Source organism: Zonotrichia leucophrys, chromosome 4, assembly GCF_028769735.1.
Source record: "Zonotrichia leucophrys gambelii isolate GWCS_2022_RI chromosome 4, RI_Zleu_2.0, whole genome shotgun sequence".
Lineage (NCBI taxonomy): Eukaryota > Metazoa > Chordata > Aves > Passeriformes > Passerellidae > Zonotrichia > Zonotrichia leucophrys.
The window spans coordinates 18,903,931-18,965,361 of NC_088173.1; the positions used below are offsets into that span (position 1 = coordinate 18,903,931).

Genomic DNA, 61,431 nt, shown 5'->3' on the forward strand with positions numbered 1-61,431 from the left:
TCCTAGGTCGGGGGCAGATTGACCTCGCGGTTTTCTGTTTTTCTTTCTCTGTCTTCTTGCTGTCTCTGGAATGCGGCCTCTCCTTCAGCTTTAGCTCCACAGACCCTTCACCTCTCCTAGACACTTTACCTAGTTCAGGATGGATTACTCTGTCTCATACCCTAATCAGGGTAAATATATTTCCCTTTAAGACAAGAAGGTTTTGTAAAGTAGATAAAACAGTGAATAGGAAAGACATCAGTGGAAATAGTTTCTGTACTGGCAAGTCACTCTTTGCTGCCTGGTGTCAAAAATAAGGAAATCAAATTTTTGCCTTTTATGATTATCATAATATCATAAGCAGCATAGACATATGATGTCAGGAGCTTTTTTTTTTAAGGCCATTGGATCTGCCTTGTTTAGAATCCTGGAAATTCAGGTCTTGAGCTACTTTGTAAAAGTGGCTTTCAGGAAACTAATTTGGAGTTCCTTATCTGTAGTACTAAAGCCAGGAAGGTGGGATGGGTAAAAAGTTCATGCAATCCCCTCACTGCTTCTAAAAATAAAATTGGTTTTCAGAGTAGGTAATGTATTTAGGGAGGTGAAGTCCTACTGATTTTTTTTTTTATATTGGACTCTTGAATGACAAAGTTAGTTTTTAAAACAGAACTAAAGTTCCTAAGACCATTACATTGTTTTGATAAATCCCATATAAAAAGTTTAATGATGCAAAACTGTAAGGTCAAGAGGAAATCTTTGCCACATTCTTGAAAGTTTCCTGAATGAAATGTTGCAATGCTGTGACTACACATACACACACACACACACACATTGCATCTGAGGTCTAAAAGAGTGGAAAATATATTTACAAACTGATTAATAGTGTGCACTGTCCTTTCTTTCACTGTTTAAAATAAAATATTGGTGATGTTCAGGACAACTGAAGTCAGAAGGATGACACTGGAGCTAAGTTCAATAGCAGAGGAGGAAAGGAGAGTAGGACAAAGCATGTAAAAAAAAGTCTAGTGACAATAGACAACTAGAAATCTTCCCCAGAGCCAGACACAAATTGTTGAGACTTCCTCTGTTAGAAATGGTTCTAAAACTCATTCATGGTTCTAACCACACTTTCTGATTGTCAAATGGCCTTCTTAGTCAAGGGACAAAAATATTTTGCTTCTCTAAAATTTGTATCAAATTGTACATTAACGATGATAAAAGCCTGGCTAAAACAGCCATATGTCACTGTGTAACTACTGGCACTTTGAAGAGCCTAATAGAAAATTTGGCTTACTCTGTTCCCCAGGCTGTAACAGAATTCTAATAGCTTTGCTAACATCTTTGCCTCCAAACTAGGCATTCAATAGCTGTCACAGCTTGCTTCCAGTAGCAGCTTCACAGACCACAGAAAATACAATATGCTGTGATAAATGAGCTACACAAATGTTTTGCTCCTGCCAAAAACTGAAACTCACAACAAAGCCTTGCTCTTGCACCTTAACATTACACAGGATTTTGTGCAGGCCAAATACATAAATGGATCTGAAAAAGGGATTAAACACAATGATTTGGAACAGAACCATAAAAGACTTTTGAACACAAAGGTCTGTGGATCTGTGAGGTCCATATCAGGATTTTCTAGACCAATGATTGCCTGAATGGGAAAGGATATCAAGGGATCACTAAATAGTTCCCCATTTTTTATGCTCTTGCTTTGGCCATTGACAGAAACATTACACTGGACTAAAGAAAATTGGTCTTAACTAATACAACAATTCAGATGTTTAAGCTAGCTTGTCTCTGATTTAGCAAGGACTGCTCAGCTAAGACATATTACTGTGTAGGAAGTGAGTGACAGTGAGAATTAAAATCTAGGGCCAAGCCATAGAGCAATCTGCAATTCATGCATAGGCACTGAGTCAGTTTACTGCTAAGTTCAAGCTTTTCTTAAGGTCACATCTTTTTTCCAGCCTTGTGCTCAGCTCAAGGCAGTGGCCACATTATCCTGCAGAGTCTGTATACAATATCTCATTTCCCCTTGTAACTTCAATTGAATACAGATGTACTGATCATCTGCATTGGAACAACATGTTGGTTATGTACCAAAGAGAAAAAAATCCTGATGGTGTCACCACATGGGCAGAGAATCATAAAGGCATTTTACTTGAATTTCCTCCTCCTTACTGAGTAACTCCAAATGAGTCCCTTTAGTCTCTGCATCCCCATGGTAATAATGATAGCTACCTTTGTAAAGGACTTTGATATACAATGATGCTATTGACATTTCCAGGTGCTTATATCATCAAATTACATAGCAAAACATGACAAAGAATGCAAATTCATGTGCCATTATCTTTTTCACAGCTGCAAAGAGAATATTATCCATTTCATCTTTTGTGATTCAAAGAGGTAAAAATTCTTTTCTGAATTTCCTAGTATTTGGTGGGGGAAGAGAGTGAAGATAAGAGTATACATCCTTCCTTTAGGAATCTAAACTAGGAACCCCTGTATCACTTCCATGCTAGAAGGGTTATGTCTCCAGTGACTCTGAGGGCAGTGGAGAAGGAGGTGCATCTGGATCAGGAGGCTGCATTGCTCTGGGTCCCCTAGCTGCACTCAAGGCCCCATCTCTGCCCAGCAAGGAGACAGAGGCCTGGCAGGAGAACCTGCTGAGCCAGGCTCCCATCCTGCCCCAGCCTCCTGTGCTGCACAGTCTGAGCACAGAACTGTGACAGGCATTCAGGTGAGCCTGTGCTAAATAAAGCAGCTGCACACTGCATGCTCAAATTAACCTGCCACAGTGCCTCTCACATGCTTAAGCAGACCGACTGTGAAGTGGCATCTGCCTTAAAAGCCTTACTATGGCAGAGCATCAGAGTTGTCACTGAATCACAATGCCTGTCATTTGTACATCCCTTCATAAGCACTTCCTAAAAACATCTCCCACACCAGAGCTACTGCAAGAACTGGTCCTATGTTTTCATTTCAATTCTATTTGAAGCACAGGGCAGGAAATGGGGAAAACCCATCAATACAGTACCCCTTATAACAGTAATTATGAGAAGTTTTTAATATTTATAAAGCTTTTTAAACAGGCTTATTTACTAGATGTGGCTCTGGGAATTCATCTACAAAAATGTCAATTTATGAAGGCAACAATGTACATATCTTCATCTGAATTATTCACATTGGTTGATACAATTAATCTTTTTCTTAGCTGAGGTTTAAAATTGGATCAGATGAATTGTATTACTAAGGTTCTTTTTTCCTTCTGTTGCCAGTGACTCACTTTAGTACAGAGGACTTTATTTTAGTTATCAAAAGCTTGGTGAATAAAAGCTCATCTTTTAAAGTTCTTTTCATGACCTTACATTGTTTCATGTCATGCTGGATCTCCTGCTAGAGATGTGTGTTAGTGGCAGCCTAGTGGAAGATTTTAGAAATTCATGCATGTTTTTTTCTTCATTAATGACAGCAGATAATAGCAGGTTTGGTATTAATACAACTCACTCATTTATAACTTTATTTTCCCCTTCATGCCTTAAGCACTAATATTTCTGTTAGTGGAAGCTGAGGGCCTGAAAAATCTGCTATTTTTCCTCTTGGATAAACACTGCTCCAGAATAGTGATGAGGAAATAACTCCACAGTGTTCAGACAGCTGTGGTTCCCAGCACTCTGGGAAATATCCTTCTCATGGTGCAACTGTATTCTAGTCACATTGCTAACTTCATACACTCAACCCAAGATCTTTGCTACTAAGGGTACTTTTCTACAGCAGGCCTAAAGAGTTCACTTTTCTACTTAGCTGAGATTTATTAAAAATAAAATTGGGCTTTTAGTTTATCCCAACATTTTGATTATCAGCACAGTTCTATGAATGCAGATCTCAGAGAATATCTTGGCCCTTTCATACAGAAGAGTACCAATGTGCTCTCCCACATATTCCAGCCTCACTTTCCTGCATAAGATTAAACAGCAGCAGGGTTACAGTGCTGTCAAAGGCAGAAAATGTGGAAGCAATATTTTGCTAGCAAAGGAAAATTTTAAAGGAGAAAAGCTTTTTATGTTAAGTCTTATCAACACTAAGAATATGGTCCACATAGCTGTGTTAGAAGAGCATGAATATGTAGAATCTTGGTGTGTTCAGATGAAAAGAAAAAATGGGCTAGAAAGCAATGAGTGGTCTCGAACTGAAGTGTCATTCACCACTCCATTGAAGAAGGGGAAAGATGAAATATTTTAGCAAGTCTCCAGGTGATAATATTTAGGTAGAGCTTAGCCTGTAGAACTGCTGGCCTGCCTCTCAAAATGTAGACAAGATTACTAACTGAGAAAGCAACATTCAAATTATTCAGCAGTCATACTGATGTTTCTTGCTTGGGTACCATTATTCCAACCCTTTCATACATTAAGAGTCTTCCTGAAGCATGTAGGTAGGTGATGCATTTGTATTATACATAAAATTTTAATTTTCGATTGCCAAAACCAGCATAGGCACATAAAAGTTCAAGTAACAATAAACATGTCATAGTGCTACTGAATATGAACTGCCCTGGGTGAACAGATGCATCATCATGTTTTTCAGGAGAAGGTGTTTGGATTTACATTGTATTTACGGGCCTTAGTTCTCCACTCAGTCTTATCAGCAAAATAAGATTTTATTTTCTCCACCAGATAGTATCAAACCAGGTCTGGATTTCTTTGGTTTGAGGTGGTAATAAGTCAATTGCTGAAACAGCTATGACTTCAGGAAGGTGGTTTTACACACGTGTATTTATTGCATTTATCATTCACTGAAGTTATGCTCTGACCTACCTTATCCCAGGAGCTTTTCAAGTGAATTTACAAGCAGCTGCCACCTATTTTTTAATTCTTGTCTTTGTCTGCTTTCTGATGCTGAGCTCTGGTAAGTATCATCTGTTAATATCTAACAGTATGGGGTGTTAACCAGCATGCATTTCAGGACCCAGGTTCAATATTTACAAAATCAGTGGTCCTTTATCAGCACATATCTCTGTTTTCAGCCCAAGGATTACACCACTTTGCTGTCTAGTTTATACAGACAGGTGAAGCAGCCAGGAAAAGTGATTGAGAGAAGAGCAAAGGTAATCATGGAAAGAGAAAACATAATTAAATGCTTTATGGGAAAGGTTCCAAAACATGGAGCTAGCATCCACTGCAGTATACCTAAAGCAGAAGCAGATAGGATGTTTTTTGCCAATTGATTTGTGAGTGATGGATCAGGTTTATTGAAAACAAAGGAGCAGTCATCCTGTTAACAAGAGAGGAATTATCCTATTGAGAAAGAAAAAGAACAGAACAGTGAGAGCACAGAGCATCCAGGCAATGGGAAGCTTTAGGAGTCCCATCAGTGAGAAACAGCCAATGTCATGAAGTCTGAAGTGAGGCCATATGGGATCTATTTCATTAGACTGTTGAAGTGAAAAGATATTCACTCTCTGGGTTGTGAAACTAATAAATACAAATTTAAGTTCCAGTTTTAATTCTCCAGAATATTTTTCAGAAAATTTAGCAAATGCCTTCATAAACTTAAGGACTGGGCTCATAATAAAATAATGTAACTTATTCCAGTTAGAAAGAAACACACAAAATGTCCAGTAAAAGAAACCAGATTTCTGCACCCTATAAGTGTTGCAGAAATTAAAATTATCCTTTTTTGAAGTTCTTATGGAGAGCTTTTGCCTTGCAGTTCTTGATAAAGGAAGATGGAGAGACCAATTCAGCACATGGTGGGTCTATAAGGTATAATCTAGTTTAAATTGTACCACATCATAAGACTAAAATTTAAAATGTCATGAAAATTCATCTTTTTCCTCCTGTAGAAAATTCTAGACACAAACCACAGTGAAGACAACATCTGAACACTGAGAGACAGTAGCTGACACTGCTGAATGCACAACTTTCTCCAGCAAGGTCATGGACACACTGGAAAATTTTGCTTCTATAAATTTTATTGACTTTCAGTTTCTGATAACACTAAGTGAAAGCACACTGAACTCTGGCATTGTGCCACAAGAGACTATTTAATTCTGACAGCCAAACCCCACAGTTTGCTGAGTCACAGAAAACTCACAGTAATAAGTCTGTGTAAATGAAAGGCACCTTTTGTCAAAGACAACTTTGCAATGTAACTTTGACCAGACTTCAGTTTATTTTCTGTCCTTCCTACAGGGGAATATAATCAGAATATAACTTTCAGAGAAAAATGCAGGTTCTGTATGTGAAATTGTTTGAAAACCTTCCAGTTTCCCCTGGCTCATAACCATTCCTTAGTTTCCCTAGTGTCTCTATGGGGAAAGGAATAAAACAGCTCCAGGAGTAATACAATTTAATTCCACTTGTTCTTGTTGCATGGTCACAGGTCACACACTGTCAGTATGCTTTGGTGGAATGAAGAAAATGTAGAATATAGTGACTTTATAAATACATTTTCCTTTTTGCTTGCACGACTTTGATTTCCTTATGACAGAGGGTGACCCAAATTGTATTCCTCAGTAGGAATAGGTAAGTATTTGCTTCTGGTTTTCAGTATTCCTGTCACATGCAATTTTTCTTTCAAAATGAGAAATGTATTTTCATCTGCCCCAGTTAAAACATGCAAACAGTAAAATACATTGAAAGAATCCTTTGCTTTAAATATATTTTGGTACTTAGAGGTGAATGACCCAGGCTGGCATTCACCACTAGTCAAATCTGAGCTTACAAAACCCACTTATACTAAATCAAGAATGAACTGTATTCAATTATATATATCATAGAACCATTTAATATTTTGGGTTGGAAGAGATCTTCAAAATCATCTAGTTCCAACCCCCCCTGCCTTGGCAGGGACACCTTCCACTAGACCAAGTTGTTCAGAGCCCCATCCAACCTGGCTAATTTTATTTCTAAATCTACTCTCTTTCAGTTTGAAGCCTTTCCCGTATGTCCTGTCACTCCATACCCTTGTACAATGTCCCTCTCCAGCTCTCACAGGCCCCCTTCAGGTACTGGAAGGCTGCTTAAAGGTCCTCTTGGAGGCTTCTCTCCTCCAGGCTGAACAACATCAACACTGAGCCTTTCTTCACAGAAGAGATGCTCCAGCCCTCTTAAAACTCAGTTTGTCTGGAGCTCTGTTCCCACAAAAATTAGCTCAGCATAGTGAAGTTCTTCAATGCTTCAAATGACCATCCACAAAGATACAAAGTCAAACATGCTGTCTCCTAACACTATCCCAGAAAAGCCATCCAGGCTATTTTTGTGCCATCTGGGCAATTTTTAAAAGACTATTAAAAGCCTAAGGTGCTCTCTTTTCTCTCCATGAACATTATTGGTAAAGAAGTTGTGTTTAATTTTTTTTCCAAAATCATCTCTGCTGGACAAGCACAACTTAAAACATACTATCAACTTCCAGAATATGCTTAAGATTTCCGTGCTATACAAATGAGCAGAGAGCCTCAAGTCTTCAATAGTCTTGCTGAAAAATTATATAAAAGCTGGAATCTTATGTGCTGTATAAAGCAAGAGTCTAGGTTTAAAGCAAATTTGGGGAAGAATCCCCCAAAGGAGCTCCGGTGGGAAAAGCAGATCCAATCGGCCTCTCCCCACAACTGGTCTGGGAGGAAAAAAAATACCTCCTTGGAGAAAGGTGGAAAAAAACTGTTGATTAAACAATATCAAACAATGAGACCCCTTGCCACTCTAAAAGAGATGACAAACTGAGAAAACCCCAGGTTCAAGCAGCAGCTCACTCAGTCTTTGATCAGTCCCTCAGTGCTGGAATTGTCGCAGGCCAGGCCCGGCCCAGTGGGCCACAGGTGCAGCTGCTCCCCTGGGTGTTCAGTCCAGAGCAGGTTTCAAGAGGTCCAAAGAAAAGGGAAAAAAACAGTCCAGGGAACTTCTTTGCCTCAGCTAGCTAACACTAACTAAAAAGCAAAAGAAGAGCTCTGCCCTGCTGTCTGTCTGCAGACAACACAGTCAGGAGCAGGAATGTGGAGGAGTGAGTGCAGTGTCTGAAAACAAACTGCGCGCTTCTTCTCTCCCCCCCTTCACTCTCTGGAACACTCTTAAAGGTACAAAACTTATTATTCAACATAAACAGAATGAGACGATTGGGGATAAAAGCATCATGTAGTCAACCCAGGACAGCAAGCCTCTAATTACACAGTTGAGACCAGTGGAGAAGCAGTATTTCACTGCACAGCTCTGAGAACATCTGCCTTCTGTCCCTGGCACGGTGCTCCTGAGCAGTGTGCTCTTTGTGGGGCTTCAAAGAACAGTGCCTGATTCCCACAGTGCTTCTCCTTTACAAATCCTTGGGGAATTAAGCATGGCTCTTTCTCAATTTGCCTATGAGCGACCGCAGAATGGCCTCTTACTGGTTGCACTTTGAAAAAGCAAATCTTAGATTTGTGATTTCTTTGGGGCTTGTCCTTGCCAAGCTGGCTTTATATTATTTAGCAAAGGCAAACATTAAACTGTTTTACACTCCATGTGCATGAAAACTCCTTCTTAACTTCTTCCTTAACTTTTACTTGTAATGATTAATGACAAAGCAAATTAGGGCACAGCTACTTCACATTATGTGCAGAGTGCACATGATGAAATAGGAGACAATCATTTAACCCACAAAGATCCACTCATCACAAGTGCAGTGACTTATCAGCGTCCCAAAACTGTGATGAAATCTAGCCAACAGATTCTAACAAGGCAAAATCACAGCCTAATATAAACTGCTGCAGATTATACATATTGGTTTTGACGCTTTTTCTTTATGTCTAAGCACACCATCAGAGCAAAAGTAGGGAAAAGTATCTATCTTCAGGTAAGAAAATGAACAATCCCATGCCACAGCCCACAAGCCCAGATGGATGCAACATGTTAGTGACCCAGAAAAAGCATTTAATTCTAACATCCTCTTCAAAAAATTGTATATTTATGTGAAAGTGTAAATATTTTTTTTCTGTAGTTTGGAACATTGAGACACAAACATAATGAGCTGTCCAAAGCTCCTGCAGAAGCCTTCAACAAAGATAAAAACCTAGACCTTCTGACTTCTTTCACTGATTCAGCCATGAGACCCAAGTCTACCATGACTTACACTTAGTACATGTTATGTACAACAGAATTATACATTGCCATTTATTTGACTTATTTTATTTAGATAACACTGTGAGAAACAGCTACTGCCCAGAGGTGTGCAGCTCCATCACCAGATGCAACCAGGCTGTAAAGTTTCTCCAGTGACCAGGTAATAGTTAGCTACACTTTTTTTACTTCCCTTTAAAGCCAGGCATTCAATTAACTCATCAGCTACCAGTAGTCAGCCACCAACTTTGTTCTTTTTTTAAAGCTTTCATGAAAAAAAAAAAATCAAAGGACTTGTGAAAAACGTAGTCAGAAGAAGCCCCATCTAGGATAGCACTTAAAATTGATTTCCAATGAAATCATGGCTGGGCATGACAAGGAGGGTAGTAAGGGATTATGTCTCTGTGACTGACTCATGTGTTTTGCTGTTCTTTGAAATCAAGAGCATTGATTTTTTTTTTTTTAATAGTTTTACTTGGGTTTGCTTCCAGCATCCTGTGATTCCCCAGGGCCCAGAAAGATACAATGCTTGACACACAGGGAAGCTGCTGAAAGGTCAGTGTGCTCAGTACACACTGGAGCATCTGTGCTGCTGCTATATTTGCCAAGATTCAAGAAAATTCAAGGAAGAAAATTATATTTGAAGAGCATTTTACCTGAAAGTTTTTCATCCTCCTGAAAAATACCCCTAATTTCTAACCTTTATTTATATATTTGTGCACAGACAGTCCACACAAGTTAAAACAAGCTGGCATCTGAGTTTTTCCACACTTAGTTTAGCAAACTCACTCTCAAGTACAAGCCTAGCTTTTCCCTCTAAATTAGTGAGGCCATTGAGATCCACATGTACAAACATCACAGGAACACAAACTGGCACTGACACCCAGCCCAGTCTGGCCAGCTCTGTGCCACCAGCTTGTCAGCAGCATTTACTGGCACTGGCAATGGCAAAGCCCAGCTTGTACCCCAACACTGACTGACCTTTCCCCAGCCTTGCAGTTAAGCCCGAGAGCCAAAGGTGGCTCAGAAAGTAAATGTGGAATAATTTCTAAAGTCAATCTGAAACAAGTCATAGCCTTAGCATTGACTGAACATACACCCCAATCTAACCTTCCCCCTCTCATGATGAGATACCCTTGTCTGCCACTGACCTGACAGAAGAGCATCTCTGTCTCCCTTGCAGACACTCTCCTTTGCCATGGAGCTCTGTGAATTCAAGCCCCAGTTCAAGCTCCAGCCTTTGCTCCCCACTTCATTTGCCCAGAGAGGCTTTTGCCCCATTTTTCTTCCAGGCCAGATAGAAATTAGAAGTAGGTTTGTGGTGAAGTTTGGATTACTTTGAAAGTTTGCATAAATCATGGTTTTACTCGGTGTAGCTTCTCACCTTCATCCCAGCCAAAGCTGTTCATAACCTAAAAACTGCTTTAGGATCAGCTTTTAGCCTGAACTCTGAAAAGCTTCCCCAGTAACCTGCAATAAACTCAAGCTTTGCCTTTTTTCTTTTATGTTTAGAGGTCAAACCCTACTTGATCCACCATGTTACCCAGTGATGCAATGTCCCATTTCAGAGCTTATTTCCCAGTGACACTGGCTCACACCAACTCTCAACTTAGTTTAACAGGCCCTGTTAATTGTTATATGACTTTATAAATTTACACAAACAACCTCTCATTCCTTGCATAACTATTTACTTCCAGAAGGCTGCATAGCCTTTATTTGGAAGCAAATATACAGCCATGAGCCCCAGACTTTCATATCTGCCTACCTTGCTGAAAACAGTCTTTTATTAAGGAAGCAGTGCCAAGAGAACTTCGAACACCTTAAGATACTGAGAGCTTGACAAGAATCAGAGATTTTATTGTAATTTCTATGAAAATTAACCTATTTTTCTTGCAGTAGGGATACAGTGATGTTTTAGACATGAGACAATGTCTGCTGTGCACATGTACTCTCGTATTACTCTGGATGCCACATTTCCACTTACATTAGAGCCTCAGAAGGCATTATTGACTAACTTAAAAGTAATGATCAGAGAGGTTTTATGTGACAAGACCATTATGATCTGATGACAAATGGACCTATTTGTTTTATTTTCTTCCTACATTTAACAAGACTAAATTATATCTAAAAGCAATTGGTAACAACTAAAAATGAAATCTGTTAGCTGCAGCAGTGAGCCACATAATCAAATGAGGGAATGAGGTGAGGCAGCCTCTGCCTGTCTTTGGAAATGAGAGTTTGCATATGAACACTTAGACACACATGGAGCCAAACTGAAAAGGTTTCAATTAGCATGATCATCTCTGGATTTAAACTTATAGGTCACACCCACAGTAACACCTCACCAGGTACCAGAAATCAGCCTGACAGAGAAGCCCCTCTTCACCTGGAGCACAAGGTCACTCCACAGGAATAGAAGGACACTACAGAAGGACTACACACTGATCAATTCCAGGACAATTTTTAAACCTTTCTGAACATGGCAGTTTGGGAGATTACAGCAGGGAGCCCATCCTGAAAGGGACACTCTGCTATGCATCTTCAGTAAACTCCTCACATGAAAATGTGGGCTGGTCAGAGGCAAAGAGCAGAGAGCCTCAGTCACCCAGGTGGTCACAGATTCTAAGTGATACCTGCAGTTTTCCCAGAAGCTCTCAGAGAAGTCTGCAGGCAGGAGCCAGGCATGTAAAATCAGTCTGCAGTGCTCACAAGGCTGGCAACTCATCTGCAGCAGGGACGTCACGGGGATTTGAAGGCAAATCACCCTGGGCTCTGCCAAGGGCTCTCCTGCTGTCTCTTAGCTTTGTGAGGAAATAAAACACTTCAAACAGCAGGAGCCTCACAGAGAGAGCAGCAACTGAAGGGACCAAACCTCAGGGTCACTCAGGTGATGGGAAGTGACTGTGCTCTGCTACCTTCACCTCTCTGCAGGTAAGTCCTGGCTTTCAGATAAAGCATGAGCTAATTAGACCTTTCCTTTCTTTCCAAATCCAGATTATGGCTTTTGGCAGAGAAAAGCATCAGTAACTCAGAACCCTAGCAAGCTCATGCAGTGAAGAAGTTTTGTGCCTGTCCTGTTGCCTCTGGGCCAACATCTGCTTCATTCAGAGTTGTTCTGTGTGATAAGCCGTATCTCAAGTGCACAGCTAGGGCAACAGCCTGCTGCCTTGCAGACTATGAGCATGCATATAAGTAGTAAAGACTAAACTGTATTTATTTTCTTTAGGGAAATATTTTTTCACCTGATAAACTGTAGAGGTGGTGACTAATTGTGGAGTAAAAAGATTATGCAAGGTATTTATTGCTAAAAATGCTGTACTTTTCAAGAACTGCAATAAATATTAAAGCAATTAAGAAAGATTTCTATCTGCATCAAACAACTCCGCAGTTCAGATTTATGTTCGCAGCATAATTTTATTCAGAGGTGATTATACAAGACATGCATATTCCCAGGAAGGTTTCTTGCCATGCTGTCTGTTTTATTTAAACAATAATTACCAGTCAAAATTGACTTGGGAAGCTGGGCTTTCCACTAAACACTTTAGCTTCTCTGACAATAGGCAGAAAGTGGACAAGAATGAGGGAATAGTAAGTATTCAAACAGCTGCATATGCTGATAATGAAAAAATTGATCTGTCAATGAGCCTACAGTCCACCATTTCTGTAAAAGCAGACAATAGCAAATGAAGTTAGCAGGCCCCTGCTGAAAATTGCCAGCTGCAAATAGGCTGTCTGGATGTCTGGAAGGATGGGGGATTCAAGAGGCTTCCACAGTGAAATACAAAGCAAAGTGGTACCATGATTTGCTGCAAATATAATGACTTAGCAGCAGGCACAGATTGTGTCATGCAATGATGGAAAGAGCCAATGTACCAAGCTGGTGGACTCTGAGTATTTGTCCAGAGGGTCTACACACACTGCCCTGCACACACATATTGCAAAGAAAAGGGCCCAATCAGCATGACTAACACCACTTCAAATGAAAGAGCATTGCTGCATTTCTCTGCATTTTCTGCTGGTATACATCTGGTGGTAGTAGAGGACAAATATGCTTTTTCAATTTTTGTTAGATATTTACTTTAAAAGAAACATTGATTGAGTTATACTGAACTGTGTACATCACTGATTTGTAATATCATGGACTGATAAAAGGAAACCTAGCCCAGAGTCCAGAAAAAGAGAATTGCTTGGTCATCTCATAAAACATTAGGGTAAAAAAATTGTGTACTAATATACCCATGGTATTGCAGCTGAGATCTTGCCCATCTTGAAGCTACTTTCAGTATGACAGTGTTGGAGACCTGCAGGATCAATAAAATATGGATTTTATATCTTTTCTTTTGCCAGGTTTGGCAGAGAAAAACTGTCCTTCCATTGGAATGGTTTCAAGGATTACAAATAAGGAAACACTCAAAACACCCCAGCTGATCATGAAAGAAGCCACAGAGACAGGGGTGAGTAAAAACTGTCCACTCAGGGAAAAAAACTATTTTTCATGTAGTTTTACCTATATTGTGAATTTCTAATGTTCTGAATATGCTATGAGTCAAGGGATGTTTTCTTTCAGAAGACAATGAAATTTCAAGGCCTGTGAAGGAGAAATCACATGGTTACTATGATGGTTTGGATCTGATCCATTATTTGCATGTAATTTCCCTTGGGAATATAATATAATAAAATTCCAATAAATGTGATGGACATGGAAGATATCCACAAAGAGAAATGCCTGTCTCCCCAGAACATATAAAATGCCAGGATGGGTGAATCTTTGTATCAATCTCTTTCACCTTCAAGATTAGCAAGACTAGGGTGTGAACTTTTAGCAGTTTTAGAGTTTCTACAATAAAATATGTGAAACTCTAGAAGAAGCATGAATATATATTAACAGGACACCATGAACCAGCAAAATCTGAGTAACAACACACATATCCAAAAATGCTGGCCCCAGCACAGTACTTCCACCAGCTTCTTTCAGTCCCAGTAAAACCTGGCCTGTACCTAAGTATGAGAATTGTATTTACCCAAACCATAGAGAATTTCAAGTAGTGTAATCTTGTTGGGTTTTGTAATCTGTTGTTGACATCTTACTTCAAAAGTTCCATACCTTCTTGGTGATTTTATCACATGCAGCTCCACACAACACTGACTCCCTCTCCAGCACAGCCAACAAACTCCATCTCTCTCCTCACCCAGCTACCCCACTCTTTTGTAGCACTCGTCTCCTTATTGCACACAGCTGCAGCCTGTTAAGGGCAGGGCTGTTCCTAATCTTTGGTGATTGGTACAGCTGCACCTCCTCAGGTGTGAGATTACCTTCTGCACTATCTTTAATTTCTTACATTCTATCCCTCCACAATCCCCAAAACTGATTTACTCATTACCTTTTCTTCATGAATAAATGTGCACAGTATGCAATTTACAACCATAATGGCAAAAAAAACAACCCAAAGGAAACTAAGAAAATCTCTTTAGAGTGGAGGAAAAGTGCAAATGTTCTAAAGGCTTGGAATTATTCTGATGATAGTCTTAGTTTTCTTTCCAGCTTTAATTTTTGTTATTATCATTATTATCAGACAATAAACACCCACAGTGGAAGCAACTTAACTTATTTTTCCAGAACAAAACACATTTCCATTCCTACAGTCACTGTGGACCACTTTTCAATTAACAGAAAGGACTTTAGAGAAATTTTCTAGGTCTGCAGTATATCCTCCTTCACTAGAGTATTGGCAAGAGATATCCATGCAATAACCAAAGCTATCCTACCTTTTTTTCCATTACTGACCAGGAATCATTTTCAAGACTGTTCAGGCAGCTCTTCCAGAACACACAGCCTCCTTTCCACTGTCAAAGAAATACTCTGAAAATACTTACCAGCCTTCAGCCTGTTGTCAGAAAGTCCATGGAATGTTAGGGTGTGAGAACCACAGTGGTCAGTAGTAGCCAAGTCAAGGCACTGGAGATGTCAGCAGTTCCAGCTGTGGTAGCAATGGACCATGGACATTCCCAGGGTCAGTCAGCTCAGGCAGACAAGGGATTTGTCAGCACTGACCAACACCAGCTTGAGTACCAAAAAGCAAGATAACAGCACATGGTTAGATTTCTCTCTACTTAATGGGCCTGTACAAAAAGCCACACATCTTTACCCTGACTAACATACCATTATTTTCATTATCTGTAAGCAGTCAAATTCATTTTTATCCTACTGATAAATGCATAATTGTTAATGCCTGGAGACTTTGACCTATACAGATTATAAAGTCCTCTGAGCTGCTTTAGTGCAAGGCATACAGTGCAGGTGAGAAGAGTGGGACAGAATGAGCACTGGGTGTCTGAAGTGCCAAGCTCCTTTGCTCAGAACACACAGAGCAAAACCATGCATCTGCCCAAGAGAAGGGGGCAAACACAATACAACTAGTCAGTGAAGTTATCCTGATATACTTCAGCATTTCCATACACTTTTCCCCAGATCTGAACAATCTATCTCTCACTCCAACATGATTTGTATATCTCACCAGACATCTTTCAGAGACACTGTTGTTGTGTTTCCTGATTACAGATATGGGAGGCTGTCCCAGGCAAGAAGATGTGCTGCCCATTTTTCCCCAATTTCCATTTGGCTCATTATTATTCAGTGTCAGAGTTATTTCTGACACTGACAAGTTGCTGCATTAAAGTAATAATTCTGAACTTAAGACATCATCCTATGTGCCATCCTAAACCAGTGAGCCAAGTCAGTTGTGACTTGAGAGAATGAAGGCTCAAAGTCAAGGCACAGCATGGAGGGGAGCAAGATGGAATGTTTGCCTGGAGCTTTTAAAATGCATAATGACTCTACTGCCTGAAGTCCTTACCAGCACAGTATTGCAGCTTGAATTCCTTACCAGCACGATATTCCAGTAGTCAGTCCAGTAGCGGGTTTGTTGCTGGTATTTGGGTTAAATTAACTCCAGCTACTCTTTTAGGACACTTGTTTATCTGGGGTTTTTTCCCTTACTTTTGACAGCAGGATTTTAGGACATTATGAGAAACTGTGGGAGAAATTGCATGAAGTGATCAAAACAAAATTCTCTTGAAAACTGGCACTTTTTGGAACCTGCATTTATTGATGCATGGAAATTATGTGTCTAATTTTACACCGAGAAAAGTAACAATCTTACCTTCGGTAACTATCAAGAATTGCACAATAACTCCTAATAATAATACTTTGCACAGTACATACAAACAACAGAACAACCAGCAAAGGTCTCCTGAAATATCCCTGTAACCTGTACGAATATACAAACCCTCCTGTTGCAGGTGTGTAAGCTGTATCTCACAGCAAAGACTTTAGGCAATTTGGTGAGGGATACACCACACCCTCCTGAGAACCCATGAGCTGAGAGCATCCAGCCCCTTGGACATTGAACTTAAGACTATTATTGGTTCTTTGTGTGACTAAAGTGCACAATGATTTTTTTCCCTTTTTAATAAGTTTATTTATGCTCATCAACAAAAGGCCCAAGAAGACACATTGGCTGCCCAGCAGTGTCACTTCCTTGTCAGCCATAAGGTTTGTCACACCAAAGAACATGGCTGCATAAACTCAATGGCTTCATATCCTTTATATATAACTATGAGATCCTGAAACTTTGAAAGTAGACTCAAAATGATGAATTCTATATTCTCCATGTAAAATCTGAAAGCAGCCTGAAGCCATCCAGCAGCACCTCTATATAACTCCACACAGGACCTAAGCAAGTCTGATACATTAGCCTTACATTCCATAAAGAACTATTGTCAAAGTTAAATCTCTTCTGTGCTTTTTGAAGCACAGAAAGTGCTTCAAAAGAAAATGTCTTCATAAACTATTTAGAAATCAAACAAATAATAGGAAACCCATTCAGATAAAGTGAGCTTGCTTTATGAGAAGGAATAGCATTAGAGTGATAACCATTTCATTTCTATATTTTAAAAGTCTCAGTGGACTTTAAAATCAATAGATTTTTACAGCTAATTCATTTTACCACCAATTTATATTTTCCAAATAAAATAAGAACACTGTTGGTTTCTAATACATCTTCATTTCCTCTCTGTATTTTTTAATAATAGGTAATCTATCAAATAATTGTCTCACTTTGTTTTCTTAAATACTGTTTTGTTTTATAAGACATGTTGAACACATGTTAAGTTACTCTATAGACTATGATATTTTCAGCAGTTTCATAAATTAGTCTTCTAAAGTGATTAAGCTGTTCTCTGGGCTCCAGAAATAAATTCCTCAAACAAAATGATGTGTTTTTCATCAGATGATAAACACCCACAGTGGAAACACTTTATTTCTCCAGAGCTGCAAATATTTTGAACAACTACTTGTCATCAGTAGATAAACTATATATACCATGCAAAGAAAAACCAATTACCCACATATCAAGTGCAGTGAAGAGAAAGCCACATGCCTCTGTTGCTGTTTCAATTGTCCTGAATTACCCATGTCCTTGAAATGCACAGTTACATCTCCCACCAAATACCTGATGTGGATATCTTGAATATATTTGCCTGACTGGACCTGTGAGGTAGCTGAACATGCCTCACACCAGCTGGGTTTACCTAAGATGACTCCTGGCTTCTAAGTGCATGGGGAATGGGAGAAGGAGCATCTCAGGGTGAACTGCCCCTGCCATGGCATTTGTCCCCTCCAAGCTGTCTCTCTAGCAAGCAAGAACTGACACCATTCCCCTGGTGAGAGTGGAGGGACAACTCATTGCTACTCAGCACAAGTGCTAAAGGTGATGGGTGTTTGGCACCAATGAATGCAAGAGACAGAATAAAATTCTACAGAACACATAAGAAACACCAAACACACCCTGTTTGTTCTGCCAGCTGCAGTTACTGTGGTCACCCTTTTCTCACCATGCTCAGTGTATTCACAGCAGCCATTCCCACTTCAGAGCAGGAAAGGTCACTGTGGAAGACTTGCCAAACAGTTGCCCTGCTTTGTTCTTCAAAAATGTTTAGTAAGTCTGTTTATTCTGAAAAGACCATAGACAGCTTTCTGCAGACAAGAATAATCCTATTTAACTCTCTGCAAAAATTAATATTTTGGCAGTCTATGAGTCTTAGAATTTCTTGCAAATTTATTTACTCAATCAGATTATACCATTTTCTCCCTTCTAGGCATTCTATCTATTAAGATTTCTCCTGGAGTGTCTCATTAATGCAGGCTTGGGAAAGTAGTCAGTAAAATCAACCTGTGTTATGGACAAAAAGGAAGTTTAATAAGTCATAAATATCTGAGTCCAGTGAAAGGGAAGAAGCAGTTTTAATGAGCTCTTAAAACCTATCAGAAGAAAAAAGGAGGTATGTATGTGAAAAAAAAAATGTGTTCTGAATAGAGTAGACAGGAGCTGCTCTTTCAGGATATGAAATGCAGGGTAGGTGGAAGAGACTTTTTCCTCTTACTGACACGTAGTCTATGATAATGTGACAAGAGAAGCTAAACCAGAATATTTTTGGTTCCCTTTAGGACTCAGCCATGACTGAAATTGTCCTTCTTTTGTTCAAGAAACATTTCAAATTAATTTGCAGAGATATATTGTACCTGGAGGGAAAAAAACAACCCAACCCACACCATTTGGTTAACTGTAAGAGAGACAAGGTGTTTACAGGAGGGTAGAGCAACATCACAGTAACTTGTCCCACTCCATCACACCCATCTCCTAGCCTAAGGACAAGCAGTTCTAGTTCAGTGCTGGAGCAGAAAATTAGAAGTTATTTCATTGGCAGTCACCCAAAATATCCTTCTTTCTTGTCTTCTGATCATGAACAGCTCCAGCATTTCCTGCACCCTCTGCCTCTAAAACTATCCCTGTTTATGCCTAGTGCAAAGATTTTTCTGCTAAGACCAGAGTCTGACCCCACCATCCCATTTGTGGTGCAGTACCTTCAGCAGCTCATCCCATTTCAGCCTAGGTAAGTGTTATCCTGTATCTGGGGCTCTAAAACCTTGGCATCTATTATAGTGTAGGAGACAATCCTCCATAAAACTAAATAACCTAAAATGGTTTTGAGCTTAAATGCAAGTATTACACATAATGACAGTAAGCCTATGAATGTGCCACATCTCCTCCCTTCTAATATATGATGGGAATAAATTATTTTTTCAACAAGGTAAAGCCAAAATATTATTAACATCCAGGCAATGTGCTGTTACCAATTACTTTTTTTCTCTTGATATCTGGAAGTAATATGAACCCTATTCAAGGTCTTTCTGTGGGGAGGTGAGCTGTAAAATGGCAATTATAATGGGGAGTAGATAACAATTTTGGTCTTTTCTACTATCAAAGAGAAAGTTACGTAATTTCCTCCATAATAGAAAGGTCTTCTACCAAGGAATATAATTTCTTTTGAAAACTAGTACATGGAGGAAAGAAAGCATTAATGAGACTTTGATTGCATCTCATTATTGCTATTATGCGATAATCTTCGAAATTACTCACCTGTTGTATCTTGCTTTTTAATCTATTCTTAAAATGAAAACTGAATCAGATACTTAATATACTTCATTTGCAAAGCTGTTTCCACTGAAAGCCATTCTGGAGAAACTTCTGCTTGCTAAGGGGAGCTGTCAGAGTTGCTACACTAGCTGTTACCAGGCACAGCTGCACTGCTGGCACGCCTAACCTCACTCCTTCTGCAGGGAGCCACATCCACTGCCACAACCCCAGAGATCTGGGAATCAGTCTGAGCAAGCACTGTGTCCTGCTCAGCGCAGCTGAAGTGGCTGTTGGATTTATGGGAATGAACCTGTGTTAACTTGTGCTATGCAACACATACAGCTGTACCTGAGCTTGTCTGTACTGTGTTAAGGGGCACAGACCCCTGTATGCACAGCTTTGTCTGTGAATCAATGCAGGGACATAGCTTCCAGTCCTTGAAAACTAATGCAAGATGACCTACTGAATTCCTTCAACTTTTTTATGAAGCAAATTTTGCTATACTGTTTTGCATTGCGTTTTCTTTCCCTGTCTTTCAGAGGAGACTATGTCTTGTTGAACAACTAAAGCAAAACTCTTCCACAAAGAGGGTATAGGAACGGTATAGGAAGAAAGAATACAGAAAGAGCAAGGAGTGATAATTATAGATTGTTAGAGATATCAGCTCTGATGCCTTTGAGGCAAGAGGCTCCCAGAACCATGTGAACTTCTTAGCACCTCTCAGCTACACAAATGCATGAGGCAAGAAAAGCAGGAGTTCTGCAAATCAAGAAGACCCTTTGTCTTTTACTAAACCCAGTATTTCCAGATGCCAGCAGTCTACCAATAACTTACAGAGAAGAAGACAAAATAGGACCAAGCAGCCCCAGAGCCTATTCCACAGCATAACCTGCAAGCAGGTTGGCAACAGTGACACACACATATGTCCTCTAGCACAGCTGGCCTACTACACTTGGTCTCTCCAAATGCTGCTTCTTCCATCCCTCCAGATGAAAACCTGGTGATCTTGAGGGTACAGCTGCCTGCTCAACTAGAAATCAGACTCACACACACGAAATCTCTGAGCCATCAAAGAAACTGTGCACCTCCTGACTGCTCACCCCCAAACTTTCTGATCATGCAGAAAGAACTGTGAGGCCAGCCAACTTCCCTAGTCCTGGGATACCTCCCAAAAAGTAGTGGGAGGGGAAGATGAGAGATCTGAAAACTTTTGATGGCAAAAATGTTGGCTGTCTGAGAGTGAAAAGCAATTGTTTACTACATATTTGATCCCTTTCCATGTAAACCCATGCATTTCAGGTGCAAGTTTCCACTGAACAACAGGGACTCAGCCTGTGTGTTTCAAAGTAGAAGTGGCCTTTTCTTGCACATAAAATTTGTAGACCAAACCACCCCAATTTTAACGACAAAAAACATTACTAAATACTTTCCAGTAGATGGCAGGGTTACATTGTGACAGTGCTGAAAGTCTGAACTTGAAAGTGCTTCTGGATAAAATGTTCAAGTACTGATCAAGCAAATTTAATTTGCAGAATGATCTAATATCTGAAAAGACAGAAATACACATTGTATTAACTGATAGAATGTCATGCTGGAAATGCAGAAGTTATATTTTAAGGCAGCAAAAGCTTTAAGCTCAACATGGTATTAAAAATGAACTTTGTTAAAAATGAGCTTCATTGAGATAATAGCTTATACCACAGGACTAACATGACACAAACCACAGTATTTAAAGTGAGAACCCACACAAATTACCAGCCATAGAATACAGTCAGGAGAAAAGCAAAAAGCCCTTGAAAATGTTACTGAAAATAATCAGCAAAAGGAGTTTTCAGGACAAAAAACCAATTCAGCTGGACAGTATAGTGTTTGCTTTTTCTCAAAAACTGTCCAAAAATGAGCACCCCATTAAGGGAATTCAGTACTGCTTTTGTCAGTTTGAGAAATCATGACCTCAGCAGGGTAGAGAACAGCTTCACAGGTTGGGGTTCCCCTCAGAAACAGCCAGGAGAAAAGCCTCATGCACCCCGAGGGGGGATCTCAGAAATGGTTTTTTACTTGTCAGGAACCAAAAAACTCAGCCCAGGATGACTGGCTGCAAGTAGATGAGGTTTCAGTTTCTTAAAACTGTTATCTCAATGTACTTTTCCAGCCCGGGCTGTAAGATGTGCCCCACTGAATTTCGAACACAACAACTCTAGTGAATGATTTCCTTTGCAAGTGCCCCAAGGTTGTATGGTTTTATGCTCCTTGAAGGAGAGATGATTTACATGAGATAGATAGAAATGTGGTCACTCTGTTTGTGTCAACACTGGTCTGAGAACATTTTTGGCAACTGCTTATGTCAAACCTCTGTACACTGCAGGCAAAATGAAATGGCTGCAGTGAAAAAATACCACCCTACCTTTTATATGCTTCCTTTGGCAGAAAATGTTCAGACATCAGTCACCCAATACTTTTATTTCTTATTTGGTGTATGCCAGTCTTGATTTGATTCACTGAAATTACTCACGTATTTAATTTCACTATGATACTGTGGAATTATAAGATTACTTGGAATACTCTATCTATTCCTAAAAAGAAGTTACTTTTGTGAATATCTAATAAGAAAATGGAGGGGCTGATGACATGTGATTTCTGAAAGTAAAAAGGCCCAGTCTGGCACACCATCTCTGTCAGGAATAGTCTGTATTTATTGCACTAGTGCCTTTGTGCAGTGCTACTCAACTGTAGACCATGCTGAAAAGCAGAATTCTCATTCCTAATGATAACCAGTATCTTCAAAGGCACATTTCCTACTATTTCCTGTAATAACATACTCAACTTCCTCTTGTAAGTGGATAGCATTTATAAAGAGCACAGCTACATCACTGAAAACTGTTTTGAGTTTTGCTTTTATTTTATAAAGTCCTTTATTGTCTTTTTTTCCTTTGTTTGCTTTCACATATTAATGACTGATTATATATTACTCTTTAAAAGCTTCATCTTATATCCACCTTACTGATGATTCACACCTACTGATTCATCTTGTTTCTGAAAGCATGTGCTTCATAAGAAATACAAACAAAAAAGAAATAAAAACAGTATTGACTGATGCTCTAAAATCCTATTGTATTTTTGCAGTTGGATAAAACACACAGAACTTGACACATTCCTGAAAATCTCACTCTGGTGAGAGTGTAACACAAATGGTAATATTAACATAATCATCTTGATCTTTTCCCCCAAGAATAACATAGCTCTAACTGTTCCAAGATCACATGTCCTTTCTCCCCCTTTCAGCCTCATGAATAATTTGGCTCATCTTTCTCACTGACACAAACAGAGAATCTTGCTGAAGGTCATGCAACATGCCCAGTACCTTTTCATTCTGCTGCAATTCAGCACTGTACCCTGTGCCTTGCATTATTTTACACTCATGACATGCAGTTGTAGATTGTTTTCATGGTGGTGCAATGCCTGATAGTCAGTTCATGCAGTGAATGGTAAACACTGATGTTTCAAGAGCTAATTAGTGGTGAAGATTTGTTCTTTATTTTCCTATCTCTGTTTATTCAGCTGGAAAGCCATGGGCCAGGCGAGGTCAGCAAAGGCGATTAGAGAAATGATCTTTGTTTCATACAACACAAAGTTGAATTAAATAAGATTATTTGGTAAGAAAAGAATTAAAGAGTCTGATGCATCTGACATTATTAAGGTAACAATTCTTAGGCCTTTGGCTCATCCAGCATCCCCACTAATCCATTTGTCAACCAATATATCTATCTAAAGACAAAAGCTCTCTCAGGTTTGACAGGGAACTGAAATTTTTCTATGTCTGGCTCAGTGGCTTCATTTCCAGCCTCGAGCTTCATCTCAGCAGTGCTCTCTGAAGCAATACTCTTGTCTACACTTTTCAGTAACTAGAAGGAAATGTACAGGAAATCATGAGGCAGGGAAGTGGATGCAGAAAAAGAAAGGAACCAAAACTCTTTTATCTGTTAACCTCAGCTTATACATGGAAAGTTTTGTGCTGGGGGGAAGGAAGGGCATAGAGTGGTTCTCACCAGACCTTCTTTTATTTCTTCACGTCCTAAAAATTTGGTAGCTTTTTAACAGTGGTGCCAAACTCTCTGAATCGAGTTTTCTGTAACGTCACTGTGGAATTTTCCCTTCTGATCACAAGAGGTGTGGATTTCACCCTTTCCTCAGCTGCCAATAATTTATGCAGACATATCTGCCCTTGCCTTAGCACATCAGCACAGCTAGACTTTCTGCAGCACACATCACTGAAGGCCTGAGCAACAACACTGAACACAGCTACAAGTGCATGCAGAAATGGTTCACACACATCCAGTACAACAGGGAGAGAGACCTTTCCATCAAGTGAATATACTGCAAAGCCTCAGAAGGAGAAACTCAAAAAGGAATTCAATCACAATAAGCTGTTCATTTCAAGAAGAATCATGTATGCATTTACATAAGGTAACATATAGTGGCACATAATCAGTGGGTTTGTTTCATTTACAGACTGTCTATGACACATTTCAGGAAAGAGCTTCCTCCAGAAATGAGTGATAAAGTGGATCACAGCAGAAAATGTAATCTTCAAACAAGCTGAGAATTTTTCCTCCTCTGAGAGGAACAAAGGAGGGAGTCACAGTAAAGGTATAAAACAAGTTACTTTTGTAACCACATGTCCTAAAAAAATAAAGCATAAGGAGGAATAAAATGTAATTGGTCGTTCTGGTCCGCTTGTAGAGGATAAAAAAAGGAACCGCCCCAGGAAAATGACAAATCCAGAAATGCAGAAGAGAAATAGTTAGCACTACATGTTATTATGAGGTACACATAAAAACCACCAGAAGTTCATGAGCTTCATGCCTAATATTTTTTAATTTATTGTGAGTTGTTTCAAAAGGAAGGGAGGAGAAACAAGAAAAAAACACAAGCCACAGTGCCTGGGACACATCAGACTAAGGTATTCCTGAAAGCTAGTTACCAAAAAAGGGTGCCCTTTTTGCAAGAATGTATGCTGGTTAAAATAAATTAATAAATCAAGTGCTTTGAACTGACACCCAAGCTGTCCCATTCAAGGCAGGAATACCTATCCCCTCCTGTGACATCTCCTCCCACACCACTCTGCCATGTTTGGTGCAGGCCAGGAGCTCCCAGGATCCCATGATTTCTCCATCTCCATCCCAAGATCTCTTGTAAGCCTTTCGGTTGTCCACATCTTCCCCAAAAAATGGAATGGTACTCAACAAACAATGCAGTGCTGATCTAGCGTGGAATTTCAGTCTTTCACATGGGAATAATGTGATTACAGTTTATAGTGATAAAGTAACAATCTTGGGTAACAGATATAACCGAAACTAAAACGCTGTTAGTATTTCAGAAAACAATTTAAATGAGGTAAACGAGCATGCTGAAGATATGTATCCTAATAAATAAAGTTATTTTTTTCTCATCAGTATTAATGTAAGATCTAATTATACTTGGGGCTAGAATTTTTTTAAAAGAAGCAAAAGAGTAACATCACCATACTGAAACAAGATATTTCTCATAATCAAAATTTCCTTTTTACTTTATGAGAAATATGGCAAGCTAATTTCTAAATGGAATATCCTCTCATGTGTTTATGTTGACTGGCATATTAATACAGCTGGTTTGCTGAATACTATTTTAAAACTTCCTTTTTCTTTAGTTTCTCTGCTGTTACCTTTCATTGTGTGGCACACAAGCTTGTCTCAGCCATTCCAGTATGCCACTCTGCCTAGGGGATGGAGGGACTATAAATACACAAAATGTAAAATTTAATCTTATCTTAGATTTTTTAAGTGCATGATTACAAGGCTTCCCTGATTAAGCTGTTTAGATAAAACTATTAGCAATACCAAAGTTCTGTTTGCTCTAAGGTAAAAGGCTTCCTTTAATCAAATGATGTTATAGTTTTATAGGAATGGAATCTGGTCGCTGTAGAACTAAGTATGAAGTGTCAGGGTTTACCTACAGCAGGTATTATAAAAAAAAAAAAACAAAAAACATTGCCAATTTTTAAATTAATGCATTTTCATGTATCTAGAATAATATTATATAATGATTATACCTAGGTAAAATAGCGAGCTTTTTATAGCTTAACCAGAGCTAGGGTACATGTCCAGAAGACATTTTATAGTTCCTGCCCAAATCAGTGGGCCAGTCCTCTGCATGCAGCTGGTGCAAGCACTGTTGGAAGGTGGGATGGAAAAATGCCTCACTAAGTCCACACGCTCACCTGGCATGTGATAGTGATCTCCCAGGAAAGGGCATGGAGCAAGTAAGGTGGTGGCTGGCTCCAGCCACTGAACAGGCTTATGTTCACTGAAACCTGAGGAGCCTGAAAGGATAGACCCTTCCAGAAGGAAAGATGTTTGACTTTTCCAAAAATAAAAATTCAGCCTTGTATCACACATAGATCTGACAGGCAGAGTAGATCCAGACAGTGGCAGAGTGTTACCTGACTTAAAGGAATTTGTAAGACTGGGCACACAACTATCTGATTAGCTCCAGCATTAATTGATAAATAAATTCTACTCAATTGTGTTCAAACCCAGTACTTCAAGACAGGAAGAAGGAAAACCAAGTTCATAATTAGTGTGGTCAAGCTAGCACAAATAGCGAGTCAGTGCCCAGCAAGGACCCATGACTTAAACAGCTCCTCCCACCAAGGAATGCTTTGCTGGAAGAATTAGTAAGAAGCACACTCCTTGGCTGATTCCCTCAGCTGCCAAGTTTGACAACACCAAACGCATCTTCCCCCCAATTTTCTCCATTCTGGAGACACTGAACACAAGAAGCCCTGGCTGTCAACAGCCTGATCTCACCAGCACCTGCGCCACTCCCAAGTACTGGACGCACCCATGTTCAACCCCTGCACTTCCTACATGCAAGGTGATGGGACCCAAAGCCCAGGCCCTTGACACAACCAGCCCAGCTCCCTGGAGTGAGTCTGCCTCCCTATTTCTAAATCCTTTGCTGCCATTCCTCTTCAGTTTACTCTGGGCAGACTAGAGACCTGCTTTGATGCATACCACAGTGTACTTCACATAGACCTCCCCCTGCAATGAAATGCAGTCCAATTTCAGCAAATGCTCTCTCAACTGACTACTCCTCCATGAGCAGAGGAGCTTCAGCTACTGCTCCTTGGAAGCAATCAGAAGAGGATAGTAAGATCAAGGTCCAAGCCTGACTGCAAACATCTCGAAACACAGACCTCCATGGTTTAACCCACTGGTCTTGCCACTCAGCTGAAGGTCATTCTGCATCCTCCTCCTCTGATGCCACAAGGTCAGTGAGGAAACGCGGGAGAGTGGCACAGGACAGCGGCTCAGGACAGCATCGGCTCACACCAGATCCCTGCCACATTCCTGCCTGCAGCTGGCCACCTACATCCTAATCCCTGGCTCGGCAGCCGCACAGTTTGCACAGATAGCACCAACCAAATTCAAGCACTTTTGCTCAAGCAAAAAGACAGCTTTACCCTCTGCTGACAGAGCACTTAGACATCTATAGTCAGTGCCAGCTTCCCACAGGCTGGGACCACCTCAGACTGAGTTTAAACTGGAGCTGGGTGCTGCAATCCCGTTAGGAATAAAGCCCTTGGGGGAAAGCACGTGTGCCATTTCTCTGAAGCGCAGCATTTTGGTTCTCCAGATTATCTAGGCGTGCTGGGGTGTTATCTTTTCCTGCAGCACTTGCTCCCGCAAGTGTCTCTGAGAAGGGATGCGGTGACCGGCGGGGGCTGCTCCGGACTGCCGGCTCCGCTCGGGCACAGGGGGCTCGCACCCCCCACATCGGGCCCGCAGCCACCGCTCGCTTCAGGCCTCCCCACCTCGCCCGCGGCCGCCGCACGTCCCTGGCCCCGTGTCAACCCCGCGGCCGGGGGTTCTGTCGCCCCCCACGCCCCCCGCGGGCCCCGGGGCCGCCCCCCGGCCCGGCTCCGAGCATGCTCAGTGCCGCCCTGACCTACTTTCCCCGCCGGAGCCGGCAGCGGCGGGAGCGCACGGCACGGCACGGGTACGGCACGGCACGGCACGGGCACGGCGCGGCACTGCGGCAGCGCCACGCTCCGCCCGCCCCGGCCCCGGCCGCGGCCGCGGGCCCGGCGCCGGCATGGTGCTGTGCGGGGCGCGCTGAGGGGCGCGGCGGCGGCGGGCGCTGCCGCGGGGCGGCGGCAGCAGCGGCGGCAGCGCAGCGACACTGGCAGCGGCACGAGCGAGCGAGCGGGAGCCGCGGGCGGGCAGGTGAGCGGCGCGGGGGGCGCGGGCCGCGGTTCCCCGGCGGGCGGGCGAGCGGGCGGGCGGCGGTCCCGGAGAGGCGCTGCCCGCCGCCGCCTCCATCGCCCCGCTGCCGGCACCTGCCGCGGCTGCCGCTGACCTGCGAGCCGGCCCCGCTGCCGCGGTGGCTGCGGAACTCTGCGGTGAGCCCCGGGCGCCCTGTCCCGCCGGCAGCCCGGGTGAGCCTGGAGGGCCGGAGCAGGGTCCGGTGGCCGTGCCCGGGGAGCGCTGCAGCTCGGCCAGGCGGGCACGGCGCCTCTCCCGGAGCGGCTGTCGCTCGCTCGCGGCCAGCCCGGCGTGGAGCGCGGAATCTCCCCGCGCAACGGGAGCGCACTAATGCTCTGTTCAGCATGAAAGTTCAGGAGATTATTTCAAATCAGCACCGAGTCTTGAAGGAAAGAGGGTTTCGTTAGGCAAAAAAAAAAAAAAAAAAAAAGCTAACGAGCCCGAGGCTTTACTGGAGCCTTCCAGCTCCTGCACGCAGGATGCTCGCTGCTGTCCCGCTCTGAGAAGGGGAATGGGAGGTGACACTTCAGTGCAGAGACCTCTTCGATGAACCTGACTTCAAAAAGAGGTGAAGTTGTGCCGCCTTAAATTTAAAATAAAGACTGTCTCCTGATATTTTACTTCAATTACCCTTTTACTTCACAGGCTAGCCTCATAAGATACTCAATTTCATACGTGAACTGAGAGAACTAGAATCTAACACTTCAGAGTTCTTGTACAGAGTGGTCTTGAAATAATCTTTTGAATCCTGTTTCTTAACAGGACCAATTCCAGCAGTATTGGACAAGGGAGCTTAAGAGAACACAGAGCGCTACTGAGCAGGCACTTTTCTAGTGCATTTGTCTGGAGAGTCTTGTAAGAGACTACACTTCCTAACAGCCCTCTTTCATTTGTTAAATTGAAGCATCTCAAATGGAACTACCCTGATAAACCCGCTTGGGGAAACAAAAATACCAACTGTGGCAAAGTCCTAAATGCAACCTCATTTGGTACGTTTGTCTGAAGGACTGTAAAATTATTTCAAAAGGAGGAACACAAAGGATTTAAGGAGAGGAGAAATGTAGCATTTTCATTCTTTAAGACATTATATTGTAAAAGAGTTCCTCTTTTCACTGCAGTAAGACAGATTACAGCAGATTTTTTTTCAGTGGAGATGATGTTTTGCATGGCAGGAATCCTTTGTCTGGCTTAGTGTGTACAGTAGCGACAGCACCATTGATATACAGCACCCTTGTAGCTGCTGTACCAGAAATCCTTTTTTATTAGAAATCTGTCTCATTCGGATTGCAGCATATCAACATCAGTTGATGCTGAGTGCAGCTCACACAGCTGGAGTGCACATTGTACACTCATTTTTGTTCTGAAGAATTTGGAGTTTTCAGAGGCCTGGACAAACAGCACAACAAACAAACAAAAAAAAAATGTTTTGTGTCCACTGCATATTCCCTGTCCTGAAGGTTCATAACATTTAGAGATAAAATCAGTTACTCTTAAAACATTTAACACATGGTGAGAGTGTGGTAGTGAATTCTGAAGTGACCTATATTGTACAGCTCCAGTTGCCCTCCAGGCCTGTCCTGTCCCCTTTGCCCCTCTGCAGTTGGACAGGTCCTGCATGAATTTGGAGGAGGAGGATGGAGTTGGCACAGAACCTGGCTAAAGCACATTCATTGCTTTAACCAGGGGAACAAAACCCAAACCCAGCCAACAGAGGGTCACATTTGTGACACGATGGCAGGGGCTTCTGGGGAATGATTTAAATGGGGGGAAAAACCAATCTCCATTCCAGTTTTTGTCTACAGAGTGTGGAATGGGGAGCTGGCATTTCTTTTATAGTTTATGCTTCTTTGCCAGTGTAAGGCACCAGTGAGATGTGAATGCAATTTACAACAGGGAGAGTGAGCTTGCCAGCAGCTAAAACAACCTGTACCAAGCTCTGCTAGCAAGGTCTTCTTTCTCTCCCAGCTAATTGCACCTTTACTAGAAGTCTTTGCAGTCACAAATGCCTGTGATCCTACTTTGAGATGTCCTGGATCGTAATAATATGTCACCAGAAGACTTGTGTAAGACCAAGGTCTTAGATACTTCCTTAAATTTTTCATTCCTTCAATTCTGAGCTGCCATCCATTCATGCAAACTTGTGAGCTTTTGCAAATATATCTCTGTATCCTTAATTTTGTTATTTAGTTTTGACAATTGGCATTTGACAGTGTCATTTTCTGCCCATATACAGATCTCCACTGTAGAAACATCATTTCCAAGACAATGGAGAGGTTATCACTTTTCACCAGTTACTGTGATTAAAATCATCCATAGCAGCATTTTAGAGCATTTATCAGAAATAACAACCTCTATACAGATGTGTATAACTAACTTTATTTTGGAAAAGGGCCACTATATGTGGAGGAATTTCTTATTGCATTAAGAATAACCTACCTAGCCAGACCTAATATTTAATTGACATGTGTCTGCCATACTGAGAGTTTTATGCCAAGAAAAGATTCTTGCTGATATTTTTAAGTCAAGCAGGGGCCAGGACACTGCAGCTGCATGTGTGTGTGTGGTTCCCACTCCTAGGTGTGTGACTGTGTGGTACACACACAATACTGGATGCTGAGAAAGTGATGTGCCTTTACTGTTACACTGTTCAATGTGGCACAGACATAACTGGCACACACGTCTGAAGTTACAGAAGTTCTGTAGTCAGCTCTTGAGGGCCTTCAGCTAAATTATTGCATGCACATGACAACATACAGTCATGCTTGGAGAGGGCTGAATTGGTCATGTTTGGATACAAGCAAGACTTAAGCTGCTGCGTGGTGCAGGGCAAACTTGTTTGAATCCATCTTCTGTCCCCTTTGTTACTTGTGGAGGAAAGAGGTGCAGACCCCTGTAACCTGAAATAATCATTTTCAATTGCAATCAGTCATGAGCACTTAGATTCCTTTAAATTGCCCCTCTGACAAAGTTAATCCTGTCCTAATCATGGCATCTATGTGTAACCTCTTTGCCCTGTATCCCAGCAAGCAATAAACATGAAAGCCAGCCATCAAAAATGATATCCATCTTACAGTTCTATAGGGATAGGGAAGAATAGTCATACTCAAATCTGTTTTGTCCTATTCTTTATTCTCTTATGTTCCAAATAATGTGGGAGTCTTTTGTTAAGATAGCATAATATAAGCTATATCAGTGCATTGAAAACATTCAGTTTATATTTTAGTTTAAACAGAATTTTTAGCCTGAAAAATCCTTCATATCTTTGTTTAAGCAAAACTTAGTTTTGTATTTAAATGTCCTACATCTGGAGTCTTCCTTCTTCCTTTGGACAAAGAAAACCACTAGATGTACTTAAGGGATGGTTAGCTCTGACAAGCACAGCTCAGAGGAGAAAGTGGAAGGAAGTGAGCTGGGCCACATTCTGCACTGCTATGTTCTTAGCAGAGTCTCATAAGCCTTGCCAAGAGCATATGAGATCTGTTGCATTTGCTGACTTTGGTTATTTAAACTGTTGGCAGAATAATGCTTACAGAGTGCAGGAATAAATAAAAGATACAAGGTGTGTAAAGAACATGAAAGATATGTAGAACTTGGTGAGGCCAGGCAGAGCTCAGATGTACATGGAAGTGTGGGAGGGATTCTCTGTGCTGCTTCCTTGTTCCTCCTTTCTCAACAGAGGGAACTCTTAAGCATTGATGCATCTGCATTTACTGCAACAACAAACCAGCAGCAATGCTGAAAGTTTGCCAGGAGTTAAGCAAGGGACTCTTAAAGCCATACAGTTTCTGGAATAAGAGCTTTGTATACAAAACTATATTGAAATGTAATTGTACAACCTCCGTATAAATACAAACACAGAGGAAATCTGGATGATCTATATAAACAAAGTTTTTATTTCTAAGAATAAAATTCTTCAAAGCATTTATGTTCTAATAACACATAAGGTGAGCCCTGAAAAATCTCCACTATCAATGGTGTTGAATTTGCTTTATGATCTGGGTAACTTACAACTCAGTAGGACATTTTCATGACAGTACCTGCCTTGATGAAAAACAGCAAGCTTCTCCACTAAATATAGAGCATTGCTTTTGCTGCAGTCATTAAAATACCACACAGAAAGAAAACTCAGATTTCTCAGTGCATATAAGAGCGCACATCTGAATTACAACTTTTTAATGAGAAGTTAACCATCCAAGTTGCCTGAGTGCTTTTGTTGCTTCAGTGTATTTTGTGAAAAGCTGATTTGATACAGCAGAGATGCTAGAATTACAGGAGCTGTGGCATCAAAAGGGGATTTTCCAGAGGTTTGGCGTACTTTTAAATAACCTCTCCAATAATTACCTGACACCAACAGCCTTCATTCTTCTTTGGGTTAATGGATTAGCATCTCTTGAGTGTTCATGGACATCAGGGGAGTGCACATCAGACCATTCAAAGACATGGTTAAATCAATGGATCCATTCCAATATTTAAAGTGAAGCTCTAGGATGCCATGTGCTTGCTAAGTTTGCCCACATTGATCATAGGCTGTCATAATTTATGAATCTGTACTTGTAAATTATATACAGTCTCTCTTGAATCTTCATAGATTCCCAGCCCTTATTTTATCCTATGTCAAGAAATTGAGACAACCACTTTGAGGGAGATGACTCTCCCTCTCTCCTCTATCCTTGTGAGACCCCACCTGGAGTATTGCATCCAGGTCTGGGGTCCTCAGCACAAGAAAGACGTGGACAGGGTGAAGGAAGTCCAGCGGAGGGTAACAAAGATGCTTAGAGTTCCCTTGGCTGGAAATAAGTCTTCTCTGTATGGCAAAGAGGAGAGGTACTGTTCTTATCAGGTAAATAGAATGCAGAAGGCCAAATACCTTTTTTTTTCAGGCTGTAGTCAACACTCTCAGCTTGTCTTATCATTCCAAAGTGCTGCTACTCAAAAAATTATACAGGAGCTCATGAAGACAATTTCCCAGCATCCCATATAGCAATTTTTAAGATCAGACATATTTTTCCCATTGTTTTTCCCAAGGCAATTCTTGTATTTGTGTTTCTGGAGTATTAGAGTTTCTTTAGGTTGGGGGGCTGCCTCTGGGGGCCATCTGATTCAATAGCCTTTTCAAAGTAGGGCCAGTATATACCAGCTCAGTCAAGTTTTGAACTTCTCAAAGGATGGGGATTCCATGACCCATCTGGGCAACCTATTGCAGGGCCTGACTGACCTCCTGCATAAATATATTTTTTCATATTCATAATTTCTGTTGTTGCAGCATGTGTCCTGTGTCTCGTGTCCTTTCACGGCACATCTCTCAGAGGAGCCCATGTCTGTGTTCTCTATACCCTCCCATGAGGTGGCTGAAGGCAGCAAGGATGTCATGAGGTTACTGAGCAGACATGACCAGGGCTCAGCCCTGTTGAAAGGTTTCCTAAAGCTCCCAGGCAGCTGAAGAGACTAAATAAGCATATAGCTGGGGGCTGCTGCCCAGCTGGGAATCTAGATGTGCAGAAGGAACTCTTCATCTTACAAACACCACCAGCAGGTCACCTATTCAACATAGCCAGGGAAACAGAAAGCCATGAAACTACAAAAGACTGAAATCCCCCACTCCAGGAGAATGAAAAGCAGCTCTTCTGGAGCCAAGCATTAATATTTTATCAACTGACAAATGAATAGAAAAATAAGTCAAAATTTTTCTGCTAGTTGTAAATGAGTGACATTTTCCTCTGCATGTCTGGATCCTAATAATTAGACCTTTTTGGTAGGTGGTTCTCACTCATAAGCCTATGAACTGGCAGTGAGCTTCTCACCTGTGTGGCATAAGTTCCTTCATTTGCATTCCTGTTTCACTAACACTTGTTAACTTTTACTTTTGCCCACTCTTTAAAAGACATAGCCTATGGAAACTAGGAAAAGTGGCAAGTAGTTTTTAAATAATAAAAAACTAGCCTTAATTTTGTTTTGCAGCATCAGCCTTTATACTTCTTTTAGGTAAGGGAGAGCTAGAATGAAAATAATTTAATTGTCTTGGTCACTTAAAAGCCAAGGAAGATAGCATTGGGATGTTAAAGCTATAGGAGCACCATTTATGCATTATGCAGTAAGCTGGCTTCTTGTGCTTCACTTGTGAATTGAATGACCTCACAGTTAATAGGATTACACATTATTCCAAGAATAAGAACAGGCCAGTCTTACAGATGTGAGCAAGCCAGGAAAAGGTATGCATCACTGCCCTCCTTTTCTATTCTTTTGTGCTCTGTCATCATGTTGTTCTGCACAAATGCAGCGCTTACAGCCATGACCCCATAGTGATTTTCTTTGGTGGCAATAGTACGGGAAGCAAGCACATCTATGACATGAAAAAATAACTGGCCAGTCAGAACATGTCTCTGATTAATGTTCTTAGATGTGTCTGTCAGTCCTAGATGTGTCTTCCATTTAGACTGATGCCTGATCTTGGACAGAGAAGTTGTAACTGCAGCTTTTGTCCACATTTTCACATTAATTAGGAGTAAAACTGTCATGCTGCAGCTCTGCAGTTTCTGGAGCCCATTCCAGGGGACTTCTCCGGATATACGTGCATAGAGAGCCTGCTAGAGTAGGCTCCATGTAACTTAAAAGGAAAGCTTGTCATGTGTTCCCATTTGGCTCAAGTCTTTCCTCTCACAAGCAGTAAATCTGTTACTTTAGTATTTTCAATTTATACCATTTGAGTTAGGGAATTGAAAAACAGAACTATTTAATATATTGATCACTGACAATCATTGTTGAGTGGTAAATGTTGCTTCAAATACAATACAGCAGGAGAGTTTCCTATATACATGTTATAGGTACTGGAGGAGACTGTGGAGATTCCTTTCATTCCATCCTTGGAGGAAAGCCTGAATAGCTCAAAATAGCCAGGGGTGTTCTTTTTCCATTTCATGCACCACAAATTTAAAAGTAAAAAAAAAAAAAAGAATAAAAGTATTTTATTAATAAAATAAAAGAATAAAAGTCTTTTATTAATAAAAAGTGACCACATTAATTATGTTATGTTATGCTATGTTTTATTTTTTGTAAGTGGTAGCTCATATGCTTTGGTGATTACATTTTTTCCATGAAATTAGCTCTTTGTTTTTAGTGACCTTTTCATGGCAAAAGTGCTCTGAGACTCAATCTGTTCCTACAAAGCAAGTCTCAGGATTGCAGATGTCCTCCTTCTTTAGAGTACTGTGTTACTCAGTCTAAAGTAGTTATTACAGGAATCTTTGTTTTAGTTTAGTCAATCCAGCTTTCTCTGACTTAGGTCAGATCAAAAGGTTACATTTTTGGCTGCCTTCATCAGGTTTATCATGGGTCACAGCTAATTGCTGCCTCTCGTGACCAAGATCCTGGGCGACACTGTACCCACTTCTCCAATAGTCTGGATTCTCTTGCTGCTTTGCCAGATATCACTAGCAGTCCTATTTTGGTCTCAGTCTTCTCCCCATTTAGTTGTGTGATTAAACCGTAACTTGTTACATCATTTACGTTTAGCAAAGCAGCTGGCTCCCAGATCTGTGTTCTCTGATACACTCTGGCTGCTCTTGCGTCTATGGCAAAGCAGGAGGATAGGAACTCTCAGCAAATCTTCCTTTGCATCAGTGTCTGGTGTGAGCACATTTTCTACCCTTTCAGTTCTCTCTCTGCTTCTTCCTGCTTTCCTAATCTGACTCTAGCATTTTTGGTCATGCCCAGCAGGTTTACAGAGGGTCCCAGACATTCAGGTCCCAGCATGGCCACCCTGTAACTTTTTTGTGTCATCTGGGGCTAAGAAAACCTTCTTTGCTTTCTTCCATCTCTTTTTGTTTCCTGATAACATTGGTGAGGATGCACACCAAAGGAAATACTGCCTACTGCTTCCTAGTTGCCCTGGGAACATTTGTCTAAACTTGTATCTTAAAACACCATTCTTCAGCGAGATCTCTCCCTGTCTCCTCAGACATACTCAGGCACTTCCCTGGATGGCATATGAAAGCAGCAGCCTTCATTTCCAAACATTCTGCTTTAAACCTACTGCCTGATTATTTCTCATATTAGCCACCAAACTGTAGTTATTTCAAATAGAAATGTATCTACAAAGGTACTTAGTATTTTTTTTATATTCTACATTCCAGGAACATACATGAGAGAGTACATTCTCAGGAGTAAGAAGAAGGAGTAGGTAAGGCTCTTACACAGTAGATATAAATTATTTATCTCTGTTTCCTAAGATTTACTGCAGCTATTTGTGTTTCAATTCTGGGCCAGAATAAGGGGGTCACTGTTACCTCCAGACAAGGGATCACCCATTTGGCCATACTATGGGCCAGTCACACTTGCCATCACTACACAAAGGTACATTTCTGCTTCCGTATGCTCTGCGTTCAAAACAAGTAAAGGTACGGAATAGGCAACGCCTTACTGCCCTCACACCTTCCAAACCTTTGCCCACATCCCTGTGCTCTGTGGAATCAGTGGGCCATCAGCTGCCTTGATCAGCTTCCTAATACACTTCTGGTCCCTTCCTTACAGATTTTCTGTTCAGCCACTCTGGAGATGCTATTTCATTTCCTTCTGGAATGCAAATTGCTCTCCACAATAAACACCTTGTTTTGATTGCTACTGATTTTTCTGCTGTAAAAATACATGATAGACCCAAATACAGTAATAACAAGGCCCAGACAGCAATTGGAACACACAGCTTAATCACTTTATATTATCTTTTTTCCTTCCCATTGTCCTAATCCAGCCAGTCTCTGTTCCTGCTCCTTTGCCAGGAAGTAAAATTTTTGCTTTTCTGTATGGCGCAATGCAGATCTGTGACACTGTACAGAAACATTTTATAGACTGAATATGTGTAATCATGAAGAATGTCAGTCTCCAAGGTTAATGGAGTAGTAGAAATGAGATGTAAATAGTTACTGAAGTGAACAGGCAGGACTGAAGGTTTTTTCCCAAACTGCTGACTCAGACAGAGTGTACCTTCAAAAGCACAGACTCTACATGCTTTGCATAATTGGAAGTAGATTTCTGAAGTCATTGTTTATATAGCTTTATATGACAAATGAGATTTGCATATTAATTTAAAGTTAAAAATTATGCTGTCACTTCAAGAGAAATACTTCCACATTCAGTAATTATAAAAGCAGAAAAAAAAAAAACAAGGCCAGGCTTGAAGCTGGGACAGACCTCTACATCATGCCAGCAGTTTATTGAAACAAACATAGGTTTTCATTTCTAGTAATGATTCATCCTGTAAAATAGAAGAATTCATTTGCTTTTTCAATAACACTGTATCTATTTGTATGAAAGCAAGTTCATTGCTTTACAAAGAAGAGAGAATGCATAACAAAATGACCTAAATCAAGTACTACCAGTGCAAGATGGTAATGTGGCTTTCTTTCCTTTTTGAATACAAAAGAAAATAAGGATGGGGATTTTTTTATTTGTTTCTTTTTATTTTCGTGTTTTGTTTATATATAGAACTGCTCTAGGGAACTGATATTGTCAGCAGTTACTATGTGTGCTAAGGCAAATGAGTTACTATGAGTCAAATGTATATTTAAGAAAATAGAAACTCTTTTGAAATGGAATTGTTCATTTGGGGAACATTCATTAGAGAGTTTCCTATATTCAGATTCCAGATAGATTCCTCTATCTAATAAATTTCACTAAGTTTCAGTTATTTACCTTAGAGACACATCAGTAAAACCAGTATAGTTGGATACTCTGTGATTTTAGCATGCTTTGTGGCCTTAGACTCTTAAGTGAAATTTTCCAAGGTGCTCATTTTGAGGCTAACACTGTGCCTTCAGTCAGTACTGAATGCCAATTGTGTTCACTGGGAGCATAATGAGGCCAATAGAGAGCACTTTTGTAACCCCCCCCGCCTCTGTCCAGAAACTGAAATCACTGCTTCAGAAAGGCCTCATTGTGGGTGATTAGTTGAAGGAAAATACTGAGGGAGAATGTGCAAAAAGTACACAGGCAAAATGCTTAATATCACATAAGGAACGGAAAAGTCCTAACTTCATTTGAATCTCAAAGGAACATTAACCATAATTATGTTACTAGCATGTACTCCTATTTATGAATCTTCTCTAAAAATAACAACACTGAAATTACTTTATCAAGCATTAAATACCCTCTTTTGAGAATAATCTCCCATGCTATGTTTTAGCTCAGACAGCAGTAGCTTAAGAAAAGTGAATGGTCTGAGATGTTTTACTGTATGTGCTGCTGTGTTTGGGAAAAAATTGTGTATAACAAAGATTCCAGCACTAGATCCAAAAACCCTTCCTGGAATTGTTATTTCTTACACCATGTTTCACAGTTCATCTAAGACCATGCATGTGATAGAGTTGCAGCACCAAACTGGTAGTGACAGCCTTTAATGTTCTGCACCTCAATTTTTCCTGTTGATTTTGCAAATGGTTAAAAAAAAAAAAAAAAGGAAAAAATCTCTTGAACTTTGGCATAAAACTGTAGCTGCTACTGTAGCTAAACTGCTGCTAAGTGTCTAGGTGATAAAAGCTTTCTCCTACGCCTGTCACTCTGAACAACACCATTGTCAGGAAAATGTATGCATCTTTTTCCAGTAAGGATAAGGACTGTGATAACATTAGCATTTAGACAAGACACTGTGCTGATGATTGTGAAATGCATTAATGGATGTGTCACTATTTTAAAAGAGCATATCTAATGGACTGTTTATATATGCCGTCTCACTGTACTTATTTATTTTATAGGATATTTTAAGCATAAAATTGCACAGAGCAAAGTAGAACTCTCCTGTGACCTGCTCACCTCAAGGACTCAAGAGAATCCGTTCCCAGCCAGTCGTGTAACACCACTGAAGGAAAATGGACATACTGAACAGCCGCCACTTTTTGTACTTTCTGCCCACCACACGCCTTGTCATCTTATTAGCAGCTTTGAGCACTGCAGAGGATGTGAGTAACAGCACTTTGAACCGCACCGACACACAGCCCGGGGCCGCGCCGCTGGTCACCTCCCGCATCGACCACATCATCGTCAGGGAGGGCAGCAGCGCCTTGATCGACTGCAATGTCCAGGGCACTCCCAGCCCACGCTACAGATGGTACAATTCCAATGGCCGCCTGCTCCAAGAGGAGGAGAATAAAGGTAGGATCTTAGGAATAGCACTGATGGAGCCTGTCCAGAGACACTTCTGATTTCAGCAAGGACAAATAACCTGGATTTAATGGCCTGGCTGTGGTATTTTCCTGTGTGAAAATAAATGAAAGCTTGGTGGCAGTTATACATTTTTTATGCACACCTTGGAAGAAAACAGTAACTTTTTATGTGTTATTTATAGCAACACATAGCAAGAAGCTGAAGCAATTAACAGAAGTTGCAGACAGGCCTCTTTTCATTGGAAGACTTCATGTTTGTTCTGTTTCTCATTCTGTCCTCCTTTGTTCTTCTCTGGCATCAAAAAAAGATTAAAAAGCTGTTTCCCAACTCAAAGGAGGATTCTCATGACATATTAGAATAGTTTGTTGGCGTGAACTCAACACAGCTAACTCCCTGGTATGCCTGCTGTCTTTTATGTGCAGTGCCATGGTAGTGGGAGAAACAGGAGATGCCCTGAACAACCAACTGCAAAACTTATATAGGGCAGCAGTCAGAAGGACAGACCATATTTGAGCCTTCCTGGCTTTAGTAAAGACTCTTCAGTGGCGTTTGCCAGAGACCATAATTACACATAAGCTTATTTTCCTTAAATGGAAGGTTTGGGTGATAATCCTAGTTATACTTCTAGTTATGCTTCTAGTGTTTGAGGGGAGTGTGGGTATATAAAAGGTGTTTTTCTCATGTAATCCTTCCATAGTGATTGCTTTGTTCACAGCATGGTGAAATAAACTCTTAGTTGTTAAGACAGAGTGCCTAACTAATGGCTGACCTGCCAGCGAACTCTGCTGTGACAGGAGGAAGAATCGACCCAGCTTGATGTGAAAGAGCAGTGTGTATCTGTAAGAGCTTACTGCATAACTGGTTATGTTTTACAGTGCAGCATGTTATCCTTTTCTGAGTTAAGCTAGAGAAAGGAACTACTTGAGCTACTAAGCAGACTTTTGAACATGATTTGTGTGGTTGTGGCAACATACAGTGATTAGTGTGCTGGAGTGTTTTGCTAAGGTTCACTAATAGAAAATTTCCCCTTTAGTAAGGCATCTAAATTTAGGTCTTTGTGTAGTCAGCTGAGAGAGGTAGCTAAACCAAACATTTAGATAGATGAGCAAAAACTTTGAACAAATCAGTAAAAAGTACAGATGTAGTATTAAGACAACTTCACTTTAACTTAGAATTTCAACAGTGCAATACCGCCTTTAAGAGACTGCCTTTCTGTAAGAAATGTTTCCTAGCTTGAGAGCTTTCTTTGTGGTGTTAAGCATGGCATTGAATTGTTATCAAAACCCAGCAATGATGCCTTTTTGAATCATTGTTTTCTTATGTGGGTCAATATGTCTGTCAGGATCCACTGGCATAGACCCAGTCACTGAGTTCAATGCCATTATGTCATTTATAACAGCTGGAGCCAGGATACATCACAAGACATCTTGTTATTTCACAATTAATTGAAATCTACTTTGCAAAAAAGGACCAGCATTCAAATTCAAAGAAATACTGAGCAGCAAATACTCTGCATTTTTTGTTATACTGGAGGTGGAGGAAGAAGTGTCATCTGTTACACATTCTAATATTTCCTCTGTAAAGGAGTTTTTCTCTGAATTTGCCTAAATTTAGCAGATTGGGGTATTTTTGTTTTTTATGTGAAGGTCTGATTTAGACCAAGCTTTTATTTAGTCTTCATTTTTAAATTTCAGGCAAAATGATTCAGCTGTTTTCAAGAAATATGCTAGGGTAAAAAAAAATATTGTTTCATTTAAGTTAAAACTTCTAAGAGGATAAAAAGACGTAATTAAGAGCTGTCTGTACACATGAACGGAGGCAGGGATCTTTTGGGAATACTTTATACGTAGGCTTCTACTGGAGATAATGTGAAACAATTTGGGCAAGCCATGTTTAACTAGAAATCTTTGAGGAACTAAAAATCTTAATTCATTACCAATTAATTAAGTGACAAATACAGTAACTGGGTTAATCTTGAATCACTTTAGCAGTGACAGGAGCGATGAGTTATTTGAAACAGGTTGTTTCAAATGCAGTTTCATACCTAAACTGTTCTGCGGTGCCAGGTTCAAAGAATATCAAGTGTGCATGTAGATGAAATGTATATTTCCATGCAGCAGACAACGTTATCAATTTTATTACATTGATAGAAATTACTTTTAAAGGTAAAAGAAGTTCTGTTGTGGTGTGTACCTGTCACGGCTCTTCTCCTTTCCATCTATTTTACTCCTCCTATCCTACTTCCACCTCTTTAAAATTATACTTCAAAATCAGTTTCTCAACACCTCAGAGGGTAGGCAGTGTAGTGTATGATGTCTAACATGTTAGGGGTTTTAAAGTTTACATTAACAGAATTATATGAGATACTGTAACAAAACACCAAAAAAAACCCAATTGTAAGCAAATGCATTGTCAGGGAACAAAACAAGGAGGGTTTAAGTAGGTTTTTCTGCCTCACAATCCCGTTGATCCTTGTTGAAGGATCCAACTCCTTCAATTCACTTCTTTGAGGAAGTGTGACCTGTGTTTGGGAGGCTCTCTGGAGTAGCCCTATCTTTGTAGCCTAACTGACCACAAGATTGAGATAGATGCATATTAGCATTTTCTGAGACCCTTTTATGGCATGCTCTGATTATCCAAAGTTAATGTCAGGGATTTGACAGTAGTAGTAAGGCAGCTAAGATTGCAGGCCTTTATGAAGGTAAATTATTTGTCTTCCTGTGAACATAATTTCCTTCTTCCAAAACCTGAAGCCAGTTTGATAAAGCTGATATTTAAGACTATGCTGATCATATGACAAAATACTTCTAAGTTACTCTGTTTCCTCTCCAACAGGAAAATGGTGGTTTCTTGACAACGGGCTACTAAACATTACCCACGTGTCATTTGAAGACAGAGGTAAATACACGTGTGTGGCATCTAACACGTATGGCAGCGTTAACAATACTGTGACGCTGAGGGTTGTTTTTACCTCTGGAGATATGGGAATCTATTACATGATTGTCTGCCTTGTCGCTTTTACCATTGTTATGATACTGAACATTACTCGGTTATGTATGATGAGCAGTCATCTGAAGAAAACCGAGAAAGCAATCAATGAATTCTTCCGAACAGAAGGGGCAGAGAAACTTCAGAAGGCCTTTGAGATTGCAAAGCGTATCCCAATTATCACATCAGCCAAAACGCTTGAGCTTGCCAAAGTAACCCAGTTCAAGACCATGGAGTTTGCCCGCTATATTGAAGAGCTTGCTCGGAGCGTACCTTTGCCACCTCTCATCATGAACTGCAGGACTATAATGGAAGAAATTATGGAGGTTGTCGGTCTGGAGGAGCAAGGACAGAATTTTGTACGGCAGGCGGCAGAAGGCCAGGAGACCACTGAAACAGATGAGCTTTACATGATCCCAAATGCTTTGGCGCGCAGTGAATCTCCCACAGGTGACTCGGATGCATCGTCACTGCATGAGCCACCTCAACAGATTGCAATAAAAGTGTCAGTTCACCCATTGTCCAAAAAGGACTGCATGGATGGTCAGTCACAGGAAAGCATGCAGTTGGACACCAAGGAAGAAGACACTCCTCAAACACCAGCACTTCCTGCGGAGCCCCCTCCTGAGCCTTCTGCTGAACTCAGTTCTGATGACACAGCATTGGCAAATGACAAAAATACATGTGTTATATATGAAAGCCATGTATGATAGTTACTCCTGAATCTATGCATAGCAGGAAAATCAGGTGGAGCTCTTTTAAAAATACATATTGTACTTGCCGCTAAGCCTTACCTGGAGACTATCATAGCAAAAGCATGTAAGTGGATTATTTGGCACTTTCTTCTCAGTTTGAGTTTAGTTTACCATGATGTATGGCAGAGTAATTGCTATTACATTAATATTAATTGCTCTTTTTGATTAGGAGTATTTCCAAGAAACATTTACCTCAGCATTTTCTAGGTTGGAGTCACCTGTAGTGGCTCCTGGAAGTCACTGGTAGTCTTTGGAGTAGGACACTTGAACATACTAAACATAAAACTGGTTTTCATTTCCCTCCTTCACTCTTGTTATTTCCATCTATTCCATTTTTGCAAATATTAACTTGTGAATTTGAAATATTGCCCAAGAGGCAGCACTCCAGTAGCCAAATAAAATCCTAATAGATCCCATTTACAAAGCCTGTTTGCTCAGCTGCATTGTGATTTAGAGGGCTATTAAAGAAAGTTAAAATGTTTCCATTTCATTTGAGACCACACTGCTTAGCCACATGGGAAATAGTTTTCCCTTTTTCATGGAATGGAGATGCCAACAATCATTTGTTTTGCATGAAGAAACAACTTTGAGGTGTATATTACAGATTGGAAAGCCATCAGAAAGTTGCAGTTCAACAGCTCTGCAGGGTTTTTTTGCATACATTTGAGCATTTTCTATGTTGCCAGAAGTCTATATGGCAAACAACTGCAAATATGCAAGATGTCTTGTTTTGAAGTAATGTGGAAGCAGTAACTATGTACTACCTTACCAGAAGATATGCAGGTTCCATAACAGTCCTGCAAATGCCAGTAATCAGTTGATAACAAGGCTGAAATGGCAAATTACCCTTTTATTTGGCTTCTTAATTTTGGTATTCTGAAGATCAATCCTAAATTCATATATAAACATCAATTTGAGAGTTTCATCCAAACTGAAAAAAAAAAAAATCAAGTGTCCTATAAAATTGCAAAGACCATCATGCAAACTGTTAAATGTGGTATAATTGCGTTGAGATTTCGGGAACCTCCTACATGTAGGATGTTCACTGCTTGAGTGACTCTACCCCAGTAAAGCTTTAATGATCATAGCAATTGTGGCATTAAAAAGGATCAACATCTCTGCCAGGCAATGCCAGGAGTGGAAGGGAAGTAATCATTTCTCTTGCAGAAAGACAATAAAAAGTACCTTCTCTGAAGTGAGTCTGGAAAGAAATCACTTACAAGGAGTTTGTGTAGGGTTAATAGCATATTACTTAATTACCCGACACATTTAGTTTGACACTAATGAACAAACTATCACCTTATACTGTTTAAGAAGGATTGTAGCAGAAATATACTTAAAATAAATCTGGAATCAGGTATACTGTAGAAAAAGAAGTCTCTTAGGTCTGTGGGGAGATGATGCATGGATGGCTCTCTGATTTTAACAAAGCAGCCTCATCTCCATAAGGTGTCTGTTGGAGGCAATCAGTTATATTAACTGCAGAGGTAATCAAGATCAGACAAAGTCAGTGTTGCAGGTACATAAAAGAACCCTTGATAATGAACTGAGGTCTTGTGACAACTTCCTTATGTTAAAGTGCAGAGCCTCACCAGCAGTGCAATACAGGAATACCCCATTACTTACATAGGTGATGCAGAGATGGCTCCATATTTATCTTTCTGTGGTTATTTAAAAAAATACATGTTTAATAATGGGCTTCAGATTTTTACAACCAATTTTTGAGAAATGGCAGCATTCAAATGTCTCTTTTTTTTTGTGCTTACCACAGTGGCAGGTTTCTACACAAAATGTATTTGCACATGCCCAAAAGGAAACATGCAAGGGCAAGGCCCCATTAGGAATGTGACTTGAAATATTTGAGTTCCAGCAAAGCAATACAAATGTAAGACAGAAGTTAGTTTAAAAGAATACCATAAAGAACCTCACTTCTGACCAGTGTGATTGACAGTAGTATGATGCAAACTCTTAACTTCCTGTCTGAATCCAAAGGACATTCCTGTTTAGTGTTCACATCAGTTTTTCAAGTTACTTGATTTGCTTCTGATATGAAAAAGGACAAGGGCAGAAACAAAAGCAGGAACTTGCACTAAACTCCTTCAATTCACCTTAACATCCTGAGAAGAGGTACTTTGATGTTTCTGCCTGTCCAGCATTTACAGACAATGCCCATGCATTCTACAATTACCTATCTGGTGCCCAACTAAGATTGCACATATGAGCAAGGATATTCTCCTTGAAAGCATAAAAATAAATTTTAAATTACACTTTTTTTAAGTTTTAAAAATATTTATTACAGTATTTTAATTTTAATCTTTTTAGATTATGACATTTTTGCAGTAGAGATCAGACCCCTTTATGTATTTCTATAGTGTTCTGACCCTGACTAGTCCTCTCAGGCTGTCCTCCAGCCTCTTTTATTATTTATTTATTGAGAAACATTCGAGAGCAAACAATCCCCGTGGATTTCTTCAGTATCACTGTGTAAACTTCCTTGAAGATACAAATGATGTTTTTCCCTAGAGGCTGCCCACAAAGGGCACGTTTGAAGTACACACAAACGCACATTGCAAACCACAAAGAAGCACCAGTACTTGGATTAGATCCATGCAATACACAGAGGGCTGGATTCCTGCTGTTGCAAGGTCACAGGGAACCCTAAATTTTCTAGAGCTGGAGTCACTCAGAGATGACAGTTCATAGGTAGGACTGCTCCAACCAATCTGGACATTTAGCTTTGTGTTATTATCAGAATAAGAACTAAAAAGCACTGTAGCTGAAGAAAATACAGATTTTATACAGAACCAATGGTTCTGGTTTATGTGGTTTTCTGGTGGTTTTGTGTCTGCTGCTCAGTGTCTTATGCACCCATTATATGACACATCTAAGCCTAAAGCTTTTTATACACTTTCAGCAACTTCCTTTGTGGAAGACAAATGGGAAGCAAGACCCAAACCTGTCTTTCCTGTTCCAAACTTTCCAGCTGTGCTATTATAAAGTATGCAATTGTGTCTTGCAGTATTTCTTAGCAAATGGCTATTTTATGGTCCAAAAACACAATTAGCAAACATAAAATCAATAATGACTCTAAGAAAAAATTAATGTTTGCATTCTTATATATTTTCATGCACCTTAAGCACTTCAGGGGCATTAATCTGTTCCCATCATTGGACTATGCACACTTTTTGTTACATTTTTCTATTTATTGTACCACCAAACACTAATGGTTCTTAAAACACTCAGAATCTGGAAAATCCAGTCCAACTGAAATTGCATTCTAAAAGCAAAGGAACACCAAGCCAGGCTTAATAAGGAAAAGAGATTTGCACAATTATATTTACACCATTTTCAAACAATTTTGTCAAACTTCATGAAAGATGACTAGATTTCTGCAGCAGAAGAAATCAGTTGGATTTGAATTTCATACTTACTATTCTTTTTTCAGTAAATGTAAGTCTATACTAATCAGTCCACTTAAACATAGTATTCACTATCTATTTTCTCAACATCTTCTTTTTGAGCAGCATTTTTTTTCCTGCTGATTCTTTTTTTGTTCTCTGATTCGAGCATGTTTGTGATGAAACCTATCCTTCAGGGTTTTTTTTGTCTGTCATATAAAAAATTTAAAAGAACTCATAGACCAGCATTTTCTGCAGGTTTGTTGGTACTTGGTAAGGCACAGAAGTACACTCCTGTGCTTAAAAATTACTGCATAAGACTTGCAAAATGGCATATACAGGCAGATGTTGATTTTTTTTTAATCAGTGCCTGTTTTATTCTAATGTAGATACTATGTCAGTTCCTTGATTTGCAGTTACCTTTTGACAAAAGTACTGTAACATATAACCAGGGCTTTCTGACTTTCAGTTTGGTCAGATTAACTAATTCTAGAAAGTGTTAACAGTGTCAGATTTTCAAAGTTCTCATGGGATATCTTGGCAGCATGCTATTTTAAGAGTTGGCCTCTTAAGTATGCCATATTTAGTGGGACAACTGAAAGCTTCTTAGATGCAAAGGAAATGCTTGCACTAAAGTCTCGTAAGTTATATTTCATTTATTATGAAATTCTATTTGATTTTACAAGAAATGTAAGACAAATATGAATGTGTTCTTTTGAGAAGCAGTTGCTGTATTTTGATTTAAATAACTGTTATGATTTTATAGCTCACGGCCGTAAACCACAAAGAGAAAAGTTCATGCTGAAGTGGCAAAATGAAATGTGATGTAGCTTGTACATTGATCGTTGTTTCAATAAAGAATTTGCACAGAGTCTGCTGGGTTTGTACACATTCAACAAGATATTTACAGTGCCACAACACCACTTTCCCACAGAAATGGATACTTAATAGCATACATCCTGCACTAATTTTTGGAATAACCAGCTCAAACCTTTTCTATGTCCATTTTTTTCTCTCCCTGTCTTACTTTCCTATACTTTCTTCAGTCCCCAGCAGCTCTGCTGTGACACTTCTCAAATAGGAACAGAATGAAGTTAGTTGTCAGGACAAGTGTTTCTCCACCCCAGGCACCTCTGTTCCAAACTGACCTTTTATAAGTCCCCAAATGGATTTTTTTCCCCCAGCTGTACCAGGCTCTAATGCTGTGTATTATATTTAGCTCTCTGGCTCCCAGGCCCAAACTGAGTCATTTTACTCTTCCAGTAAAGGCTGACTTGTGAGTCTGTGGTATCGTATGTAAGTCTGTAAATTGGACAAAGACAATAATGTAAACTGAAGCTAAGTTACCAATTTCTTTTTCAAAATCATAGTGTGTGGCAGCAAATTATAAATGTGGCAGACTTAGGACACTCAAGTTATGTTATGAGAAGCTATTTCATACCACAAGACAAAGCAAAAATGAGAAAAGAAAATCCAGCCTTGCATAGCATAAAGAATACATGTAAAACCTTGCTTATGATTGAGTAGAAATTCAGCACCACTATCAACTCATTTTGCCATTCTATAGCCAGTTTCTATTTTGAGAACAGATTCCTGTTTCATCTACTCTTAACCACTACCTTTCCTATGTGGCTAAGGACCATGACAATAGTAGCAAAGTTATCTAAAAAAAGAGCCTTCTCTCCCTTATCTGCCATTTTAAAAATTACTTTAGGACTACTTAGTTATGTGTCAAATGCCACTCACAGACTACCACCCTGTCCTGTTGTGGAGCCACAGAGCTTGAGATCTCATGTTGAAGATGCAGAAGCTGGACCTTCTGAAACATATTTGCCTTCTTTTGTACAAGTTTTGATTTTACCACACAATTTACCATTTGTATTTATTAACAATTTATTAAGGTCCAGTCATTCTCCATTGGTAAATACAGAGAAGTTAAATAAATGCCAGAAAGACTTCCCTCTTTCTGAAGCCTCTTATTGTTTCTGCCTCAAGATTAGCCCTGACTGACACACAGCTCCTGAGTTGTTTGGGTATTGTCTAACTCCTTCCTGCTGGTGAACACTATGTTAGTCAGAAAACAGAATTAAAAAAAAAAATACCACCCAGAAAAAGAAGCTCCCTTCTAAGGAGACACACACAGATCTTGCCTATTTAAAATGCTTTGTTATCCTTCTTTCTAATATGTGCAGATTAAGCAGCCTCAGGAAAAGGCAGTAAAAAATAGAGAGAAATTTAAGAAGATTAAGATGGAAAATTTTTTTGCTCTGAAAACATCCAGAGGTGATTTACTTTACTGATTTACACATCCAGAAGTGATTTATCTTCAAAGTATATTAAATTCTGACTTGTTTTACCATAAACATACTCAAGTGAAGAAAAAGAAGATTTCTAAAAACAATGGTATTTTCACTCCCAATATCAAAATAAATTATCACAGAACTATGAAACATATTTCCCAGTCCTTTTCTTACAATGCCTTTTATCAGGGAAAGTATTTTCAATGCTTTTTTTGGTTCTGCCTAGGTGACTGCAGCTTCTTTATGGCTTTAGTGGAAGTGCATTTTTTTCTGCTGTCTTCGTGGTTAAATATTCTCTACCCTGTGTGATCTCCTTTTGTGAGATCAAAAAAGAAATAAATATTCCATTGAAGATTTATCTTCTTGTTTCATCTTCTTGTTTCATTTTCCCAGTCCAAAACCTTACTTTATGTTTTGTTTTACTCCTTGGATTTTGTTTTGTTTGCCCTAAAATTCTTCACATTTTAAAATAAATCAGAGGATTCTAGTGGTTTTTTTTAGTCGCCTGTTTTGGGGCAGGATCTCTCTCACCTATCTGTATAATTCAATTTGAATTATACAGACATACAATGAATTAATCCCAACTTGGTGCAGGATAAACTAATCAATAGACTGCAGCAGATTTTTTGCCAAATAGCATCAAGAGAAGAGGTAAATCCATAATTCCCAAGCCACAAGTGGAATAAATGTCATCATTCATTTGTGAGTCTATGGGCATGTTTTGTTCTTTTGTGAGCTCATTTGAAAAAAGTCATATATGATACACCTCTGCCTTAACACATTTCTTTTCCCGTCATGGATGGAATAGCACATTTTGACCATCCATACATCAGTTATCCACTGCCTTCATTGGTTTGTCTTACTCATTGGATTGCTGGCCAAGTGCAAGGGCCTCTCTAAATTTGGTATTTCTGAAGAGAGTGCAGACAGCTTCAGGACACTGTGTAAATTATATAAATTTCAAATGAGTTGATAAATGCTTTTCCCCTTTTTTAAAACTGAAATGCTGTATTTCTACATAGGCTAATATTTACACACTAATGAAGTCCGGGTTTAGCTAGAAACTCCAGTTTTCATAAGCATGCAGTAAAATGACAGTAATCTGCTGCTGAATAATACTGCTTTTTGCAACTACCATTTCTACATTTCATAATCCCTGTGTAATCTCTCTTAAGCACGGAATTCATTCTTTAATATATGTGCCCCAAATGAGGTGAAAGGATCCAAATCTCTGTTATTCCTGTAGACTGCATCAGACTACTAATTATTTCATTAGAACATATAATAGACTGAGCCAGCCCAGCCCTGTAACTCCTGTTGCAGTTACCAGAAATAGCCCCCGAGCATTAGCCAAATGTTACGTGATACACTGAGAACTACGTTCCTACTCTACACCAATTCTGGAATAAAAATTTCAGAAAAAATCCATCTCAGCAGGGAAGCATGGAATGAGAGCCTCTGAGGGACTAAATATGTCACATGTTTTCCAGTGGGAATAAAAAACCAACCAAAACTGTAGGGAATTATTGGGGACCTTGTAAAATTGATGCAGGAGCTAAAATAGCACCCAAGAGAGGAGGTCACTGCAGCATGGAAGTTGTCACACAGTAGCTACATACACTTCTTAGGGTAGTTAATCCATGATATTGTAAGGAGGCAAATGTTGTTAAGATCATGTGAATTGGCAGCATACAGGAGACTATGGACAGTGTTGCCAGATGCAATTCCCAGACTGCTCAGGTGGTTGTGCTGCATCTGAGACTCAAGCCCTTTTGTTGACTAGAGATGGGCACTGGGAGCATTACTGAACACTGTGCTGTGATGGTGGAGTCAGACACTTGCACGAGAACCCTATTCTTTCCTTCTGGCTTGATGTTGTGACCAAAGTACCCACATCATCTTTATTTGCTGTAGAACTACATTATAGTTGTTTTTCAAGGGGGATTAAACATGGGCTCTTCAGTGTGGCAACTGCTGAAGACCCTGTGAATGCACGTGGAAAGAACAGGTGTGAGCTTACCTTTGTACTGCACCAGATAAAGACTCTCCCAGAGGCCTGCCAGCATCCAAGTGGAGAAGGGCTGTGGTGCTGTGCATCTGGACAAACCTGGTGCAGACAAGAACATGTGGGTGGGAGTGAGCTGGAGGCAGCCTAGGACAGTTCAATGGACATGGAGTTAAGATGACTGTCCCACACTTATTACTGGAAAACACCTCCAGCAAAATCAACTCCCTGTCCCTATCCTCTGTACTCTAAAGAAGTATGTCACACTTTGGCAGCTCAGCAACAGCTCCTTGTCCTAACTATTCTAGCTCTGACCAACCAGTTTTCACTTCTTATTGAGCAGCTACAAGGTTGTCTAATCCTAATAGATGTTTGCTGTGGTTCGTCTTGCCCTGTTTCTCACTATTATTAATTTACAAGAAGGCATGAGATTCACTTGGCAGCACACATGTAAAAAGCTGGTGCTCAGAGACCTAACAGACTGACTATTCTGTTCCAAAGGAGGATGTGCAAAAGCTAGGCACATAAAGATGGATTAATAGATTTAAAGCCTCTGTCTGGCTAAGACCTGTGTGTTTATTCATCTTCTCATTCTGTAATGGAAGAATGCTGGCCAGATTAACAACGTACAACATGACCTATTGCTGTGTTTTAACAGAGTGTTCTATATTTTTCTTTTAACCTGCAAAAATTGAGTACTGAAAGGTTAAGAGAACACAGATCCCAAACTTAATCACAACATTTTCTCCTCACCATGGCATAAACTCTATTCTGTATCTATTCACTATTTGCAGAACAAAGACAGGATATCCTAGAAAAATCAATATTTTCTCAGTGATGCTGGTTGTCCTCAGCTTGCCTCCAGGTAACGCAATGAAAGGCTGTAAGAAGCTGTCAGTTAGCAGAATTGATAGCAAATGCTTTTGATCAGGTACCTTGCTTGGACAGTGACTACAGTAAGGACTCCCGTTTTGTAAATGCGGTCTGTTGACTTTATATTGAGTTACCATATAATGGATTGCAAAAAGCCAGTTTTACTGGAGCAAAATTACACAATCTTTCACAAGCCTGGCCTGCTGATGCACATTTTTTCTTTTCTTGTAACAGTCTGCTATAAGATATAATATGTACTACAAAACTTTATTGTTCTACCCATGCAATTAGAGAAATTTTATTGAAACACAGAATCACAAAAGAGAAGTCTCCCGTCATATTTTTTTCTTTCAAAAGCTATCATCAATAACCTGTAGTTTGTGTAACACTGTAGGCACAAAAACGTGAGACAGAGGCTGGTAACTTTTCTGTCCACTTCAGCCTAGACCATGCCACTTCATAAGTGTTGACAATTCCCTGGCTTTGGAAAGGCCAAAGCATGCATTCTCAAAGGGCTGAAAGAAATATGTTCCACAAATGCCAAGCTGGAACTTGGCACCGTGGTCATTTGGCAGATGAACAGCACCGTACATAAACAAGTAGAGAGAGGGAGCTTAAATTCTAAATACCCTCTTGAGAAAAGATAAAAACCAGTTCCTAGGAACAGTGAACAGAAGCCGTCAGAAAAACTAAGATCATTGATTTTTGTCGTGAATGACTTATGATTATGGCTGTGTGGTTGGGATGGGAATGGAAGATTATGCAGTACAAAGTACCACGTTCTCCAATCTCATGAGAGATTCCACTGACACTCATCAGATAAGGCACCATGTCACATCTGTTAGATTTTAGGGCTTAAATTCTGTATTTTACTCATTAATCCAATTATCTTTGTGTATCACCACATCTTAAATGACATTAATGTATCATCATCAATTAATACAAACTTTTGCTATTTCTGTGCATATCTGTGCAGAGGGAAATACACAGGCTGTAGAATAGCCACTGATTTTCCACTCAAATGGTCTGCTTCAAAATGAAGCTGACCAAGATGCAGTTTTATTTCCATACCTCTCATACTTTTATATGCAACACACAAAAACTAAAAATAAGAATATATATGGTTCAGAGTTTAGACTGCCAGCTGGCTATCTGACAAAAGAGCAGATTAAGCAAGGTAGCAGGATCTCTGATCCAGCAGATGAACAGGCTGTATTCTGCCTTCTGCATATTAACACTGTTCAGATCTAAAGGGGATCTGCTGTCACCCATGTGCACTTCAGCTCTGCACTGCACAGCACTCAGGATATTCAGAAATCTGTTACCTCACCCCACACCCTTGATATCTTTCACAGTCACCATCCAATACCAATTCAGGGTTTCATAATGCACTCTTACAAAAGTTTTCAAAACCTTACTCTGCACTGAAACAGTAGGCATCCTTCTCAGAGACTAAAGTACAGCCTTGCTCTTTACCTCAGAAGGACTTTAGTCCACACCCAGTCCTCTTCTCTTAAAATACAACCAAAGATTAACAGAAGGTGGGAAACAAACCTTCAAACTCCCCAAATAAGCATATTCAGTTTTAAATACTAACACAAAATTACTACTGTGCAATGTGGCATTCTGCTCTCTTCTTTTTCCCATGTCTTTTGCAGCTTTCCTTTACAGTCCATGACTTTCTCTTTGTGGGCCTGAACTACACCCTCCACCAAAAAAAAAAAAAAAATCTATGCTTGTATTCTACTTTTTCCTGCACTTGCTTATGGTTTGAAAGAAATCCAGTTGTGCAGTTAGGCCCAGATCCAGAAAAACACATGAGACGTGATTTGTACATATGAATAGTACCATTGTGCAGGATGCAGGCATTTTCCCAATATTTGCCATCAGTCTTTTTCCTGCTATTGCCTCTTTGTTCCCCATTACTGCATGTGGCCTTTCTGTTTTTTCCAATATTTTCTTGTAAATTCAAAATCAGGTACAGTCTATGTATATGATCATGCTCAGAATGGAGGGGAGTAGAGTCTCAGATGAACTGAGACATGAAATGCACATGCAACTGTGTTTAAAATGAGGTGTCAGACAGTTCTCAGCACTGCTTTCCATCTCAACCAATTAACATGCACCAAAAAAAACCTGTTGGATATCCTGCTTGTTCAACTTGAACTTTGGGAAGCTCCTTCTGGTAGCTCATTTAGTTAGGGAAATACCATTAGAGAAGAAGTGAAGGTTTATGAGTTACAATAAATAGCTGTGACATTAAGCACTAAATATTCTAAAATAAAACTACTTAAAACTAAATAGTGTGGATTCTGTGATATTGTGAACATTTTCATATTCTTTCACCTATGAGCAGTAGTGTGTATTTTGAGGTGTTTCAAACATATGTTTCAAACAGTTCCATAAGAAACATTTACAGTTAGGTATTAACTGATACTGATCACTAACATGAATTCTCCTGGAAATAATGTCATATGTTCAAGTTATTTCAGTTATCATGCTTTTGGCTTAGGAATACTTCTTGGAGATTGACACATGTTGAACCAGGCATTTCTAAGAGCTGCTGCAATATTTACTCTAGAATGCCAGATGTGAACTCTTTACAGATGTGCCCAACATGGTGGAAGTTCACACTGGGTGATTTCAGTGTGAAGGTGCACCATGGCCTGCTCTACTTCTTATAGTATAAGTATAGCAGAAATGCCAGTGCTGGTCAAACACTTTCATAAACCCTAATGGGAGTTAAGAGCATAACTCAGGGAGGTGTTCACAACCTTGCAGAGTCAAAGCGTTGTATCACATAGCAGATTTCTCACCTTTCTGAAATTAAAATCAGGAAAGAAATTTGAAAGTTGACAGATCAATTTTAAAAAATAATTCTACTGCATTAGTGACTTGTAATGCATGCAACATCATCTGTCTGATTCTCAGAGAAAGGGATAATGGTTTTGGTGAGAGATTTTGGTTCAGCAAGGCATACAATGTCAAGAACAAGAAGTTGATATTACTGTAAAAGTACATTCGATGCTGTTATCTTGATAAAATTAATTTCTAGTTGCTCAAAAAGCCCTTTAATTTGGTATTGCTGGGATATTTTGAAAATACAGATTATAAGCTTTTGTGTTAGACCTCATTCGAGTTGAATCTTAAGTCAGCTAATGCTTTGGCACTAACAGCTTACTAAATGTTTCCAGGCAACAGAAAGAAAGTAGCAAAAGGTAAACAATTCAAATATGCTAAAGAGGAGCAAACTGATACAAAAATAAAATCTTCTTCTGTATAAACTCCTCACTTCCAAGCAATGTTTACTCCTTCTCTGCTTCATGCATTAAGAGGAAGTACAGAGTCCCACAATTTAAGGGTCAGTGTTTTTCACAGTTTTTTCACTGTGCTATTTCCTCAAAAGTTTCACTGATTATTTTCAACACTTCAGCAGAAAATTGCTTCAACCTATGAAAACCACTACAGAGTCTCCAAAGGCTTGATAAAGTCACTGAGGTTGACTGAATGTCTCCCCATGCTTTACATGCCTCTGTTGTGTGTGTTGGGGGTTAAATGTTTCCCTACAGCCACTCTTGTGAGGCCTGGTTGCTGGGGTGTGCAGTCTGTATTTTGTGCCTTGTGATACTTATAATTTTTTACAGCTCTGGCAAACCAGAGGTGCTGAAATTGCAATTTGTGCCAGCTGACAGCAGTTGCTGACTGTAGTGAACTCCCCTTGGGCCAGCAAGGGTCCAAAAGCGCTCTCCAGTATTTTTCTGATTGTCAGTGAGTTTTGCCATCAACTCTAACCCATCACCAGAAAACCTTTCTTCTCTAGACACCGTAATCCATGCTCTCACCCTGCTGCCCTTTGGACACACTGCAAAACACACAGGCACTTGCTCCAACATCTCTAATGCCCTGGCCTGTAGGTGTGATGGCTTTAGAGGCACCACAGTTCTGGGCATGGAATGTCTTCTTATTACACAGCTACTTCAGAATTACTCTTAGCACAAAGCAAGTTAAAGATGCACATAAAATCAGCTTTCTACCTACACCTCTTTTTTCATTGTATAGTTGGATATTTTTGCAGATTTTTCTTGCAAATGGTTCCCTCACTTAGAGACACAGACATCTTGGGTAACAATCATTAAGAAGTGTCTTATCATGCTGGAGAATGATAGCCTCTATAAGCCACCTCCCATACAAAATCCAGCCAGTGGTCATAAGTCATATTTTTTTCCACTTTATCAGTCAACCATTTCCTCTTTGTTAAAATAAGCACTGTTTGACTCCCGTGGAGTGGAAAATACCTGTTTGCTAGACAAGGTATCATGTTCTATGCTTGACAGCATATATTGGATTACATGGCAAGATTTTGATAGCAGGGGGACTACAGGGATGGCTTTCGGCAAGAAACTGCTGGAAACATCTCCTGTGTCCCATAGAGCTGAGGCCAGCCAACTCCAAGATGGCCCACTACTGGCCAGGGGCAGGTCCATTGGTGATGGCAGTAGTGCCTCTGACACAACAAATTTAAGGGAGAAAGTTACTGTGCAATTTTAGCCAGAGAGGGGACAGAGAATATGTGAGAGCAAGAGCCCTGCAGACACTGAGCTTAGTGGAAAAGGAGGGAGAGGAGGTGCTCCAGGTGCCAGCACAGAGATTCTCTTGCAGCCTATGGTGAGGCAGCTCCCTCCATGGAGGACCCCATGCTGGAGCAGGTGGATGCCCAAAAGAGGCTGTGATACCATGGAGAGACTGTTGGCTCCTGGCAGGAGTAGCAGAGACAATGTGTAATGAACTGATCACAATCCCCACTCCATCTGCACTGCTGGTAGGGTGGTGGTATAGAAAACTGGAAGTGAAGCTGAGCCTTGCAAGCAAGGATGAGTGACAGCAAGGTTTTTGAAGATTTGGGTTTATTTCTTATTACTCTATTATGATTTGATTGCCAACAAAGTAAATTAATTTCCCCCATCTGAGTCTGCTTTGACCCAGATGGTAATTGCTCACATGTCTCCCTTTCCTTATCTTTACCTAAGAGACTTTCATTATATTTTCTGCTCCCTGTCCAGCTGAGGAGGGGAGTGACAGAGCCACTTTGATGGGCACCTGGCATCCAGGTAGGGTCAACCCACTATACAGCCCCTTCTATCAGCAAGGGGTAGAATTCTTCCCTTTCCCTGTTGGTGACTCACTACAGGGCTCAGTTTAAAGGATTTCTCAACTGAACTTTATGGTCCATGCTGCATATTTGTAGATTTTTGTCATAAAAAATAACTATGTAGTTCATTACTAGCTCAACAGGGCAACCACGATAATGTCATTACTTTGGGCTCACAGTGGGCTTGGTATGATTTTTTCCCCATCTTCAAGCACCCTGTAAACTCACTACACTAAAACAGGAGGGCACTTTTCAGGAGGCTGGTTTTACATTTCAGTTCCTTCACCAAACAGATATGCTCTTGCTCAACTTAACGCACTTTGAAAAGGAGTTAAGCCAAAAATGAGAGTCATGCTAATTATGGAACAAGGATACCCACATATGGAGTTACTCAGAAATAGCCATTCTTGAACAGCATTGTATAACCAAGAATGGGACAGATTTTTAAGTTTTTCTTGATAATCATGGTAAATAGAGCTTTAGGAATCTAGGGTTTTTTTTACTTTGTATCCTTTTCCATTTTTTTTTTTTAAATTGGGTCAGCATAGCCTAGTTTTTCGTAATGGGGGGTTGAGGAAAGACACAGAGGTTGCTTCTGTGAGAACCTGCTGGAAGCTTCCACCATGTCTGGAAGAGCCAGTCCCTCATGGTTCCAAAGACAGACATGCCTCTGGCCAAAACTGGGTCAACTGGAAATGGTGGTAATGTCCCTGCGATAGCATATTTAAGAATAAATCAAAACAAAGGTTTTGTTGCAGCTGTAATTCTCCAGACAGAGAAGAGCAGAGCGAGAATATGTGAGAACAACTCTGCAAACACCAAGGTTAGTGAAGAAGGAGGGGGAGGAGGTGCTCCAGTGCCTGAGCCAAGATTCCTCTGTAGCCCACAGTGAAGACCATGGTGAAACAAACAAAATCAAAAAGAAAGAAACCTCTCGAACCTGTGGCAAAAAATTTGCTTCAGTTAAATTGTTGAAAAAGCACAGGAGTATTTGTATCTCCAAGTTCTTGTATATCCAAAATTTGTATCTCAAGTATTTGTATATCCAAAATTTTAGGAAAATAGACCCATTACCATGCAACTAGGAACTTGAAGTCTTACCAAAAAATTAGGTCTACAAAAATTTTCCACATTTCTAATAACAGAAAAAGTGATAAAAATTTAATTATATCAGGGCATATTAATTCAGTATGCAATGGGAAAAAGTTTCTGGTCTCTTATGTTAGCTTGGTGACTCAGGCACCATGGCAGGATTTCCTTGCCTATAAAAATTCTTTAATTGGAGTGGATGATGAGGCATCTGTTGCCACTCCTTTGGACCCAGTACAGCTGTCTATGGAAAGACACGACTGTTTTTGTAAACGGACAACGGAAAAAATCTTTTTGACAGAGTACAAAAGGCCAACAAGCAGTGGAGCCAAATCCATTCCTGAGATCCCTGAAGAATATCAGTGCCATCATGGCAGAGTTTATTATAGCCTACAGGCTGGATGCTCTGCAGCAAATGGAAAGCACTAGAATAAGTTCACAAACCTGATCCACAGGAACAGCTTGCTGTTGGGACATCCGGTTGTGGGTTAATGTTCTGCTTCTTCTAGCTAATGTTGCTAACTTTTTTCTTAAGAACACAATTGACTGTTTTGCCTTGTTCCTTTCCCTGTCCCTTCAGAAAAAATCCAGGTGCGTGTCTAAGGAACAGGATTATATTGCTGCAGCGATATTGCAATATAGTTATTGTTTCAGGCAAAAATAGGAAGTATTTTTAAAGAAAGATAAGCTCAATTGCATAACTTTTGTCCCTCTGTATGTGCAGAGAGTAGCATAGGAGAGAGAGCAGGACAGGCATCTTTGAAAGCACTAATGAGCACAGAAACAATCTGACCATATGTTTAATGGCTGCTTATTAGGAATTTTTATTAAAGCCTTTTAGCTTCCACACATTCATAGTCCAGTAATGGCTAACTGAAACTAAGGAGGAAAATCTCCCCATGAAAGTGCATGCACTTTCTGCCTCCATGTACAAGCACAGGAGAGGAATAGTTCTAAGGGAGGAGGAGACACAGTCACTGTAAGAGCTGCCTTCCATTACCTACAACTCACTGCAGTGCTGACCTTGCCAGGAACTGCTGCAACAGCCAATTTACCAGCTCAGGAATCACTGAAGTGTTATTTTGCCAAGGACTCTGAAGCATTTTAAGGAGAGGTTCAAATTCTTCTCTTCTCTTGTGTTCAAAAGAGTCAAGAATTCACACACACAAACATTATGAGGCCACATGACAGCGACTATGAAATCATCTCCCTGAGATGATCAAAGGTATCTGTGTTAAAGACACCTTGTATTTTTGTGTACTAAAATATGGAAGGGTAAGTATTCTTGTGAAATCTTGCATTGAAATTGGCAATAAAAAAGGAAGGTGGGAGTGTTGTAAGACTGACACATTTACAGACTGATTTGCTCTACATTAGCTTTTTTCTGAACATAACAGTGCTGTTTGGAAACTATTAAAATTATTTTGGTAAAAATTTATTCTCAAACATTTATTAGAAAATTTTATAATCACAAAGTGCAGGAGAAATATACATAATATTCAGGATACTGAAGTCATAATCCTAAGGATAAATAATTTTGAAAATTCCTGCAAAGCCTAATTTTAGCCAATGTTTCAATAAAAAGAGATCAACAGAGAGCAAAGTAGAAGACAAAAAACCAGATCCATGCATAGTTCTCCATCACTACTGTTGTAAGTACACTGAGGGATTAGACTGCATGGGATTTCAAGCAGGAGAGGATCTCTACAATATTATTCTCCATAAGCCCTATTAGGAATTAATGATGCTTCAAGTAGGATTAGCTCTTACAAATTTTGTCCTACTGCTGCTGCTACACAACTATGGCAACATCATGGCTTCTGCCCAGGCTGTGCTCTTGGGGGAAGAGATCTACAGCAGAAACAGAGAGGCACCAATTCCTTGGGGAGATCTTACTGCTCTGCACATCACTCAACTCCATTAACCACATAACTGGGATTCCCAGGCTTTAATGTTCCCACAGAGCTCTCCATCATCCCTAAAGCTCTGAGAGGACAGCAAATGTCATCTGAACCTCATGAAAACTCCTGCTTTGTTTCCCTTCCTGTGGGATATTGCTTTTGGGGTACAACGATAAATATGCATTTGCATACATCTTTAACTGAGCCTATATTCATCCTGTCAGCAAAATATTGGGCTTATCAGAATAAATGAGTGGGAAAACACTGCAGAATTAATGGAAGCACTCAACCTTTTCTAATTATACCCTGCATTAAACTTTTATGAGAGAAAACATATAAAGATGCTTTGCTATGAGTGTATTCTCAGACTAGCTGATTTAGTTTGGTCAGTTGAACTGTTCAGGCAAACAAAAGTTTAACCCAAAAAAGTAAAAATATTCATGCAAGGGTGGAATCCCTCATTAATCTCTGAGCAGTACAGAAATCAAGCTGAAAACTCATTGCCCACTTCAAAAGGTAATAAAGAAGTTGTTCTGTATCACAAAAAAACCCCCCAAGTCTACAGCAAAAGGTTGATCTTAGGCACTGTTTCCAAGCACACTTGTTTATCTTTTGTTCATTTTATTTATCTGCCTTTGATGCATCAGCTGATGCTGGATTTTATTTATATTACGTTATTTATTTCTTCAGCTCCAACTCAGATGCATGTCCCTGCTGTGCATACAAATATTCACATAATAAAACATCATCTTTGTTTCAGGAAGCAATGAACTTAAGGGCTAAACAGACAAGATGAGAAAATTGGCAGGGAAAAGGAAAACTCAGCACACCCATTTCACATGGTGCAGTTGATGGTTATGATGTTCCCCTGATAAATGGCCGCTCTGGTTTGTTTCTGGCACACATAGGGACAGGGTTACATTTGACATGTACCCAGGGAGACAGGGAACACACATAGCAGAAGGGAGGACTGAGGCCCAGTCTGCTGCACGCTGTTCCGAGGGGCTGACATTCTTTCTTTTACTCTTCACCAACACAAAATACTTTTCATAGAATTGTGGACTCACAGAATGGTTTCAGCTGAAAGATTCTCTAGTTCCAATCTCCCTGCCATGAGAAGGGACACCTTGCACTAGATCAAGCTGCTCAAAGCCCTGTCCAACCCGGCCTTAAACCTTGCCAAGGATGGGACTGACACAAATTCTCTGGGCAACCTGTTCAGAGGGAAATGCCTCACCTCACTTACAGTAAAGAATTTCTTTCTAATATCTAGTCTAAACCTACCCTCTGTCAGTTTAAATATATTTTCCCTTGTCCTGTCACTATACACCCACTATACACAGCTCTGCTGTAGGTCCCCTTTAGATACTGGAAGGCTGCCTCTCTTCTCCAGGCTGAACAACCCTGGCTCTCACCTCTCCTCCAGTCTTCACAAGAGAGGTGAGAGCCAGCCCTCTGATGATCTTAATGGACTTTTTCTGGACTCACTCCAAGAGGTCCACATTCTTGTTTTGTTGGGGACCTCTGGACTCCACACTGCAGGTAGGGTCTCACAAGAGCAGAGCAGCAGGGCAGAACCCCCTCCCTCACCCTGCTGGCAGCACTGCTTTAGATGCAGCCCAGGATACAGTTGGCTTTTTGGGCTGTAAGACCACATTTGCTGGCTTATGTCCAGCCTCTCATTCACCAACACCCTCAAGTCCTTCTTCTCAGGGCTGCTCTAAATCCATTCTCCATCCAGCCTGTACTTGTGCTTGGGATTGCCCCGCCCCAAGTGCAGTACTTTGCATTTGGCCTCATTGAACTTCTGAGGTTTGCATGGATCTGTTTCTCAGGCCTGTCAAGGTTCCTCTGGATAGCATCCCTTCCCTCCAGCATGTCAGCTATAGCACACAGCTTGGTGGCACCACTCAGCCAAACTTGCTGAGGCTGTGCTCAGTCTCACAGTCCATGTCACCAACAAGGATGTTGAACAG

General features: G+C 40.2%; 1 protein-coding gene and 1 long non-coding RNA gene across 4 annotated transcripts; one reads left to right on the plus strand and one right to left on the minus strand.

Annotated features, from left to right (window-relative positions):
- Nucleotides 1-11,993: 11,993 nt before the first annotated feature.
- LOC135446616 (uncharacterized) lies at nt 11,994-14,251 on the minus strand. Its single transcript, XR_010439848.1, has 3 exons — nt 14,173-14,251; nt 13,576-13,656; nt 11,994-13,369 (listed from the first exon to the last, which is right to left on the minus strand). It is a non-coding gene; the product is annotated as an uncharacterized LOC135446616 (long non-coding RNA).
- MFAP3L (microfibril associated protein 3 like) lies at nt 13,506-47,010 on the plus strand. 3 transcript variants are annotated; one of them, XM_064710660.1, is made up of 4 exons: nt 27,673-27,807; nt 35,976-36,022; nt 38,589-38,985; nt 41,833-47,010. In XM_064710660.1, exons 3-4 carry the CDS (start codon nt 38,703-38,705, stop codon nt 42,693-42,695), a joined length of 1,146 nt encoding a protein of 381 aa, XP_064566730.1. In that variant the 5' UTR covers nt 27,673-27,807; nt 35,976-36,022; nt 38,589-38,702; the 3' UTR covers nt 42,696-47,010. The 3 variants fall into 3 exon arrangements, with proteins under 3 accessions (XP_064566732.1, XP_064566730.1, XP_064566731.1); XM_064710662.1 differs by lacking the exons at nt 27,673-27,807; nt 35,976-36,022 and adding an exon at nt 13,506-13,522; XM_064710661.1 differs by lacking the exon at nt 35,976-36,022.
- Nucleotides 47,011-61,431: the final 14,421 nt, after the last annotated feature.

Excerpts from the sequence above, each read along its gene's own strand:
- MFAP3L (XM_064710662.1), top strand. The coding sequence starts at position 38,703 with ATGGACATACTGAACAGCCGCCACTTTTTGTACTTTCTGCCCACCACA. Across the intron at positions 38,986-41,832 it reads CCAAGAGGAGGAGAATAAAG|GAAAATGGTGGTTTCTTGAC; the intron begins GTAGGATCTTAG and ends CCTCTCCAACAG.